The sequence below is a fragment of the Gossypium arboreum genome, chromosome 5 (genome assembly GCF_025698485.1).
Source record: "Gossypium arboreum isolate Shixiya-1 chromosome 5, ASM2569848v2, whole genome shotgun sequence".
Classification (NCBI taxonomy): domain Eukaryota; kingdom Viridiplantae; phylum Streptophyta; class Magnoliopsida; order Malvales; family Malvaceae; genus Gossypium; species Gossypium arboreum.
The window spans coordinates 76512636-76584724 of NC_069074.1; the positions used below are offsets into that span (position 1 = coordinate 76512636).

The following is a 72089-nucleotide window of genomic DNA, read 5'->3' on the forward strand; positions in this document are numbered from 1 at the left end:
TTTACCACTATCGCATATTATTTGTATGTGGACTTACTAAGCTTTAATGCTTATTCCCCTTTCTTTTCCATTCTTTGTAGTTCCGCCAAGCTAGCTTGGGGATCGGAAGCTTTCGGATTACTCGATTACACTATCAAAAGACTATTGGGTATAGTGGAATTATAATTTGAGTATGACATGTATAGGAACTTGGTCATTTTGTGATATGTGTCATGTTATTTGGCCAATTTGTGAAGGCCTGTGATGATGATGATTCTTTTGTAATAGTTATATGATATGGTTCATGTTTGGTCATTTGGGTTGTAATCTAATTACCCATGCATGCATGTGTTAGTGTCTTAATGGTAGGATATGTTATTGCTTGATGAATGTGTGGTAAAGCATGGATTAATTACTAAAGGTTAAAGGATGACCTAATGACTTAAAATGACTATGTGCATGAGTACACAATTCGACGTTACGGTAACAAGTTTAATAATGCATGAAATGGGAATGGAATGCCTCTAAATGGTGTAACAAATGAGGGTGCAATAAGATGACATTATGAAGATGCGAGAGTGCCATGGTATGCAATGTTTCAGTGTATAAATATGTCATGTTGCATGTTGTAAAGTGTGTTTGAATGTATGAGTGATTGAGGGTGACCAATGGCTTGGAAAATATCCTCCTAAAAGGTCCACACGGGTAGACACACGAGCATGTGTCTAGCAGTGTGTGGCACACGGTCAGCCCCTCGGGCGTGTTGCTCAGTCGTGTGTCCCTGCATCTAAATTTTTTATGTCAGTTTGCATGGTAGTAAAAACACGGGTAAAGACACGGCAGTGTGTCTCAACCGTATGAAAGAAACAGCCTAGAACACGGGCGTGTGCCATGGCTGTTGCCCCTAAATGAGTGATGACATCATAAACAGAATGTCCAGGTTTTTGGACACGGGCGAGGACACAGACGTGTCTAGGCCGTGTGAAGGACACGGGCACGTGCTCGGCCGTGTGAAAACCCCTGTAGGTTCGAAATGAAAAATAATTTTTAAAAATCCTATACGGGTAAAGAACACAGGCATGTCCCAAAGCATGCGGGCATGTGCATTGCCTCCACACGGGCGTGTGAGGCTCAACCCTAGAAATTTTCTTAGAATTCTCTTAAGTTCTCGGATTAGTCCCAGATTGTTTTTAATGTATGTCTTGGACCTCATAGGTCCATAATAAGGACAATATGATTTATTTTTGATTGGTTTTAATTTGGAATGAAATTTGATGACCCATGTGTTTTGAAAATACCCTGTCTATGTATGGTAATGCCTCATACCTTGTCCCGGTCTCGGGTACGAGTAAGGGGAGTTACATTTTGAGTATGGCATGTATAGGAAACTTGGTCATTTTGTGGTATGTGTCATGCTATTTGGCCAAATTGTGAAGGCCTATGATAATGATGATTCATTTTGTAATGGCCATGTGATATGGCTCATATTTGATCATTTGGGTTGTAATCTAATTACCCATGTATGCATGTGCTAGTGTCTTGAGGGTAGGATATGTTATTGCTTGGTGAATGCAGGATAATGATGTTATATGTTGTTGATCGATGAATGTATGGTAAAGTATGAATTGGGTGCTAAAGGATAAGGGATGATCTAATGGCTTAAAATGACTATAAGCATGAATGCACAATTTGAAGTCATAATAATAAGTTTAATAATGCATGAAATTGGTGTAGAATGCCTCTAAATACTGTAGCAAATGAATGTGCAATAGGATGACTATATGCAGATGTGAGAGTGCTATGGTGTGGAATATTTAAGTGCTTGAATATGTCATGTTGCATGTTATAAAGTATGTTTGAATGTATGAGTGACTTTAGGTGACTATTGGCTTGTAAAATAGCCTTTAAATGGTCCACACGGGTAGACACACAGGTGTGTGTCTAAACCGTGTCTCACACACGGTCTACCCCATAGGTGTGCTAAATGGCCGTGTGTCCCTTGCACCTAGAATTCCTGTAACAACCCTATCTCGTATCCGTTGCTGGAACAGGGTTTCGGGGCATTATTAAGATTTAGATATCATTTAACAAAAATTTCAATTAAATACTTACTGATTCAATGCATCATATAAATAAACATATTACCGTTCAATCAATAGCTTGCCATTTGTCTAAGTATCAAACAACAACATTGTTAGTATACTTGTACGTATTTCATATAATTTCAACATTGATATACCTATTTTCTCGTCATATCACACTTGAGTTTAATAATAGTCTCAATTTATATAATTTCCTTGTATCAACATATCAAAGATAATCATATATGTACATGTCACGAAACATATTATTCTCTTACCGTTTCTTCATAAGCATATATCATTCATTTTGTTATATCAATATTTCATGCACCATCATTTCTATATATCTTATGTATATTTATTTCAAGAATTGTTCATGTTAAACTTAACATAAATTAAATTCTATGTACCTATACTTATTTTATTTATCTATCTTCTTAATTATTTCATACAACTATTTTGTACATATATTTCCATATGACCAATTCTTGTAAACATTTCACACAACCATTTTGTATAACCAATTCATATAACTATTCGTCATCTGGTACATATTACCTGAATATTAGTTGTTCAACAGATGTCTTGGCATCTCTTGTGACAGCCCTAAAGTGACCCTAGTCGGAAAGCTGTTTCAGGACCGCTAAACCGAGTCACCAAATTATTTGAATATGATAATTATTGTCTAAAATATGTGAATATGAATGTGTGAAAGTTTTAAGCTTTGATTTAGTTAATTGCATGTGAATTTAGTTAATAGGACTTATGTGTGACACTTTTAAAATGTGATAGGTTAATCTATAAGGATCTATTAGTGCATGTAATCAAAGGGGTGGACATGCATGTCAATTTCCCCCATTTAATTAGTAGTGGCCGGCCATGACAAAGGGTGATGGGTAAAACATGTCATAAACATGTTGTGTTAATGGTTTATGTTAGAAATGATAAAATAATAATGGTTAGTAGGATGATGAAAAAAAAAAAAGGTTCTCATTTGTTTCTTCTTGACCGAAAAATCAAAGGAAGGGGGGGAAGAAAAGGTTGAGGAGGTTCAGCCATACTTGTATCTAGATTAAGGTATGTTTGATGATGTTCCATGAGATGCATGCATGTTTTAGTTGTTAGCTTGAGTTCTACCTAGCCCATGGTTTAAATCTTTGCTATGTGATGGAGATGATATTCGGCCATGGGTGTTGTCTTCTTGGGTGGTGTTTGATGTTGGTTATGATGCATGAAGATGAGTTAAGTTTCGGCTAAGGTGGATTTGTGTTGATGTCATTTGCATGCTAAATGTGAAGCTTTATAATGATACATGTGATGGTGGATTGATGCCTCTTGGATTTTCTTTTTAGCATTTTTTTTTGAGATAGACATTAGGTTCTTTGTTTAACCCATGACCAAAATTGAAATGGTATGGTGTCTTGATGCATTTGGCCATAGTAGGAAATATGGTTGTTGTTCATGTTATTTGCATGAGAAATGGTAGTAAGGTGAAGTGCAAATATTAGTATTTGATTACTAGTGTACATATGTGTATTAGCCGAGTTTTGAACTTGAAACAAGATGGTATGTAGTTAATACAAGTAACCATATTTGTAGGAAGTATTAAGCATATAATTGGCCTCAACATAGACATGCATATTCGACCACATGAGATAGATTGGTGTTGCATGTATTCGGTTAGGGGCAAGCATATTGATGCTTTTATCTTGACTTAGATAATCGGCTCAAGGAGAATTTGTTAAATTGCTTAGTTAATTGATATTAGGTTAATGATGTGTGTATTCGGTCATGAAGGTGCACATGAGGAAATGTTAGATTAATTGTATTAAATTGCTCAATATGATTAAAAATGCGTATGACCACTTTGTATTTGAGCTAAAGGTGGCCATATGACCTATCAACTCCTTGTCATATTCGGCCATAAGCTAGCATAATGAGACCTTAATAAGTTAAATTTGCTTGAATTAGCTCAAGAGCTTAGACGACCAAAGTTGGACAAGGAAAGGAAAAGTGATCGAATAGTCACCAAATCGTTCGACAACATCCGAGGTAAGTTTTCGAGTAATGAAACTTAGTTTACGATTTGATTAAGTCATGACGTATAGTCATGACAAAAATACTGATGATATAATGATTCTACTTGAATTATATGTTGAATTAATTAGTCTATACGTATGATGGGTAGCCGTATGTGCATAGAGATCATGTCATAAAACAAATCAAAATCGTGCTCTTTGTATGTGGCTATTGAGCGAAATTAGTAAGTGTGATAAGTGTCTTGTGTTTGAGCTTTGGTAATGAAAATGAAATATGGATGTGTCATGATTATTGATATATGTGCATGGTTATTCGAATGATATCCGGGCTAAGTCCCGAAGGCTTTTATGCTAGTGACTATATCCGGACTAAGATCCGAAGGCATTTGTGCGAGTTGTTATATCCGGGCTAAGACCCGAAGGCATTTGTGCTAGCGATTATATCCGGCTAAGTCCCAAGGCATTTATGCTAGTGACCATATCCGGGCTAAGACCCGAAGGCCTTGTGCGAGTGGTTATATCCGGCTAAATCCCGAAGATACTTGGGTTTGGGAATGAGCGATCTTGCTATAATAATTTCAATTAATACGCTCGTAAAATCCCAACGATGAGGTATGTTTCGTATGTGCATTGAGATAATTGATTCCTTCTAAATAGTATTTGCTCAATCGACTAACAAGCTTCCACCTTTTAGACAAGTTGATTCCTTACGTATGAATATAAAGGTTGGAAATGTGAAGTAGGTATGATTGTGAGAATATGTGTATATGAAATTATTCGTTTAGTCGTATGAATGCTATACTTCAGTTGTGCATGATTTCATTGCTCAGAACTTACTAAGCATTAAATGCTTTCTCCGTTCTTTGAATCTCTGTTTTATAGATTTTGGTTCGTCAGTTATCGGACTCGGGATCGTTGAAGTCGAAGTCGTCCACACTATCAAAGCCCTTTTTTTGGTACACTTTTGGTTGAACTCTGAAAATGGCATGTATAGGAGTACCCCTTTTTGTTGTTGGTCACGTACCCTTTGGTTTTGTATAAATTTGGATAGCCATGCGAAAATGGCTTATATACACTTTGAGCATAGCATTATAATCGTTTTGTATGCTGTTCATTGAGAGGTATGGAAATGTTGGTAACGATTAGCCATTGGAATGGTTAATCATGATCATTTTGGTGCTTTGTATGACAAATTCTAGTTGATTCATGGAAAACCATGAAATAGATAAAGTTTACCTTAAAAACAGATGCTGACAGCAGCAGTGGTGCGGATTTGAAAAATCACTAAAAATAGTATAAATGGAATTAAATAGTGAATAAATTATGTAATTGAACCTTGGTGAATCTACTTTCATATGAAAGAAACGAAACGATCATATAAGTTGTACTTTAAGAGATATTTAAGTTTTCGTGGAACAGGGCCAAAGTGATTTCTGGATCCCCTGATCTGACTTTGGAAATTCACTATAAATTAACCAGAGATAATTAGAGGTCATGCCATATATTTATAGGTTCCTTTTTGAGTCTAGTTTCGTTAGAAATAAACGGCATAAGTAATGAAGCCCTGTACAGGAAGATATATAAGTCGTAATGCATGAAGGTCAGAGCAGTTGAACCCTGAAATAGGAGAGACTTTAACTAATAAACTGTACTAATTAGCTCGACCAAAAATTCTAGAAAAAAAATTTTAGATGGATATATGAGTCTAGTTTCAAGTAAAATTTATGAAACTGGTTTCCGAGTTCTGGAACTCAAGATATGATTTTTAAGGTAACAGTGACGCAGTTAGCCAGCTTGTCTGGAAATTTTTAAAATGGACTGTGAAAATCAACGAAATAAGTCCGTAAATACCTCGTGTTCGACTCCGGCAACGGTCTTGGGTACGGGTTGTTACAATTTTATTGGTATTAGAGCACAGTTTAGTCGATTCTAAGACTACCGTAATACGTTTGGGTCTAGCTATACATGCCATTATGTGATTATTTGATAGTGTGGTGATTTCTGACAATTGAAAATGTGTTTATTTATAGTAATGGATCCCGATCCCAACCGAGCGGTAGCTGATGATCTTGAGAGTGTAGCGCCTGCTCCCGCACAAGGGACAGCGCCGGCGGACTCTCAACCTATTGCTAGTAATCCGAATGATGAGGCTAGACAAGCTTTTTATAGCGTGATGAATGATTGGTTCAACCAATACATTCGAACTAATACGGCTGTTCCACAACCTCCATTCCCGACTAATACCACCCCCGCACCTACAATACCTCCGGCAACTGACCAAATAAGGTCAAATAAGCCCCAGTGATGTAATCCGAAAACACGGACTCTGAATTTAAAGCTACGGACGGCGATGATGCCGAGCAAGTTGAATTTTGGTTGGACAACACTATTTGGGTACTCGATGAGCTATCTTGCACACCGATGAGTGCCTAAAGTGTACTATCTCCTTGATACGTGATTCATCTACTATTGGTGGAATACGTTGACTTCATTGTGCCCAGAGAGCAAGTAACTTGGGAGTTTTTCCAAACCGAGTTTGGAAAAAGTATATCGACCGAGATTCATGGATCAAAAGCGGAAGGAATTTCTTGAACTTAAACAAGGTTCCATGTCGATTCTGACTATAAACGAAAGTTTGTAAGGCTTAGCCGGTACGCTCGAGAATGTATCTCTTCAGGAGCCGTGATGTGTAAACGTTTCGAGGATGGGCTGAATGATGATATAAAGCTGTATGTTGGCATTTTGGAAATCCGAGAATTTGTGGTAATGGTCGAGCGAGCTTGCAAAGCCGAGGAGCTCAGTATGGAGAAAAGAAAAGCTGAGGTGGGAGCAAAGGAGTTTCGTAAGAGGTCTTGGGAAGCCCTTCCAACATCATCGAAGAAATTTAGAGATGACTTAGGCGGTCTAGAGACACTTGGGTTTTCTAGACGAGATCACGGTCGACCCCAGTGAGTGCACGAGTCACTTGATGCCAGATGTTGGAAATGATCGTCGAGACGAACGAAGTGTCGATGATTGTGGTAAATGGCATTTGGGAGTTGTAGATTCCATGACCGCTCCTGTTACAAGTGCGGATCAGGTGACCACTTTATTAAAGATTGCCCGCGATTGTCCGAACAGTAACGTAAATCGAGTGGGAAACACGGTGCTACTCTCGCTCGGGGTAGACCATCTAGGAATACGGGCAATGCTAGTGGCGGTCGAGAGGATCTAGAGATGCTACAACCAGATCTCGAGGCTCGTGCTCTGGTAGAGCTTATGCCATCACGCACGCCGCGAGGATGCTTCTTCGCTAGATGTTATTACCGGTACTTTTACTCTCTTTGATACTAATGTGATTGCTTTGATTGACCTGGTTCTACTCATTCTTATATATGTGAAACCTTAGCATCCAAGAAGACTCTCACCGTTGAGTCTCTCGAGTTTGTAATTCGGTGTCAAATCCTTTGGGTCGTTACGTGCTTGTCGACAAAGTGTGCAAGAAATGTCCCCTAGTAATCCGAGGTTTCGCTTTTCCTACGATTTGATGCTTTTACCATTTGACAAATTTGATGTTATCCTCGGTATGGATTGGTTGATCGTACATGATGCAATTGTAAATTGCAAAAGAAAACCATCGATTTAAGGTGTGTAAATAACAAGGTAATCCGAGTTGAGTCTCTCGACTTGAATAGGTTGCCAGCTGTAATATCATCGATGTTGGCTCAGAAATATGTAAGAAAGGGGTGTGAAGCATACCCTGCGTATGTACTTGAAAATAAAGAGCCAGAAAGGAAACTTGAATCATGCGGTGGTTTGTGAATACCGGATGTTTTTCCAAGAATTACTGGGTTTACCACTGTTCGGAGGTAGAGTTTGGTATCGAGCTTGTACACGGACTACACCGATTTCGATAGCTCCGTATCGTATGGCACCAACCGAGTTAAAAGAGTTGAAAGCCCAGTTACAAGAGTTGACGGATAGGGGTTTCGCTCGACCAAGTTTCTCACCTTGGGGTGCACCAGTATTGTTTGTGAAAATGAAGGACAGAACCATGAGGTTGTGCATCGACTATTGTCAACTGAATAAAGTGACAATAAAGAATAAATATCCGTTACCACATATTGATGATTTGTTTGATCAACTAAAGGGAGCCTCGGTTTTTCAAAGATAGATTTGAGATCGGGTTATTATCAATTGCGAATTCGAGATTCGGACATACCCAAAACTACTTTCAGAATGAGATACGGTCACTACGAATTCTTAGTGATGCCGTTTGGGCTCACTAATGCCCCCGCGGTATTTATGGATCTGATGAATCGAATCTTCAGACCGTATTTAGATCGGTTTGTAGTTGTGTTTATTGATGACATCTTGGTCTACTCAAGAGACGAAACCGAGCATGCTAAGCACCTGAGATTAGTGTTGCAGATTTTACGAGATAAGCAATTATATGCTAAGTTCAGTAAGTGTGAGTTCTAGTTGAGAGAGGTGAGCTTCTTGGGTCAAGTGGTATCTGCATCGGGTATTCGAGTTGATCCGAGCAAAATTTCAGCCATACTTAACTGGAAGCCTCCGAGGAATATTACTGAGGTTCGGAGCTTTTTGGGACTTGTCGGTTACTACCGACGGTTTGTAAAAGGTTTCTCGATGATAGCCACACCAATGATGAAACTACTTCAGAAAGATGTTAAGTTTGAATGGACAGAAAAGTGTCAGAAAAGTTTTGATCAACTGAAAACTTATTTGATGAAGCTCAATTCTAGTGCAGCCGAATCGTGCAAGGAGTTTGTCATTTATAGTGATGCATCCCTACTTGGGTTGGGTTGCGTATTGATGCAAGAAGGTCGAGTTGTGGCCTATGCGTCAAGACAATTAAAGCCACATGAGAGAAATTATCCGGCCCATGATCTCGAACTAGCTGCCATCGTATTCACTTTGAAAATATGGCGACATTATTTATTTGGTGAGAAGTGCCATGTATATTCGGATCACAAAAGTCTCAAATATTTGATGACTAAAAGAGACTTGAATCTGCGACAAAGGCGTTGGCTTGAGTTGTTGAAAGATTATGAGCTTGTCATTGATTATCACCCGGGAAAGGCTAATGTGGTTGCGGACGCCTTAAGCGAAAAATCATCATTTACTTCTGACGATGAATGTACACTTGTCTGTTCTACCCGACAATATGTTAGTGGCTGAATTAAAGGCCAAACCATTGTTGATTCATCAAATTCGTGAAGCTCAGAAAGTCGATGATGAATTGGTTGCAAAACGGGCTGAATGTGTTTCGAATATGGAATCAGAGTTTCAAATTGATGATGACGATTGTTTGAGGTTCAGAAGTCGTTTGTGTGTTTCAAGAAATTCAGAACTTATTTCAATGATTCTGAACGAAGCTCATTGTAGCCGAATGTCAATTCACCCGGGGAGTACGAAAATGTACAACGATCTGAGACGTCAGTTTTGGTGGCATGGTATGAAACGAGACATTTCCGATTTTGTTTCAAGTGCTTAGTATGTCGACAAGTGAAGGCGAACATCAGGTGCCTACGGGTTTACTTCAGCCGATCATGATACCTGAATGGAAATGGGATCGAGTCACGATGGATTTTGTATATGGGTTGCCAGTGTCGGCAAGTAAGAAAGATGCGATTTGGATTGTTGTTGATAGACTGACTAAGTCAGCTCACTTTATCCCCGTACGCACGGATTTTTCATTGGATAAACTAGCTGAATTGTATGTTTCTCAGATTGTGAGATTACATGGGGTACCTATTTCTATTGTGTCGGATAGAGATCCGAGATTCACCTCGCGATTTTGGAAGAAATTGCAAGAAGCTTTGGGTACCAAGTTGCATTTTAGCACCGCTTTTCATCCCCAAACCGATGGTCAATCCGAGCGGATAATTTAGATACTTGAGGATATGTTGAGATGTTGCATCCTCGAGTTTAGTGGTTTATGGGAGCGGTATTTACCTTTGATTGAATTCGCTTACAATAATAGTTTTCAATCAAGTATTAAGATGGCACCTTACGAGGCTTTGTACGGTCGTAAATGCCGTACACCATTGTTTTGGACCAAGCTCGGTGAAGGAAAAATTTTTGGAGTTGATTTGATTAAAGATGCTGAGCTAAAAGTAAAAGTAATCCGTGAAAGTCTGAAGGCAGCCACAGATCATCAAAAGTCGTATGCGGATTTGAAACGAAAGGACATTGAGTATCAGGTGGGAGATAAAGTGTTTTTTTAAAGTTTCACCTTGGAAAAAGATGCTCAGATTTGGGCGTAAGGTCAAATTGAGTTCGAGGTTCATCGGGCCATATGAAATATCCGAACGAGTCGGTCCAGTTGCGTATAGATTGATTTTACCCCCTGAACTTGAAAGGATGCACAACGTTTTTTATGTTTCGATGCTTCGACGTTATAGATCTGATCCTTCACACATAATAAGTCCCTCCGAGGTTGAAATTCAAGCCGATATGAATTATGAAGAAGAACCAATTCGTATCCTAGCTCGTGAAGTAAAAGAATTGCGAAACAAAAAGGTTCCTTTAGTAAAAGTGTTATGGCTCAAACACGAGATGGAAGAAGCTACTTGGGAACCCGAAAACTCTATGAAAGAACGATACCCAAACCTATTTACCGGTAAGATTTTCGGGGATGAAAATTTCTTAAAGTGGGGGAGAGTTGTGACAGCCCTAAAGTGACCCTAGTCGGAAAGCGGTTTCGGGACCGCTAAACCAAGTCACCAAATTATTTGAATATGATAATTATTGTCTAAAATATGTGAATATGAATGTGTGAAAGTTTTAAGCTTTGATTTAGTTAATTGCATGTGAATTTAGTTAATAGGACTTATGTGTGACACTTTTGAAATGTGATAGGTTAATCTATAAGGATCTATTAGTGCATGTAATCAAAGGGGTGGACTTGCATGTCAATTTCCCCCATTTAATTAGTAGTGGCCGGCCATGACAAAGGGTGATGGGTAAAACATGTCATAAACATGTTGTGTTAATGGTTTATGTTAAAAATGATAAAATAATAATGGTTAATAGGATGATGAAAAAAAAAAAGAAAAGAAAAGGTTCTCATTTGTTTCTTCTTGACCGAAAAATCAAAGGAAGGAGGGGAAGAAAAGGTTGAGGAGGTTCGGCCATACTTGTATCTAGATTAAGGTATGTTTGATGATGTTCCATGAGATGCTTGCATGTTTTAGTTGTTAGCTTGAGTTCTACCTAGCCCATGGTTTAAATCTTTGCTATGTGATGGAGATGATATTCGGCCATGGGTGTTGTCTTCTTGGGTGGTGTTTGATGTTGGTGATGATGCATGAAGATGAGTTAAGTTTCGGCTAAGGTGGATTTGTGTTGATGTCATTTGCATGCTAAATGTGAAGCTTTATAATGATACATGTGATGGTGGATTGATGCCTCTTGGATTTTCTTTTTAGCATTTTTTTTTTGAGATAGACATTAGGTTCTTTGTTTAACCCATGACCAAAATTGAAATGGTATGGTGTCTTGATGCATTCGGCCATAGTAGGAAATATGGTTGTTGGTCATGTTATTTGCATGAGAAATGGTAGTAAGGTGAAGTGCAAATATTAGTATTTGATTACTAGTGTACATATGTGTATTAGCCAAGTTTTGAACTTGAAACAAGATGGTATGTAGTTAATACAAGTAACCATATTTGTAGGAAGTATTAAGCATATAATTGGCCTCAACATAGACATGCATATTCGGCCACATGAGATAGATTGGTGTTGCATGTATTCGGTTAGGGGCAAGCATATTGATGCTTTTATCTTGACTTAGATAATCGGCTCAAGGAGAATTTGTTAAATTGCTTAGTTAATTGATATTAGGTTAATGATGTGTGTATTCGGTCATGAAGGTGCACATGAGGAAATGTTAGATTAATTGTATTAAATTGCTCAATGTGATTAAAATGCGTATGACCACTTTGTATTTGAGCTAAAGGTGGCCATATGACCTATCAACTCCTTGTCATATTCGCCATAAGCTAGCATAATGAGACCTTAATAAGTTAAATTTGCTTGAATTAGCTCAAGAGCTTAAAGGACCAAAGTTGGACAAGGAAAGGAAAAAGTGATCGAATAGTCAATAAATCGTTCGACAACATCCGAGGTAAGTTTTCGAGTAATGAAACTTAGTTTACGATTTGATTAAGTCATGACGTATAGTCATGACAAAAATACGGTGATATAATGATTCTACTTTAATTATATGTTGAATTAATTAGTCTATACGTATGATGGGTAGCCGTATGTGCATAGAGATCATGTCATAAAGCAAATCAAAATCGTGCTCTTTGTATGTGGCTATTGAGCCGAAATTAGTAAGTGTGATAAGTGTCTTGTGTTTGAGCTTTGGTAATGAAAATGAAATATGGATGTGTCATGATTATTCATATATGTGCATGGTTATTCGTGTAACACCCCGTACCCGAGACCGTTGCCGGAGTCGGACACGAGGGGTTCACAGACTAAATTCACTTATTTTTTTTTTTTACAGTCCATTTAAAAATTTCCAGACAAGCTGGTTACTGCATCACTGTCGGCTAAAAAATCATATCTTGAGTTTCAAAACTCGAAAACCAGTTTCATAAATTTTTCCTAAAACTAGACTCATATATCCATCTACAATTTTTTTTCTAGAATTTTTGGTCGAACCAATTAGTACATTTTATTAGTTAAAGTCTCCCCTGTTACAGGGTGCGACTACACTGACCTTCATGCAATATGACTTGGATATCTCCCTGTACAGGGCTTCAATACTGATGACGTTTGTTTCTAATGAAACTAGACTCAAAAAGGAATCTGTAAATATAAGGCATGACTTCTAATTATCTCTGGTTAATTTATAATGAATTTCCAAAGTCAGATCAGGGGATCCATAAACCGTTCTGGCCCTGTCTCACAAAAACTTTAACATCTCATAATATACTGTTCATATGAATGTTTCGTTACTTTCCTATGAAAATAGATTCATCAAGGTTCGATTAAATAATTTATTCACTATTTAATTCCATTCCTACTATTTTTAGTGATTTTTCACATCCACATCACTGCTACTGCCAGCATCTATTTTTTTAAGGTAAACTTTACCTATTTCATGATCCTCCATGGATCAACTAGAGTTTGTCATACATATACCAAAAGTGATCATGAATAACCATTCCCATGGCTAACCGTTACCAACATTTCCATACCTCTCAACGGACAACATACAAAACGATTATAATGCTATGATCAAAGTATATTTAAGCCATTTTCGCATGGCTATCCAAATTTACACAAAACCGAAGGGTTCATGACCAACAACAAAAGGGTAGTCCTATACATGCCATTTCAAAGTTCAACCAAAAGTATACCAAAAGGAGCTTTGATAGTGTGGGCGACTTCGACTTCAAAATCCCGATTCGATAGTGAAGAACCAAAATCTATAAAACAGAGAATCAAAGAAATGGAGTAAGCATTAAATGCTTAGTAAGTTTTGAGCAAAGAATTTAAGCACATCCAAGTATAGCATTCATATAACTAAACGGATAATTCCATATATACATATTCTCAAATCATTCCTACTTCACATTCCAACCCTATATTCATACATAAGGGATCATCTTAGCCAAATACCAAAGCTCATTACTCGATCGAGCGAATATTATTCAAGGAATCAACTATTCCAATGCACATACTGAAACATACCTCATTGTTGGGATTTTACAAGCGTATTAACTGAAATTTTTACAGCAAGATTGCTCATTCCCGAATCACGTACCTTTGGAATTTAACCGGATATAGCTACTCGTTCAAATGCCTTCGGGACATAGCCCGGTTATAGTAACTCGCACAAATGCCTTCGGGACTTAACCCGAATTTAGTGACTCGCACCAATGCCTTCGGGCTTAGCCCGGAATTAGTAACTCGCACAAATGCCTTCGGATCTTAGTCTGGATATAGTCACTTAGCACAAAGCCTTCGGGACTTAGACCGGACATCATTCGAATAACCAAGCACATTTATCAATAAATCATGACACATCCATATTTCATTTTCATTACCAAAGCTCAAACACAAGACACTTATCACAATTGAAATTTCGGCTCAATAGCCACATACAAAGAGCATGATTTTGATTTGCTTAAAACATGATCTAATCAAATCATAATCTAAGTTCCATTACTCGAAAACTTACCTCGGATGTGGTCGAACGATTTCGGTGGCTATTCGATAACTTTTTCCTTCCCCTTATCCAACTGTGGTCCTCTAAGCTCTTGAGCTAATTCAAACAAATTTAACTTATTAAAGTCTCATTATGCTAGTTTATGGCCGATTATGACAAGGAGTTTAATAGGTCATATGGCTACCCTTTAGCTCAAATACACAATGGTCATGCGCATTTTTAATCACATTAAGCAATTTAACACAATTCATTTGAACATCAAAAGAGAACCTCAAGGTACCTAGTCCATATATACATTAGACATTAGAGTCACATATGTACGAAATCACGAATCGAATTCAACATATTACCTAATATTCCCCTTAGCCGAATTTTCTAAGTCAAGATAAAGCCATCAATATGCTTACCTTTGGCCGAACATACACATCAACTTATGTACTCATTCATGTGGCCGAACATACATGTCTATGTTGAGGCCGATTGCAACACTTAATACTTTCTACAAGTATGGTCACTTGTATGGACTAAACACCATTTTGTTTCAAGTTCAAAACTTGGCCAATACACATATATACACTAGTAAAGCATCCTCTCCCTTTCCATCAATTCAACACATGCATTACTCATTAATATACAAAATTATATTCGGCCTTAGCACACAACTTGCTAGCCGATTCTTCTCCATCTAGCAACTAATGCACATATGTGCTCATTTGTTAGACTCTACTTCATCTAACAACAACCATATTTTCCCTTCTACTTCCTACCATGGTCGAATGCTCAAGATACCTCAAGCCTCATAACACATCCATATAGCTAACATGCTAATAGTCTCAAGGCTTCAACTAAAACTTTTGAAGCCTCTTAGTCGAATACTAACTCTCTAATAATCCCAAATCCATTCATGAGATAGTTATAATTTAGACTAATCATCCAAGGGATGTATGAACTTTCAAAGCAACATTAAACATACCTTAATCTAGTGAGCCTTCATAGCCGATTTTTCTCCAAGCTCATTCCCTTCCTTTCTTTCTTCTATTCGGCCAAAGATGTTCAAGGATGAACACACATTTTTTTCTTTGTTTTCTTTCTTCCATTCACGGCAAAGGGGGGGGGCATGGATGAGACCATTTTTTTCATCACTCCTCCTTTCATTATTTAATTACCATGCTCATTATTTTATTTTTCCTAACATACATCACTAACATAACATGTTTGTGACATGTTTCCACCATAGCATGGCCGGCCACTATGCTTTAATTTGGCTAATTTGACATGCAAGGACAAGCACTTTCCCACATATATTAATAGGCCACTTGAACACTTGCCTAGCATATTTCTAAATTGTCTCACATAAGTCCCTACTAATAAATTTCACATACACTGACCAAATTAAAGTATGGAACTATCACACAAGCATTTACGCACATCATAAACACATAATATAACCTTTAATTATTTATAAGACTCGGTTTGTGGTCCCAAACCACTTTCCGACTAAGGTCAATTTAGGGTGTCACAACTCTCCCCCACTTAAGAAATTTTCGTCCCCGAAAATCTTACCGGTAAATAGGTTTGGGTATCGCTCTTTCATAGAGTTCTCGGGTTCCCAAGTAGCTTCTTCGATCCCGTGTTTGAGCCATAACACTTTCACTAACGGAACCCTTTTGTTTCGCAACTCTTTCACTTCACGAGCTAGGATACGAATCGGTTCTTCTTCATGACTCATATCGGCTTGAATTTTGATCTCGGAGGGGTTTATTACGTGCGAAGGATCGGATCTGTAACGTCGAAGCATCGAAACATGAAAAACATTGTGGATTCTTTCGAGTTCAGGGGGTAAAAGCAACCTATATGCAACTGGGCCAACTCGTTCGGAGATCTCATACGGCCCAATGAATCTCGGACTCAATTTGCCCTTACGGCCAAATCTGAGTATCTTTTTCCAAGGCAATACCTTAAGAAACACTTTGTCTCCCACCTGATACTCAATATCTCTTCGTTTTAAATCCGCGTACGACTTCTGATGATCTGATGCTACCTTCAGACTTTCACAAATTATTTTTACTTTCTGTTCAGCATCTTTAATCAAATCCACTCCGAAAATTTTGCTTTCACCGAGCTCGGTCCAAAACAATGGCATACGGCATTTACGCCCATACAAAGCCTCGTAGGGTGCCATCTTAATACTTGATTGAAAACTATTGTTGTAAGCGAATTCAATCAAAGGTAAATACCGTTCCCATGAACCACTAAACTCGAGGATGCAACATCTCAACATATCCTCAAGTATCTGAATTATCCGCTCGGATTGACCATCGGTTTGTGGATGAAAAGCGGTGCTAAAATGCAGCTTGGTACCCAAAGCTTCTTGCAATTTCTTCCAAAATCACGAGGTGAATCTCGGATCTCTATCCGACACAATAGAAATCGGTACCCCGTGTAATCTCACAATCTGAGAAACATACAATTCAGCTAGTTTATCCAATGAAAAATCCGTGCGTACGGGGATAAAGTGAGCCGACTTAGTCAATCTATCCACAACAACCCAAATCGCATCTTTCTTACTTGCCGATACTGGCAACCCAGATACGAAATCCATCGTGACTTGATCCCATTTCCATTCAGGTATCATGATCGGCTGGAGTAAACCCGTAGGCACTTGATGTTCCGCCTTCACTCGTTGACATACTAAGCACTTCGAGACAAAATCGGAAATGTCTCGTTTCATACCATGCCACCAAAACTGACGTCTTAGGTCATGGTACATTTTCGTACTCCTCGGGTGAATTGACATTCGGCTACAATGAGCTTCGTTCAGAATCATCGAAATGAGTTCTGAATTTCTTGGAACACACAACCGATTTCTGAACCTCAAACAATCGTCATCATCAATTTGAAACTCTGATTCCACATTCGGAACACATTCAGCCCGTTTTACAACCAATTCATCATCAACTTTCTGAGCTTCACGAATTTGATGAGTCTATAATGGTTTGGCCTTTAATTCAGCCACTAACACATTGTCGGATAGAACGGACAAGTATACATTCATCGCTCGTAAAGCAAACAGTGATTTACGACTTAAGGCATCCGCAACCACATTAGCCTTTCCCGGGTGATAGTCAATGACAAGCTCATAATCTTTTAACAACTCGAGCCAACGTCTTTGTCGCAGATTCAAGTCTCTTTGAGTCATCAAATATTTGAGACTTTTGTGATCCGAATATACATGGCACTTCTCCCCAAATAAGTAGTGTCGCCATATTTTCAAAGCGAATCGATGGCGGCTAGTTCGAGATCATGGGTCGGATAATTTTTCTCATGTGGCTTCGATTGTCTCGACGCATAGGCCAAAACTCGACCTTCTTGCATCAATACGCAACCCAACCCAAGTAGGGAGGCATCACTATAAATGACAAACTCTTTGCACGATTCGGTTTGCACTAGAATCGAGCTTCATCAAATAAGTTTTCGTTGATCAAAACTTTTCGACATTTTTTCGTCCATTCGAACTTAACATCTTTTTGAAGTGGCTTCGTCATGGGTGTGGCTATCATCGAGAAACCTTTTACAAACCGTCGGTAGTAACCCGCAAGTCCCAAAAAGCTCCGAACCTCAGTAATATCTCTCGGAGGCTTCCAGTTAAGTATGGCCGAAACCTTGTTCGGGTCAACTCGAATACTAGATGCGGATACCACATGGCCCAAGAAGCTAACCTCTCTTAACCAGAACTCATACTTACTGAATTAGCATATAACTGCTTATCCCGTAAAATTTGCAACACTAAATCCCAGGTGTTCAGCATGATCGGTTTCATTTCTCGAATAGACCAAAATATCATCGATAAACACAACTACAAACCGATCCAAATACGGTTTAAAGATCCGATTCATCAAATCCATAAATACCGCAGGGGCATTAGAGAGCCCAAACGGCATCACTAAGAATTCGTAGTGACCGTATCTCGTTCTAAAAGCAGTTTTGGGTATATCCGAATCTCGAATTCGCAACTAGTAATAACCCGATCTCAAATCTATCTTTGAAAACACTGAGGCTCCCTTTAGTTGATCAAACAAATCATCAATACGCTGAAGCGGATATTTATTCTTTATTGTCACTTTATTCACCGACGATAGTCGATGCACAACCTCATGGTTCCGTCCTTCTTTTTCACAAACAATACTGGTGCACCCCAAGGTGAGAAACTTGGTCGAGCGAAACCTCTATCTGTCAATTCTTGCAACTGAGCTTTCAACTCTTTTAATTCAGTTGGTGCCATACGATACGGAGCTATCGAAATCGGCGTAGTCCCAGGCACAAGCTCAATACCAAACTCTACCTCCCGAACAGGTGGTAAACCCGGTAATTCTTCAGGAAAAACATCCGGGTATTCACAAACCACCGGCACAGATTCGGGTTTCTTTTCTAACTCTTTGTCATCAAGTACATACGCAAGGTATGCTTTGCACCCTTTCTTACATATTTCGAGCCAACATTGATGATATTACAATTTGGCGGCCCTTTAAGTCCGTAGACTCAACTCGGATTATCTCATTATTTATGCACCTCAAATCAATAATCTTGCTTTTGCAATTCACAACCGCATCATGCACATCAACCAATCTAAACCGAGGATAACATCAAATTCATCAAACGGAAAAAGCATCAAGTCCGCGGGAAAACAGGAACCTCGAATTACTAGGGACATTTCTTACACACTTTGTCGACAAGCACGTAACGACCCAAGGGATTTGACACCGAATTACAAACTCGAGAGACTCAATAGGTAAAGTCTTCTTTGGATGCTAAGGTTTCACATATATAAGAATGGGTAGAACCGGGGTCAATCAAAGCAATCACATTAGTATCAAAGAGAGTAAAAGTACTGGTAATAACATCCGGCGAGGAAGCATCCTCGCGTCTTGTGAATAGCATAAGCACTAGCAGAGCACAAGCCTCGATCTGGTCGCAACATCTCTAGATCCTCTCGACCACCACTAGCCTTGCCGTATTTCTAGATGGTCTACCCGAGCGGTGGTAGCACCGGGTTTCCCACTCGATTTGCATTCTGCTCGAGACAACCTCGGGCAATCTTTGATAAAGTGGTCGGTGACCAAGACTTGTAACAGAGCGGTCATGGAATCTACTGACTCCCGAGTGCCATTTATCGCAATACCGACACTCCGTTCGTCTCGACGATCATTTCCAACACCGGCGATCAAGTGACTCATGCGCTCACAGGGGGTCGATCACGGTCTCATCTAGAATAACCCAATGTGTCTCTAGATCGGCCCAAATCATCTCTAAATTTCTTCGATGACTGTTGAAAGGGCCTCCCCGAAGACCTCTTACTGAAACTCCTTTGCTCCCATATCGCCTTTTCTTTTCTCCATCTTGAGCTCCTCGGCTTTGCAAGCTCACTCGACAAGTACCACAAATTCTCGGATTTCAATATGCCAACATACGACTTTATATCATCATTCAATCCATCCTCGAACGTTTACACATTACGGCTTCGAGGAAATGCATTCTCGTCGCACCACTAAGCCTTACAAATTTTCGTTCATAGTCGGTGAACCGACATGGAACCTTGTTTAAGTTCAAGAAATTCCTTCCGTTTTGATCCATAAATCTCGACCGATATACTTTTTCCAAACTCGGTTTGGAAAAACTCCCAAGTTACTTGCTCTCTAGGCACAATGAAGTCAACGTATTCCACCAATAGTAGGCGTAATCACGTAGCAAGGAGATGGTACACTTCGGTACTCATCGGGTGTGCAAGATAGCTCATCGAGTGCCGGATAGTGTTGTCCAACCAAAATTCAACTTGCTCGGCATCATCGCTGTCCGTAGCTTTAAATTCAATAGCCCGTGTTTTGATTACATCAACTGGGGCTTATTTGATCTTATTTGGTCGATTCTGGGAGGTATTGTAGGTCTTGGGTGGTATTTGTCGGAATGGAGGTTGTGGAACAACAGTATTAGTTCGAATGTATTGGTTGAACCAATCATTCATCACGCTATAGAAAGCTTGTCTAGCTTCATCGTTCGGATTACTAGCATTAGGTTGAGAGTTCGCCGGCACTGTCCCTTATGCGGGAGCAGGCGCTACACTCTCAAGATCATCAGCTACCGCTCGGTCGGGATCGGGATCCATTACTATAATAAACACATTTCAATTGTCAGAAATCACCACACTATCAAATAATCACATAATGGCATGTATAGCTAGACCCAAACGTATTACGGTAGTCCTAGAATCGACTAAACTGTAACTCTGATACCAATAAAATTGTAACACCCCATACCCGAGACCGTTGCCGGAGTCGGACACGAGGGGTTCACAGACTAAATTCACTTATTTTTTTTTTACAGTCCATTTAAAAATTTCCAGACAAGCTGGTTATTGCATCACTGTCGCCTTAAAAATCATATCTTGAGTTTCAAAACTCGAAAACCAGTTTCGTAAATTTTTCCTGAAACTAGACTCATATATCCATCTAAAATTTTTTTCTAGAATTTTTGGTCGAGCCAATTAGTACAGTTTATTAGTTAAAGTCTCCCCTGTTACAGGGTGCGACTACACTGACCTTCATGCAATACGACTTGGATATCTCCCTGTACAGGGCTTCAATACTGATGCTGTTTGTTTCTAATGAAAATAGACTCAAAAAGGAATCTATAAATATAAGGCATGACTTCTAATTATCTCTGGTTAATTTATAATGAATTTCCAAAGTCAGATCGGGGATCCGAAACCGTTCTGCCCTGTCTCACTAAAACTTTAACATCTCATAATATACTGTTCATATGAACGTTTCGTTACTTTCCTATGAAAATAGATTCATCAAGGTTTGATTACATAATTTATTAACTATTTAATTCCATTCCTACTATTTTTAGTGATTTTTCACATCCACATCACTGCTACTGCCAGCATCTATTTTTTTAAGGTAAACTTTACCTATTTCATGATCCTCCATGGATCAACTAGAGTTTGTCATACATATACCAAAAGTGATCATGAATAACCATTCCCATGGCTAACCGTTACCAACATTTCCATACCTCTCAACGGACAACATACAAAACGATTATAATGCTATGATCAAAGTATATTTAAGCCATTTTCGCATGACTATCCAAATTTACACAAAACCGAAGGGTTCATGACCAACAACAAAAGGGTAGTCCTATACATGCCATTTCAAAGTTCAACCAAAAGTATACCAAAAGGAGCTTTGATAGTGTGGGCGACTTCGACTTCAAAATCCGAGTCCGATAGTGAAGAACCAAAATCTATAAAACAGAGAATCAAAGAAACGGAGTAAGCATTAAATGCTTAGTAAGTTTTGAGCAAAGAATTTAAGCACATCTAAAGTATAGCATTCATATAACTAAACGGATAATTCCATATATACATATTCTCAAATCATTCCTACTTCACATTCCAACCCCTATATTCATACATAAGGGATCATCTCAGCCAAATACCGGAAGCTCATTAATTGACTGAGCGAATATTATTCGAAGGGAATCAACTATTCCAATGCACATACGAAACATACCTCATTGTTGGGATTTTACAAGCGTATTAACTGAAATTTTTACAGCAAGATTGCTCATTCCCGAATCACGTACCTTCGGAATTTAACCGGATATAGCTACTCGTTCAAATGCCTTCGGGACATAGCCCGGCTATAGTAAGTCGCACAAATGCCTTCGGGACTTAACCCGGATTTAGTGACTCGCACCAATGCCTTCGGGCTTAGCCCGGAATTAGTAACTCGCACAAATGCCTTCGGATCTTAGTCCGGATATAGTCACTTAGCACAAAGCCTTCGGGACTTAGACCGGACATCATTCGAATAACCATGTAACACCCCTTACCCGTTACCGTCGCCGGAACAGGATACAAGGTATTACCAGAACATAACACATACCATTAAACATAACCGAAATATAAATATGTCATCCAATTTGATAGTGCATCGTATAATATATGTCTTGAACAATATTAGCCAACTTTAATGGCTTGTACAAATTAGCTGGTCGAGTACTGTAACTAATATTTTAAACCTAGACAAATATGACACGTAACAAAATAATTAAGCCTACTATACATGCCACAATTCAAAACGTTTAGTTCAAATACCCTAAAGTATGATAGTGCGGGTAGATCTTCACGATCCTTAACTCCCGAGCAAGCGAAGAACACTATAAGACAAAAGAGAGAAACAAAGTAAGCTTATAGCTTAGTAAGTAAGTATGTAAATACTAATTAAAAAAATCTAACATGTTTACACAACAATTCAAGTATATCTACTTTAACTTCACTATTCATTCCACTTTGTTTAAGCTGTCTCTGCTGCGTCATATTCACTAAATAAATCATAACTCGAGTTACAAAACTTGAAATTCAAATCTGTAAAATTTCCCTGAATCTAGACTCATAAAGCTTTTTGCTAATTTTTTTCTATAATTTTTGATTCAGCCGATTAGTACAGTTTATTAGTTAAAGTTTCCCCTGTTACACAGCTCAACAGATCTGACCTCTGTTCACTACAAATTGAATTTCTCTCAGTACACAATTCAAACAACCCTGAAGTCTGTTTCATTTAAAACTAGTCTCAATAAGGAATTTAGACATGTAAACTATATTTCTTAATTTGCTTTGTACAATTTTTAATGATTTTTCAAAGTTGGAACAGGGGATCACGTATTCATCCTGAGCAAGTCACATACAATTGTAAATATCTCAAAATATAGAATTCCTTTGCTTGCTCTGTTTCTTTTATATGAAAGTAGACTCATTAAGCTTTAATTTTACATCTCATTCAACCTCTAATTATATTCCTCCTATTTTTGGTGATTTTTCAAAATCACGTCACTGATACCATTTAAAACAGTTTTAATGCTAGTTTCACTCTTTCACACATTCTTTATGCTAACCTCATTTTATCTTATATATGTATATACCACAAATCATTTTCACCACATTTCATTCACCATAAGTGTAGGTCCAAACCACAATATCACCACAAAACCATCCCGTTGAACAATTCGGATCAATCCTCGATATTTAATGGTTTCACTGCACACACCCCACCATCATACTTCGTTTAGTTCGGCTCTCTTGTACACATGGTGAACACTTAGTACCACTCATGCGACCTAACCGATTTGTCTCGTAGCTCTCTTGTCTACATGGTGTCCTTCACTTGGAATCACGCATGCGACCTAGCTACATTTATCTTTCACGTAGCTCTCTTGTCTACATGGGATACATCTCGTATCACACATGTGACCTAGCTACTCTGAGGTGTCTCGTAGCTTTCTTGTACACATGATGTGCACTCAAGCATCATACATGTGACCTAGCTACGCTCCTCTATTCCATTCGATCTCTCCAATGTTCAACCGGATCTCTCTCTATATTTATTTCCATTCTTCCAATAGTCGATTTATATTTTAACATCAGCTAGTATATTTATATAATAGGCTGAAATATAAGAATGTACATGAAATTATTGTAATATTTACATACAAACTTACCTTGGTGCAAAATGTGGAAATTTTGCAATTTAGTCCAAAACTTTTTCCTTCCCAGCTTCGAGATCAATTCCGCGTCTTTCTTGATCTATAATAACACATTTAGCTCATTTAATACTCATACTATTTATTTCAATCCAAAAATCACATCATGGAAAAATTACATTTTGCCCCTAACTTTTCAAAATTACAATTTTGCCCCTAGGCTCGGAATTTAATTTCAGCCCTTATTCTTATATTTTATGATATGCTGAACATTTTCTCTTCTACAACAACATCAAATTCTCACTCTATCATATAGTTATGAACAATAGGTATTTTTACCGATTATGCTGCTTTTACTCGTTTTCACTTAAAACCGAGTAGCACAAGTTATTTAACATAATTTAAAACCTCATATTCTATCATAAAACATCAAAATACACAAATTTCACCTATGGGTATTTTTCCAAATGTGAACCCTAGGTTAAATTATTACTAGCATAAGCTTAATCGAGCTTAAGGATTCCAAAAACGTAAAGAACATTAAAAGCGGGCTTGGAATCACTTACTATGGAGCTTGAAAATTGAAGAAACCCTAGCTATGGAGAGAGGGAGAATTCGGCAGCAACTAAGGAGGATGATGATCAATTTTGTGTTATTTTTCCCATTTTATTTCATTTAATATCCAAATGACCAAAATGCCCTCCTTACTAAACTTTCAAAATTCCTTCCATGTCCTAATTTTGTCCATGAACTTAAAATTGGTCAAATTGCTATTTAAGACCTCCTAATTAATATTCCAAAACAATTTCATACTAAAAACTTCTGGGATGCAAATTTTGCAACTTATTCGATTTAATCCCTACTTTCAATTTAAGCACTTTAGGCATAGAATTTCATCACGAAATTTTCACACAATCATGCAATCATATCATAAACCCCAAAATAATTATAAAATAATTATTTCTATCTCGAATTTGTGGTCACGAAACCACTATTCCGATTAGGCCCTAATTCGGGTTGTCACAATTCTCCCCCCCTTTTGAGATTTTCGTCCCCGAAAATCTTACCGGTAAAGAGGTTTGGGTCTTTGTTTCCTCATAGCTTCCTCGGGTTCCCACGTAGCCTCTTCTATCCCATGTCTGTGCCACAATACTTTCACTAAAGCTATACTTTTATTTCTTAACTGTTTAACCTCTCGAGCCAAAATCTTTATTGGTTTCTCCTCATAGGTCATATCCGATCGAATCTCAATTTCGTTGGGAAATCACATGTGAAGGATCGAACGATAACGTCGCAACATTGATACATGAAACACGTTATGAATTCTTTCTAACTCTGCCGGTAAGGCCAACCGATATGCCATTGGTCCAATTCTCTCGGAATCTCGTGCGGCCCAATAAAACGCGGACTCAACTTGCCTTTTCGACTAAATCTCGAATCTTTTCCATGGTGACACCTTCAAGAACACTTTATCACCCACGAAATTCAATCTCTTTTCTTTTTAAATCAGCATATGACTTTTGTCGATCTGAAGCGACTTTCAAGCAATCCCGAATTACTTTTATTTTCTCTTGGTTTCTTTAACTAGATCAACTCCATGAATCTGCTTCTCACTAAGCTCGGTCCAATATAAAGGAGTTCGACACTTACGACCATACAAGGCTTCAGACGGTGCCATTTGTATACTTGATTGATAAGCTGTTATTGTAGGCAAACTCAATCAAAGATAGATATTTCTCCCAACTACCTCCAAATTCTAAAACACAAGATCTAAGCATATCTTGAGTACGGATTACTCTTTCCGTTTGACCATCTGTTTGTGGATGAAATGCGGTACTAAAGTTCAATTTTGTACCCAAAGCTTCTTGTAACTTTTTCCAAAATCTCGAGGTAAATCTTGGATCTCTATCGATATTATAGACATAGGTACTCGTGCAACTTCACAATTTCAGCAATATATAATTCGCTAATTTATCAAGTGAGTAATCAGTGCGTCTTGGTATAAAGTGGGCTGACTTTGTTAATCTATCAACCACTACCCAAACAAAGATCCTTCTTTTTAGGAGTTAAAGGCAAACCGGTTACAAAATCCATGGTAATCTTGTCCCATTTCCACTCGGCACCATTACCGTTGAAGTAATCCTGAAGGCACTTGATGTTCATCTTTTACTTGTTGATGATCAAACACTTGGTTACAAATTCGAAATGTCCTTTTCATACCGCCACCAATACACTTCTTTAAATCATTATACATTTTTGTGCTACCAGGATGAACGATAAACAGACCATTGTGCGCCTCATGTAATATTTTCGAATCAATTTATCGTTTTCAAGCACACATATCCTGTCTCGAAACATCAAATACCATCCGGTCCAACTCGAAAATCGAGTCGTAACTCGATTCGCATTGAGTTCTCTTGATCCGCAACTCACTATCATTCTTTTGAGCATCACAAATCAATCGGAGAAATAACGGTTTAGCTCTCATTTCGCTAAGATTGACCCATCATCGACAATGCTAACCCCGTGTTCATGGCTCTCAAAGTAAAAAGAAATTTTACGCTCAAGGCGTCAAGAACTACATTTGCTTTTCCGGATGATAATCAATCACTAAATCATAATCCTTTAATAATTCAAGCCATCTTATTGTCATGATTCAGATCCTTTTGATTCATCAAGTACTTCAAACTTTTGTGATCGGTAAAATTCGCATTTTCACCGTACAAATAATGTCGCCAAATCTTCAAGGCAAAAACAACAATGCCGGTTCCCAAATCATGTGTAGGATAGTTCTTCTCATGCGGTTTTAAGCATCACGAAGTATAAGCTACCACTTTACCCTCTTGCATCAACACACATCCAAGGCACATCAATGATGCATCACTATAAATTACGAACTCTTTTCCGACTCAAATGTACTAAAATTGGTGCTTCATCAATCGTGCTTTCAATTTTTCAAAACTTTGTTGACATTTATCAGTCCATTCAAACTTAACATTCTTTTGCAACAACTTAGTCATAGGAGAGCCAATCATCGAAAATCCTTCAACAAAACGTCTATAATACCCGGCTAAGCCTAAAAAGCTTCTAACCTCGGATACATTCTTGGCGGTTTCCAATCAACGATCGCAGAAATCTTGCTTGGATCCACCGAATACCATCACCGAGACTATATGCCCCAAAATCCGACTTCACGGCGAACTCACTTTTACTAAACTTGGCAAGCAGTTTCTTTTCTCTCAAGATCTGCGATATAGTTCTCAAGTGTTCGGCATGTTCGGACTCATCTCGAGAATAAATTAAAATGTCATCTATAAACACTACTACAAACTTATCCAAATATGGTCGAATATCCGATTCATTAAGTCCATAAATATAGTGGAGCATTTGTTAAGCGAAAGGCATCACAAGAAACTCATAATGTCCATACCTTGTCCTAAAGGCGGTTTTCGCACATCCGACTCCTTAACTCTCAATTGGTAGTAACCGGACCTCAAATCAATCTTTGAAAACACTGTGGCCCCTTTAACCGATCGAATAAATCATCAATCCTCGAACGGGTACTTGTTCTTTATAGTCACCTTATTAAGTCGACGGTAATCAATGCAAAGTCTCATTGAACCATCCTTCTTCTTCTGAATAATACAGAGCACCCTAGGAGAGAAACTCGGTCTCACAAATCCCTTGTCATTAACTCCTGGCCCGAGCCTTCAATTCTTTTAATTTAGTCGAGCCATTCTATATGGAGCAATCGAGATCGGTGCGATGCAAGCAACAAATCAATGGCAAAATCTATCTCTCGTTCGGAGGCAACCTGGGCAATTCCTCGGAAATACATCCGAAACTCACAGACTATCGATGCGATTCAAATTTCAGTTGAGGCAACTCAATATTCATTACATAAGCTTTATAAGCTTCACACCCTTTTCTCATGTATTTACGTGCGGACATGTGCGAAATCACCATAGGCAATTTATTTGATTCATCTGTTTCAACCCACGAATTTCTCCATTTTCACATTTCAACTCTAGTGTCTTTTGTTTACAATCTACCTTAGCATCATACAATGTTAACCAGTCCATTCCCAAGATAACGTCAAACTCACCAAATGGTAACAAGATCAAGTTGGCGGAAAAGCAGTGACCTTGAATCATTAATGGGCAATTCTTGCAAACCTTGTCAACTAGCACATATTGGCCTAAGGGTTCGACACTTTAATCGTAAACTCAAGAATTCAACAGCAACTTTTTATTGGATACTAAATTCATGCAAATATAGGAATGAGTGGACCCGGATCAATCAATGCAATAACAATAGTATCATAGAGAAAATGTACCAATAATAACATCGGAGATAATGCATCTTCTAGCACGTATAGCATAAGCTCTAGCAGTGCTCTAGCTTCGATCTTGCCGTTAAATCTTTCATCACAGTTTACTACTAGTCCCACCTCCAGATTTCTCGGTGGTCTACCTCTACTAGCGGTGGTATTCATCTAGCACTCAAATCTTTCTTCTTTAACTTTCTCCGGACAATCTCTAATAAAATGCTCATGAGAACACTTTGAAACAAGCTCGCTTCGGTCCCCAACACTCACCATAATGTTGCTCGCCACATTGTTGACACTCGGGCTTTCTAGGTCGCACATTACCCACACTTGCCACCAAGTAGCTTGAGCTTTAGACCCCGAATATGCTCTACCACGATCTCTGTGTGAATCCCCAATTGAAACTGTCATTCGAGGGTTTGTCTCTTTGGACCTCTTAGGTTGAGATTGAAATGGCTTGCTTATCTGTCTTTTTCTGACGTCTCGGGCCTCAATAGCAGCTTTTCTTCTTTCTTTGTTCAATTCTTTGGCTTTAAGAGCTCGATCAACCAATACTACAAATTCTTTCAACTCCAAAATTCCTACAAGCATTTTAATGTCCTCATTCAGTCCATCTTCAAATCTTCTACACATAATGGCCTCGGTAGACACACATTCCTGAGCATATTTGCTGAGTCTTACAAATTCGCGTTCATACTCTGCTACAGACATTTTCCCCTGCTTCAATTCAAGGAACTCCTTCCGTTTTTGATCAATAAATCGCTGACTTATGTATTTCTTTCTAAATTCTTCCTGGAAGAAATCCCAAGTAACTTTTTCTTTTGGCACCACTGCAACCAAAGTCTTCCACCGTGGTAAGTCAATCTCTCAAAAGTGATCTGACACACTTTAAGCATTCCTCGGTGTACATGAGAGCTCATCAAATACACGGGTAGAATTTTCAAGCCGAATTCCGCTTTCTCGGGATCATCATCGACCTTTGCTCTAAACTCTTGACCCCTTGTTTTGAATCTTGTCAACCGGAGGCTTGTTCATTCTTACCAAATCTATACCTTGAGCAGCTCTGAGAATCGTCGAGGTATAGGAGGGGTGGAGGAGGTTGAGCATTTGGATTTGCTCGAATAAATTCATATACTAATTGTTCATCATTTGGAGAAAGGCATCCGAGCCTCATCTCCTTGTCTCAATGTCTCAGTCTACTTTCCACAAAGCGCGGTCCCTTGTGCGGGGCCGCGCATTACTAAGCGACATCATCACCGCAGCCCTTGGGATCCATTACTATATTAAAACAAAACACGCTTTAGAATAATCAGAGTCACCACACTATCACAATATTTTTATGGCATGTATAGCTAGACCTTTACACACACTTTATTAGTCCGAGAACCGACTAAACCATAGCTCGATACCACTAAATGTAACACCCTTACCCGTTACTGTCGCGGGAGCAGATACAAGGTATTACGAACATAACACATACCATTAAACATAACAAAATATAAATATGTCATCCAATTTGATAGTGCATCGTATAATATATGTCTTGAACAATATTAGCCAACTTTAATGGCTTGTACAAATTAGCTGGTCGAATCTCAGTAACTAATATTTTAAACCTAGACAAATATGACACGTAACAAAATAATTAAGCCTACTATACATGCCATAATTCAAAACGTTTAGTTCAAATACCCTAAAGTATGATAGTGCGGGTAGATCTTCACGATCCTTAACTCTGAGCAAGCGAAGAACACTATAAGACAAAAGAGAGAAACAAAGTAAGCTTATAGCTTAGTAAGTAAGTATGTAAATACTAATTAAAAAAATCTAACATGTTTACACAACAATTCAAGTATATCTACTTTAACTTCACTATTCATTCCACTTTGTTTAAGCTTGTCTCTGCTGCGTCATATTCACTAAATAAATCATAACTCGAGTTACAAAACTCGAAATTCAAATTCGTAAAATTTCCCTGAATCTAGACTCATAAAGCTTTTTGCTAATTTTTTCTATAATTTTGGTTCAGCCGATTAGTACAGTTTATTAGTTAAAGTTTCCCCTGTTACACAGCTCGACTGATCTGACCTCTGTTCACTACAAATTGAATTTCTCTCAGTACACAATTCAAACAACCCTGAAGTCTGTTTCATTTAAAACTAGTCTCAATAAGGAATTTATGCATGTAAACTATATTTCTTAATTTGCTTTGTACAATTTTTAATGATTTTTCAAATTTGGAACAGGGGATCACGTATTCATCCTGAGCAAGTCACATACAATTGTAAATATCTCAAAATATAGAATTCCTTTACTTGCTCTGTTTCTTTTATATGAAAGTAGACTCATTAAGCTTTAATTTTACATCTCATTAAACCTCTAATTATATTCCTCCTATTTTTGGTGATTTTTCAAAATCACGTCACTGATACCATTTAAAACAGTTTTAATGCTAGTTTCACTCTTTCACACATTCTTTATGCTAACCTCATTTTATCTTATATATGTATATACCACAAATCATTTTCACCACATTTCATTCACCATAAGTGTAGGTCCAAACCACAATATCACCACAAAACCATCCCGTTGAACAATTCGGATCAATCCTCGATATTTAATGGTTTCAAACACACCCCACCATCATACTTCGTTTAGTTCGGCTCTCTTGTACACATGGTGAACACTTAGTACCACTCATGCGACCTAACCGATTTGTCTCGTAGCTCTCTTGTCTACATGGTGTCCTTCACTTGGAATCACGCATGCGACCTAGCTACATTTATCTTTCACGTAGCTCTCTTGTCTACATGGTGTCCTTCACTTGGAATCACGCATGCGACCTAGCTACATTTATCTTTCACGTAGCTCTCTTGTCTACATGGGATACATCTCGTATCACACATGTGACCTAGCTACTACAGGGTGTCTCGTAGCTTTCTTGTACACATGATGTGCACTCAGCATCATACATGTGACCTAGCTACGCTCCTCTATTCCATTCGATCTCTCAATGTTCAACCGGATCTCTCTCTCTATATTTATTTCCATTCTTCCAATAGTCGATTTATATTTTAACATCAGCTAGTATATTTATATAATAGGCTGAAATATAAGAATGTACATGAAATTATTGTAATATTTACATACAAACTTACCTTGGTGCAAAATGTGGAAATTTTGCAATTTAGTCCAAAACTTTTTCCTTCCCCTGCTTCGAGATCAATTCGCGTCTTTCTTGATCTATAATAACACATTTAGCTCATTTAATACTCATACTATTTATTTCAATCCAAAATCACATCATGGAAAAATTACATTTTGCCCCTAACTTTTCAAAATTACAATTTTGCCCCTAGGCTCGGAATTTAATTTCAGCCCTTATTCTTATATTTTATGATATGCTGAACATTTTCTCTTCTACAACAACATCAAATTCTCACTCTATCATATAGTTATGAACAATAGGTATTTTTACCGATTATCTTGCTTTTACTCGTTTTCACTTAAAACCGAGTAGCACAAGTTATTTAACATAATTTAAAACCTCATATTCTATCATAAAACATCAAAATACACAAATTTCACCTATGGGTATTTTTCCAAATGTGAACCCTAGGTTAAATTATTACTAGCATAAGCTTAATCGAGCTTCCGGATTCCAAAACGTAAAGAACATTAAAAGCGGGCTTGGAATCACTTACTATGGAGCTTGAAAATTGAAGAAACCCTAGCTATGGAGAGAGGAGAATTGGCAGCAACTAAGGAGGATGATGATCAATTTTGTGTTATTTTTCCCATTTTATTTCATTTAATATCCAAATGACCAAAATGCCCTCCTTACTAAACTTTCAAAAATTCCTTCCATGTCCTAATTTTGTCCATGAACTTAAAATTGGTCAAATTGCTATTTAAGACCTCCTAATTAATATTCCAAAACAATTTCATACTAAAAACTTCTGGGATGCAAATTTTGCAACTTATTCGATTTAATCCCTACTTTCAATTTAAGCACTTTAGGCATAGAATTTCATCACGAAATTTTCACACAATCATGCAATCATATCATAAACCCCAAAATAATTATAAAACAATTATTTCTATCTCGGATTTGTGGTCACGAAACCACTATTCCGATTAGGCCCTAATTCGGGTTGTCACAAACCATGCACATTTATCAATAAATCATGACACATCCGTATTTCATTTTCATTACCAAAGCTCAAACACAAGACACTTATCACACTTGAAATTTCGGCTCAATAGCCACATACAAAGAGCATAATTTTGATTTCCTTAAAACATGATCTAATCAAATCATAATCTAAGTTCCATTACTCGAAAACTTACCTCGGATGTGGTCGAACGATTTCGGTGGCTATTCGATAACTTTTTCCTTCCCCTTATCCAACTGTGGTCCTCTAAGCTCTTGAGCTAATTCAAACAAATTTAACTTATTAAAGTCTCATTATGCTAGTTTATGGCCGATTATGACAAGGAGTTTAATAGGTCATATGGCTACCCTTTAGCTCAAATACACAATGGTCATGCATTTTTAATCACATTAAGCAATTTAACACAATTCATTTGAACATCAAAAGAGAACCTCAAGGTACCTAGTCCATATATACATTAGACATTAGAGTCACATATGTACGAAATCACGAATCGAATTCAACATATTACCTAATATTCCCCTTAGCCGAATTTTCTAAGTCAAGATAAAGCCATCAATATGCTTACCTTTGGCCGAACATACACATCAACTTATGTACTCATTCATGTGGCCGAACATACATGTCTATGTTGAGGCCGATTGCAACACTTAATACTTTCTACAAGTATGGTCACTTGTATGGACTAAACACCATTTTGTTTCAAGTTCAAAACTTGGCCAATACACATATATACACTAGTAAAGCATCCTCTCCCTTTCCATCAATTCAACACATGCATTACTCATTAATATACAAAATTATATTCGGCCTTAGCACACAACTTGCTAGCCGATTCTTCTCCATCTAGCAACTAATGCACATATGTGCTCATTTGTTAGACTCTACTTCATCTAACAACAACCATATTTTCCTTCTACTTCCTACCATGGTCGAATGCTCAAGATACCTCAAGCCTCATAACACATCCATATAGCTAACATGCTAATAGTCTCAAGGCTTCAACTAAAACTTTTGAAGCCTCTTAGTCGAATACTAACTCTCTAATAATCCCAAATCCATTCATGAGATAGTTATAATTTAGACTAATCATCCAAGGGATGTATGAACTTTCAAAGCAACATTAAACATACCTTAATCTAGTGAGCCTTCATAGCCGATTTTTCTCCAAGCTCATTCCCTTCCTTTCTTTCTTCTATTCGGCCAAAGATGTTCAAGGATGAACACACATTTTTTTTCTTTGTTTTCTTTCTTCCATTCACGGCAAAGGGGGGCATGGATGAGACCATTTTTTTCATCACTCCTCCCTTTCATTATTTAATTACCATGCTCATTATTTTATTTTTCCTAACATACATCACTAACATAACATGTTTGTGACATGTTTCCACCCATAGCATGGCCGGCCACTATGCTTTAATTTGGCTAATTTGACATGCAAGGACAAGCACTTTCCCACATATATTAATAGGCCACTTGAACACTTGCCTAGCATATTTCTAAATTGTCTCACATAAGTCCCTACTAATAAATTTCACATACACTGACCAAATTAAAGTATGGAACTATCACACAAGCATTTACGCACATCATAAACACAGAATATGACCTTTAATTATTTATAAGACTCGGTTTCGTGGTCTCGAAACCACTTTCCGACTAGGGTCAATTTAAGGCTATCACAATTCGAATGATATCCGGGCTAAGTCCCGAAGGCTTTTATGCTATTGACTATATCCGGACTAAGATCCGAAGGCATTTGTGCGAGTTGCTATATCCGGCTAAGACCAAGGTATTTGTGCTAGCGATTATATCCGGGCTAAGTCCCAAGGCATTTATGCTAGTGACCATATCCGGCTAAGACCAAGGCCTTGTGCGAGTGGTTATATCCGCTAAATCCGAAGATACTTGGGTTTGGGAATGAGCGATCTTGCTGTAATAATTTCAATTAATACGCTCGTAAAATCCCAACGATGAGGTATGTTTCGTATGTGCATTGAGATAATTGATTCCTTCTAAATAGTATTTGCTCAATCGACTAACAAGCTTCCAGCTTTTAGACAAGTTGATTCCTTACGTATGAATATAAAGGTTTGAAATGTGAAGTAGGTATGATTGTGAGAATATGTGTATATGAAATTATTCGTTTAGTCGTATGAATGCTATACTTCAGTTGTGCATGATTTCATTGCTCAGAACTTACTAAGCATTAAATGCTTACTCCGTTCTTTGAATCTCTGTTTTATAGATTTTGGTTCGTCAGTTATCGGACTCGGGATCGTCGAAGTCGAAGTCGTCCACACTATCAAAGCCCTTTTTTTGGTACACTTTTGGTTGAACTCTGAAAATGGCATGTATAGGAGTATCCCTTTTTGTTGTTGGTCACGTACCCTTTGGTTTTGTATAAATTTGGATAGCCATGCGAAAATGGCTTATATACACTTTGAGCATAGCATTATAATCGTTTTGTATGTTGTTCATTGAGAGGTATGGAAATGTTGGTAACGATTAGCCATTGGAATGGTTAATCATGATCATTTTGGTGCTTTGTATGACAAATTCTAGTTGATTCATGGAAAACCATGAAATAGATAAAGTTTACCTTAAAAACAGATGTTGACAGCAGCAGTGGTGCGGATTTGAAAAATCACTAAAAATAGTAGGAATGGAATTAAATAGTGATTAAATTATTTAATTGAACCTTGATGAATCTACTTTCATATGGAAGAAACGAAACGATCATATGAGTTGTACTTTAAGAGATATTTAAGTTTTCGTGGAACAGGGCCAGAGCGATTTCTGGATCCCCTGATCTGACTTTGGAAATTCACTATAAATTAACCAGAGATAATTAGAGGTCATGCCATATATGTATAGGTTCCTTTTTCAGTCTAGTTTCGTTAGAAACAAACAGCATAAGTAATGAAGCCCTGTACAGGAAGATATATAAGTCGTAATGCATGAAGGTCAGAGCAGTTGAACCCTGAAACAGGGGAGACTTTAACTAATAAACTGTACTAATTGGCTCGACCAAAAATTCTAGAAAAAAAATTTGTAGATGTATATATGAGTGTAGTTTCAGATAAAATTTATGAAACTGGTTTCCGAGTTCTGGAACTCAAGATATGATTTTTAAGGTAACAGTGACGCAGTTAGCCAGATTGTCTGGAAATTTTTAAAATGAACTATGAAAATCAACGAAATAAGTCCGTAAATACCTCGTGTTCGACTCCGGCAACAGTCTCGGGTACGGGGTGTTACATCTCTTATCCACGATCTTATTTATCTTCAACATGATGCCATAATGTCTTTCAACTATGGTCTTACTCATTTTCTGTCATGTTGCCATGGTATCTTTCAACCATGGTCTTATTCATTTCATGTCACGTTGTCATGGTATCTTTCAACCATGGTCTTACACATTTCATATCATGTTGCCATGGTACCTTTCAACCATGGTCTTACACATTTCATATCATGTTGCCATGGTATCTTTCAACTATGGTCTTACACATTTCATTTCAGAAAGCACACTCTTATGAACCTTATCCTTACAAAGGGATTACCAGTCCAGGCTAAATCCGCTATAATATAAACTCATAGAGTATTGTCGGGATTACCAGTCCAGGCCAAATCCCATGCAACGACAATTACTCTAATGAGCTTGGATCTGAATTACCAGTCCAGGCTAAATTCAGACCCTAATTCGGATTACTCGAACGGACTACATCCATTTTACACATATTCTTCGGGAGGGCTATATCAGGATAGGATCACCCGTCCGGGCTATATCCTTTTTACCGTCAATTCTTGTTTTAGAGATCCATCGAAATTTCGCTTCATTCAACCGGGACTTCTTCCCCCTTTTATCAAATATATCAATGTTTCATCAATTTTCATACCCGGAATATTTAAATCATATTCACATCAATAACATACATTTCAAGCATTTAAGAATATAATTCAAGTTACACGAACTTATCTGGCTAAATTGCAGAGATACCAAGATTCAGGGGCATTTTGGTAAATTTTTTATTTTCCCCGATTTTCACCCAATCTTGATCCAAATTAATAATTTCATTCAATTTATTAATTTAATCAATAAAACATTGCCTTCAATTTGGTCATTTTTGACATTTTTAAAGTTTTATGCCAAATTATATACAGGTCGCTTGTTACAAAAAAAACGTACTTCATTCGGACAACTTACAGTACATTTGTAGCTGCTATATTTCATCCGGGTAACATACAATAGCTTGACATTTTATAAAATTGCCCTACAGTTTTTCTTTTATTCAATTTAGTCCCTGAGTCTAAAACATGCAAATTAACCATACTAGCTGAATATTCATATATATTTTTCCTTCTCCTCCTCTCCATTCCACATCCTTAATGTATATAACATGCTTATAAGTAACATTATCTATAATTTCACTGTTTACTTATATGTATATTCAAAGCTGTCCATTCGTGTCATAGTTACTAAATTATTTTTATCTTAAGATAAAGAACTCAAAATTAAGATCTGTTAATTTTTCATGAAACTAGACTCACATATATTCTTACCATAAAATTTTCAGGAAATTTTGTTTACCCAATAAGTACAGTTTATTCTTTAAAGTTACATTGTTCTGCTGTTTGACAGTTCTGACCCTTCTTCGCTAGGAATTAATTATCTCCTCGTACGAGATTCGAATGATGTTACCACTTATTTCTATTGAAAATAGACTCATTAAAAATTTTAAACATATAAATTTAAGCACTTAATTATTTTTCTCCAATTGTTTATGATTTTCCATAGTCAAAATAGGGGAACTCGAAATCATTCTAACCTTATTTCAAAAAATTTATTATATCTCATAATTCAAAATTCCATTTCTTACACCGTTTCTTCTATAAGAAACTTGACTCAATAAGACTTAATTACATATTTTTTTCATCCTCTAATTCGATTTTCACAATTTATGGTGATTTTTCAAAGTTAGCTTGCTGCTACTGTCCAAAACTGTTTTAGTGCAAGATATTTATTTACCATGTTTATAACACCCTTATTTTCTTTCTCTACACTATTTCTCATCACTTTCTCTTATTTTCTCTTCACTAACATGTCAAGAATATAGGTCCATATATAAGAAAACTCTATATTAACATCAATTCCATGCTTTTTAATAATATCAAACTTAAAAATATATTGAAATCTTGATGTTCTTAACTTTTCTTATTGATTTCAACATTTAACTTGATTTTTCTCTCTCCTCCAGCTTCTATTTCTTGAATTCAACTTGATATTCTAACTTCCCATAGTCTTCTTGTTATCTCTCTTTTGATGGCTATGGAAATTCTTTTGATTTCTAGGTGAAAATAGTGAATTTTTGGTGGAAGGACCAAATTGTAAGGAAAGAAAAACTTCTTCTTTTCTTCTTTTTCTTCTTTTTCTTCTTGTTCTTCTCACGTTAGTTGCATGAGAAAGATGATCATCTTCCTCTTTCTTTCCTTACATATATATATATTAAATAAAATAATAATAAAATAATAAAATATAATTTAAAAATCAATTTAAAGTATTAATAAACTAATATTTATTTATTTAATTTATCTAAAATATCTCCAACATCATCATTGTCTCTAAATTTCTCTCTACTTCTAATTGACTATATTTCCCTTGATTATCTTTAAAATTCCATCCTTGAGTCATCATTTAATTTGGTAAAATTTGCAATTTAGTCCCTCATAACTCTTCACCTATTCAATTTGGTCCTAATTCATCCATTTTCCTTGGTTTCTAGATCATTCCACCCTTAAAATATTTTCACTATTGGTTATTAAACTTTTTTATATTTACACTTTAACCCCTCAAGTTTTTAATATTTACTATTGTACAACAAAATTTTTCACACTTTTACAATTTAGTCCTTTCCTGAATCAAGATATCATAATTTACTTCCCAATGTTGTCATAACTCAAAAGTTCCCTTTTTATCACTTATTTCCTTATTTTTCTATATCAAGGATAATATCTTACTATAGAAATTTTTGGGGAATTACATTTCTCTCCCCCTTTAAGAATTTTTGTCCTCGAAAATCTTACCAGTAAAAAAAAATTAAGATATTACTTTCTCGTAGCTTCTTTTGTATCGTGTCATTATCAGAAAATTTTTTACTAAAGCTACCTTTATTCTTCAGTATACAGGTTTTGTCTTAGAATAATAGACAATCATCAGATCGAATCTGAAATCCTAAATTAGAAGTTGACCCACTTTGTACTCATTTAACTTGCAACTCATTATTACATCTCTGAGTTTCACTGATCTGTTGTATAAACATTCGTTTAGCTTTAAGTTCTACTAAGATTGTACTATTATTAGACAATTGTAATCAGGTATCCTTTACTTATAAGACAAACAGAAATCTTATACTCAGAGTATCAGCAATTACATTTGTTTTTCCCAAATAATGATCAATTACCACATCATATTCTTTCAGCAGCTCACAATCCACACTGTCTCAACCTCAAATCTTTCTATAACATCAGATACTTTAAACTTTTCTAATCAATACTTATATAGCATATTTCACTAAACAGATAATGTTGCCAAATTCCTGATGCAACTACAATAATTGCCAATTCAAAATCATATATCGAGAAATTCTTTTCATGTGATTTATCTATCTGGAAGTATAAGCTATTAGTTTGCTTTTCTTCATCAAAATACAATGTAATCCATTCGATGATGTATCACCAGTAAATTACAATTTCCTTACCGATTCGAATCAATCGAATTGATGCTTCAGTCAACAAGACTTTAAACTGATCAAAACTTTGCTATCATTTATCAATCCATTCAAATCTTATATATTTCTGTAATAATCGTATCATTGATGTAACTATTTCAATAATTAATATCGAACCTTTAAACTATTCTAAAACCATAATCATCCAATAAATTAAAAACCATGGTGCTATAATAAATCTGAAGTTTCAACAGTATAGATGGAATAATACCTCAACTTCAATAATATTTCCCAAATAGGAAAGGAAAAACCGAGAGTATTCCCAATAACCAGTGTCGTGATACAGTTTCTATAATTTCTAATCCATATGACCAAATTCTCATATTCAAGTTAGGATTTACAATAGTAGTAAGTATAATTACCATTAATCAATGAATGTCTTTTTCATTCAAACCATAAAATGAAAAGAAAACCGAGATAACAAAATCCAAGTTGCGAAACTATACCAAATTTTCGAGATAATCCATATTGAATAATATAAAGATTGATAACATCTCAGAGAAAGTCCAAAAGAATAACATTGCACATTCGTCATTCAGAGTTTCCACTAACAGAAATAGAAGATAATATCATCTGAATCTTAGTATAAAGTGTTCTATCACATATATTGACTTGGATAACCAAAGAAAGGTAGAGTAATACCACTTGTGAATCAATCAGACTTGCGACAATTTTTGTCTGTTAGCATATTTATCTAACCTTTTCATATAATGATTATAGAATCCAAACATGAACAGTTGCATATACTTCTGAAAATATCAGTACATATAAGACACCCATATAAAATCCCAAAAATTTACTGCAATATACCCAATTATAACAACTATATTCAAATATTTTTGGAATTTATTCACCAATCCATTGACTAGTATAGTCATCAATAATTTTCATATCATTTAGCTCACTCAAGAAACTAATTTAGAAGAAATTTTCAGTTAACCATTCTGTAAGTACTATATCTGAATAAATCAATTTTCCTATAAATAACTTCTTTCTTTAGCAATGGCACTGTATATCCCAAGTAGTTTTTAGAAAAATCTAATATCTCTATTCAGAACCCATTTTTACTTATTAACTCATTCTCAGTTCTGACTGCATTATCAATTGCTCAATCATTAAACTTCTTCACTTTCACATTTCTAAACTTAATCAATATAAATCTCATGAATTTCATTTCATATAACTGTACTGGTAAGGGGGTAGAGATCATAAAGTCTCATAATTTAATTTTTCATGTATTTACTCATATAACATAGCATTTATCATTCTCAAATACTAATAAACATTTATTCATATCTTTACTAGTTCTGTTTCATCGTAATCAACATTTTTACTCAAAGATAATCCTTTATCTTGTAACGAAAATTGTTTACATTTTATTTAGCAGAGGCCCAGTAGACTAGATAGAACACTTAGGATATACAAGACTGATACAAAGGTGCATTATTATGTATTATTAAACAGAGAGCACAAATGTGCTAAATGGAGAGCACTAATATGCTAATAATCAGAGAGCATTGACGTACAAAGGTCCCGTAATAGCATGCCATTAATATCCTAGTAGTTCTAATCTCGTCTACTTGGGCAAATTATTTCATGCACACATATCACTTTTACACTTTTTGCATAATGCTTTTACATGCTTTACAATTTAATCCTTGTACCAATAATCCATACATTTTTATCTTTTGTATCTTTAATACATAATATATTTCAAAATTCGCTATTCATCCATAATTGCCTAATAATCCTTATCATGTACTTCATATATTACTTTTATATATTTTGTGATTTAGTCATCAGCACAATATTTCGTTTAGCAGTATAATTTACTTTTAGTAATATCATCGACATGTATTATAAAACATTTATTCATACCTTTATGAATCCCGATTTATCATAATCAATTTTTTACTCATATACTTAAGTATTATCAAAATTATCTCGATTGGAAAGCATGCCATTTTATCAATAAAACAAATCCCATCAGAGTTGGGAGATATCATACTATCACAAGTTATATAATGACATATATTTCTAGACTTCATATATACTACGTTCGGTCTGAGAACCGACTAAACCTTAGCTCTGATACCACTAAATGTAATACCCCTATCTCGTATCTATTGTCAGAATAGGGTTTCGGGGCATTATTAGGATTTACATATCATTTAACAAAAATTTCAATTAAATACTTACTGATTCAATGCATCATATAAATTAACATATTACCGTTCAATCAATTGCTTGACACTTGTCTAACTATCAAACAACATATAATTTCAACATTGATATACCTATTTTCTTAATATATCACACTTGGGTTTAATAATAGTCTTAATTTACATAATTTTCTTGTATCAACATATCAAATATAATCATATATGTACATGTCACGAAACATATTATTCTCTTATCGTTTCTTCATAAGCATATATCATTCATTTTGTTATATCAATATTTCATGCACCATCATTTCCATATATCTTATGTATATTTATTTCGGTAATTGTTCATGTTAAACTTAAAATAAATTAAATTCCATGTACCTATACTTATTTCATTTGTCTATCTTCTTAATTATTTCATACAACTATTTTGTACATATATTTCCATATGACCAATTCTTGTAAACATTTCACACAATCATTTTGTATAACCAATTCATATAACCATTCATCATCTGGTACATATTACCTGAATATTAGTTGTTCAACAGATGTCTTCGCATCTCTCATCCACGATCTTATTTATCTTCAACATGATGCCATAGTGTCTTTCAACTATGGTCTTACTTATTTTCTGTCATGTTGCCATGGTATCTTTCAACCATGGTCTTATTCATTTCATGTCATGTTGCCATGGTATCTTTCAACCATGGTCTTACACATTTCATGTCATGTTGCCATGGTATCTTTCAACCATGGTCTTACACATTTCATGTCATGTTGCCATGGTATCTTTCAACTATGGTCTTACACATTTCATTTCAGAAAGCACACTCCCGCGAGCCTCATCCTTACAGCAGGATTACTAGTCCAGGCTAAATCCCTTGTAATATAAACTCATAGAGTAGTGTCGAGATTACCAGTCCAGGCTAAATCCCTTGCAACGACAATTACTCTAATGAGCTTGGATTTGAATTACCAGTCTAGGCTAAATTCAATCCCTAATTCGAATTACCCGTCCGAACTAAATCCATTTTACACATATTCTTCGGGAGGGCTATATCAGGATAGGATCACCCATCCGGGCTAGATCCTTTTTACTGTCAATTTTTTTGTTTGATCGTAAGTCCATAATAAGGATAAAATGATCTTGTTTGATCTGTTTTAATTTGGAACAAAATTTTATGACCCGTATTTTTCGTAAATGCCCTGTTTATGTACGGTAATACCTCGTACCTTGTCCCGATCTCGAGTACAGGTAAGGGGTGTTACATTACCTGCTAACATATGAACATCTCAATCTGTATATCCCTTACTGTACATTGTTAAAGTTTCATCAATGGAACATTACGCAATCAAGACTACGCCATCAAGATTTGACGTATGTGTTTTGCACTAGCAAAGTCTTGTGGCTTCTGAATGTCCAAATTTCAGTTCAATAGTGTTATGTTGATGCCAGGTATGGACCACTCATTAGGTCCAATTGAACTTACCAGAGTGTTCGTTATGAATTGCAAGTTTGGTGTTTGATTCAAGGAAACAATGAGAGACTAGGCCAGAATTCACCAAGCTCAGGCAGCTTAGTTTGTGGTCGTAGTGATGCGCTTACAGTGGGGCAACCCAAAGGTGGAGTCTCAGGGTCCGAGTCGAGTTGTAAATAAAATTTAATGTAGAATTTTAAATTTCAAGTCAAGTAATTAATTCATTGTTGTGGAATGGCTGTTGAAAGTGTTTTTCTATAGGTCTTAACTTGTATTAAATTCCTTAAGTTTAACAACTAATTCATGTATGTTATAAAAGTCCATTAGATTGTTTTTATTTGGCACGCGAAATATTCTTAGTTAAATTTATATTTTAAGAGTTAATATTATATGATTTCTATGATTTCCAACTGGCGACATATTTCGATAAGGTACGGGTTAATTAGTTAGTTATTGAAATGTAGCACCTTATAGTCTGGATCTAGCGATTGGGTCGGGTATGGGGTGTTTCAATTATCACCTAAAATACCCTATTGGACTCACCTAGGCATACGGATACCCTCTTGGTTTCACCGCTTGGTAAAAGTTCTACTCAACATGATACCTTTTCGGTGTCACCTATCTAGATCTTCTACTAGGGGCATCATTTCCTAGTATATTAAGTACTATCGAATAAATACTTAATTTTAGGTTATTATTTACTTAATCAATGAACTAACGAAACAATCAAATTATGCAAAATATGCATAAAGCACAAATTATTCTAATATTTACATAAATATTCAATCAACAAAGTTAAAGAAAGAAATATAAGTAAAAAAATAAAATAAGAGATAGAGAATGCTCATAGATTAATCAATGCAAAAAGGACGACTCCAGAACAATCTCCGCTCGCGATCATCTAATTTCGGAATAGGATTTCCCGATTAAGCGAACATAAAAAATAAAACTAAAGAAAAAAATTGAAAACTAAATCTAAAATATGAAAAACTACTCTCTAAACAACCTCATTGGCTCAATCTAAAAGATTAGCTAGCTTAATTAGGTCAACTACAAGCCTTAAAACTGATAAAATTTCATTCTGCGAATGGAAACACCCTTAGCCCTAAATTGCACTCTATTGCACCAGTATTGCGAAACTGAACTTCACAGGACATATTTAGCTTTGAAATGAGGTGTTGCGATACTGCATATTGATGTTGTCTTTGGTGTTCCTTAGCCTAAAAATGGTTTCTTGCACACTAAAGTGACTCATCAGTCCTTTCCTAGGCCCGTATTGGCTTGACAGCTCATTTACATTACCAAAATATGCGTAAAAACACTTATTTTACTAAAATTAAATTTAAGCTATTAAAAATAGAAAATGTAACGAAAAGACATGAAATGGCTTGAAAACAAACTTATTAGGTGTTGAAAAGACTCTAGTTTGCCACAACGAATTGTGGCAAATCACAATCCTCTTTCCATTTTATTTTACTTAGTTTCTTCTTTGTATTTGGATTTCATGATTTATCTTTTTTTTTTCCTATTATAGAAGTTCACCCAATATTAACTATTTTATTTAAAGTACATAAAAAAGAATGAAAAATGTTATTTTTAAGAAAAATAATGCATAGATTTTGAATTGGGGGTGAGGAAGGAATTGGAATCGAGATTTAAAAAGGAAATGAAGCTCATTAGAATCTGGATTTTGTTACCAAAAACTGGGTTTGGATGAGATTTTCGACGAATTCTTGAATTTTTTGTCATCAGAATTATTGAGTGAAGAATAAAATAGATGAATATGTTTGTAAGGTTATACTTAAGGAAATAATATTTAACATTTTTTGGAGTTTTTATTTAAAAATTACCACATGTAACAAAATGGTTGGCTTAGAGATTTTTTACGAGCATAGTTCAGGTACCATTTTGGATAACTGAGTATAGTTTAGGTATCACTTGTGACATAAAAATGTTTAAGTATTAGTTTGAAAAAATAAGTATAATTTAAGTATAATTTTATTGTGTAAGCCTTATGTTTTTTACTTTTATTTTTGAGTTTTCATTTTAAGAAAAAAACTTAATTGAATAGAATACCCTTAAAGTATTGATTTTGTTTGAGTTAGGTACCTAAATTATTTTTTTGTTAATTTGGGTACCTAAATTTTGATTTTGTTATTGAAGTTGATCCCTGTTGCTTTAAAAAAAAGTTCCAACCAATGGGATTACGCCATATCACCACTCTATTAAACTATAATTTAAAATTTTTTATATTAAATAAAAATAATTATATTAATATTAAAAATAAAAAATACCCCTCCCTCACTTGTCCCTTTCCCCCACCGTTTTTCCTCTTCTCCCCCTTTTCATTACTATATATACTTTGCAGGTTGGTAACTGGAATGGATAAATGCTATGATGGTTGATAAATTTTATGACTAATCAAATTAGTGCATCATTCTTGAGATAAACAATTGCATTACGTTATCGTCACATTGGAATTAACATCAAAGAAAATTAATTAGTGCTTTTCATTAGCGGCTGCTGCTCGCCCTTCATGATTAAGAAAATGCTGACAAAGAATTCTTCACCCTCTCTCAAACAATGGGACGGGGATGTTGGGGGGGTAATATTTTTTAGTTTTTTTTTTAATATTAATATAAAATTACTTTTTAATTATATTTTAATGGATGAAGAGGTGATGCAATCCCATTGGTTGATTTTTTTTTAACGACTACCAACTCTAGTGAAAAAAAAAAAATTCGAATTAACCAAAAAACAAAAAAAGTAATTTTGGAAAGTATACGTGGCGAGATTAAAAAGATGACGCGTCAATCCTTCATAGATTCTCTCTTCAAACTCTTCAGAGCTCCTCCTTATCACATTTCTTCATTTTTAATATGTATTATTGTTTTTAAGATTTTATTAAGATTCTTCCTAAAAGTCCAAGGTATGCCGAAATCTTTTCTGTTTCTGTTTCTTTTAATTTAATTTTAATCTAATCTAATTTGATTTAATCATTCGCTTTAGTCCCTCCCCTAATAGTAGAAGATTTTATCATATTTTCAAACGTTCTAATTAATTTAGGGGTCTTGTACTCTCAGTTTGTTGTTATTTTAGGGTTTTTAGAAATTACGGATTGTTCAATATATATTTACAAGTGCATATAGAAATGTATACTGGAATATTTGAGACAATCTATTTCGATAACGAAAGAGATACGTAATTGCAAATTTTAAGTTTTTAAAATCTAATTGTTTCATAACAGATGGAAAGGTCCGAATCTTTCTCATCTCTTACATTCAAAGGTTCAATTCCTGAAGCAATTCTTGAAGCTAAAATCCAGAAGAAGCTTTTCGTGGTCTACATTTCAGGTAGCCTCTTCTTCTTTATTTGATCCGTTTTTACAATTTTTTTTAAAAATTTAGTATTTTGATCGAAAAAGACTGTTCTTTTTTGTTTTATTGTGATACTGATTACTAATTTTTTATGCTTATTGGGATTTAAGGTGAAGATTCTGAGTCGAAAAACATGGAGGATTCTACCTGGACTGACTTAAAAGTATTATTTTTTTTCTTAATTGTTGATTTTAAGTTTTTTCGTCTTAAATTAACCTTTTTTCTTATATTTGTGCTCTATATCTTATCATGGTGGATTCAGGTAAAAGAGTCACTGTCAAAGTATTGCGTTCTATTGCATATCTGTGGTGGAAGGACCGATGCTGCAAATTTTTCTGCCATATGTATCCTAATCCTCGATTGTTAACTATATCTTTTGCTTATAGTTACTCTAAGGGCATTCTTGGTAGGATGGAAAAGTGTAAGGATGGATAGAAGAGGGTGGAAAAATGGAAAGAATATGAACTTTTGGCATGTCTTCCTCAGAAATAGGAGTGTGAGGAAAAAATAAGGCAGAATATTATTTTCCACATCTATTAACAAACACAAATCACTTCAAATTGGACCTAAAAGATGAAAGAAAATGAGAGTGGTATGAGTTAATATGTGTATTTACTAAATCTTTAATTTTTTTATTTTATTTTTTCTATCTTTAACTTGCAACGAGTATAATTATAAACCAATGTACTTTTCATTTTTTTTTCCTCTCATTTTTTAATCTGCCAAGCAATGGGTGGATTAAATCAGCCATGTCTACCATTTCAATGGCCACTTATAATGTGCAGCTGATTCAGACATGTTTCAGCTGATATTTCTTGACTCCTATTGTACGTATCTGTTACCAGTTTTAATGGGAGAAAAAAATCCTTGCATCAACATTATACAGACCCGCAGAAATCTGTCCCATGTATAACTGCAATTGGATATAACGGTGTACAAGTTTGGCAAAGTGGTATGAAATTTTCTTATGTAAATCCTTTTTTTCCTCTAATTTTGTGGAACCATGTAATATGTATGGAAAGGTGTTCTAAATAATCAATTATTTTCTTTTGTGGAACTCTTCCAGAAGGGAGTATTAGTGCTGAAGTTTTGGCATCCAGTTTAGAGAAGGCATGGTTGAGTCTTCATATCCAGGTTTGCTGGTGATGATTGAGTTTAGGACTATTCCCCAGTTAGTGATAAAATCCTAAAAAACATTTACCACATTCAGGTTTTCATTTTGGATTTCTTAGCATTCTTAGTTTCTTATCAAAACTGCAGGAAACAACGGCAGCTGTCCTTAGTGCTGCACTTGCTTCAAAGAAATATGAATCATCTAGTTCTGGGGCATCTGCTGTTAGCCAGTCTGAACAAGGAAGTTCTTCAAGTGCTTCTATTCCATCAACCACATTGGCCAATGTTGTCCAGACCTTGGAGTCTAACCTATCTGTTATGTCTGTGGTGATGGAGGAAAACAGAGATTGTGAGCAAACAGTTAAGGTAATTTTGAATGCTGGCTGTTTTTTGTAAGTGCTTTCTAATTTTTGTCTTATAATTGGGAGTTTCGGTGAAGGAGGACACTTAGACTTCAATACAGGGTGTTGTGCAAAATTAAGAGGCATGTGCTGTCATCACCAGGTAGAAGGGGAAGTCCTTTGGAAGTTTAAAAACTTTGCTTTATATAAGATTGTTTTTCTATGCTGATGTTACAGGAGAAAAATCCTGAATTGGTTGAAAATGGTAGTTCAGAATCATTTAGCACTGACAACTTAGCTAAACAATGTGATATTACCAATGAAGAAATGAGGACAGTTGTTAGTTCTGTTACTTCAAATCCAGCGGTTCATGCATCCTCTCATCCTGAAGATGATTGTCTCATCCCAGTAAAGCGCACTGATCATCAGCCAAGTTGTCCTGCTGGAAGTATGCCAGTGAGTGCTGCAGAAGCAGAGAAAGACATGCAACATGTGAAGGATAAAGTAGATGGTGCATTAGAAAATACTACAACGGCACACATACCAACTGATGTTCATTTAAATATCCGATTACCTGACAGTAGTAGCCTACAGGAGAAGTTTCCTGTGACATACACACTGAGTATGATTAAAGACTATGTGGATAGAAACCAATCAAATGGCATGGGCTCCTATGATCTTGCCATTCCTTATCCTCGCAAGTTATTTGGTGATCAAGGTATGACTCTGCATTTTACATCTTTAAAATCAATGTGGCTTATTTAGTTTTTTCTCAGTTCAGATATTGCATTACTTTAGCTGAACTTTGCCCATCCCAAGCTGGTATCTAGAAGCATGTTGCAAATTAGTAATGTTGAATATCTGGCCAGATTACCGGATGTTGGATGCTCTGTAGCTCTGTTCAGGTGCTTTATTACAGATTGAATGTAATTCTTTTTGGTATTTGAAGGTCATTCTTTTAATACTACAAGGGATGATCCCTTTTTTCTTTATGTGAACACTATTCTGTGATGATATCGTTTTGGTGTTTACTTGTAGATAATATACGTTCTAATTTCTTTGCATTGAAGATGTGTTGGAACTTGGCCAAGATGTTCTTAAAGTTGTAACATTGCATTGCCTTCACATATGAGGATTGTTCCATGTCTTTAAAATATACTTATGTGAGGGAACATACTTTTGAAATGTCTGCCATTCACCACTGTTGCTCTCTTCTTGCCTGCAGATCTGATTAAATCTTTATTGGACTTGGGTCTGCTTAACAGACAAGCATTGATAGTAGTTCCACGTCGGAGAACCGCTGGTTTCCAAGGGCAAAGACCATCTGATGACAATAGAAATTTGACACCTATAGAAGATTCTGCAGGAAGCAGTGGGGGATATTTTTCATACATCAAAAGCTTTTTGTCTTATGTAAATCCTTTTGCTTATCTCAGTGGTGGTGCCAGCTCTTCAACTACTGGACAGGAATCTCAAAGTGGCATCTCAGAATACAGTGAGTCAATCTGCTGTTGATGTTAATTTCTTTGTTCTGCTAGGCTGAAGGCCATGAGTTGAAATGTTTATTCCATGGCCTATTTAATCTTCTAAACTAATGTAGGCTAAGTATACATGTCTGTTCCGTTATACATGGTTGCATAAATATACTGCATGTGGTGTACATGAAGAGAGCAAGCCTGTATAGAATGCCACGTATAATTGAAGGTGATATAATTGAAAATTATTCGATTTTCCTTATTTTAAGTCTATTCGTATATAAATGTCTAAACTGGGATTTTGAGAATCCTAGTCTGAAAAAGGTAGTTGCCTTCTTATCTAACAAGAATGCAATTCCTAGATGTTCAATTTTCACATCTTTAGTAATTGCATCTCCGTCGTATTTGGTTGCATATGGATATGTGTTGGACATGGGTAACATTTTCATGTATGTGGAGGATCCTTAGAGGGTCATATCTTCGTACCCATATTTGAATATGCACCAAAACAGGTACTCAAGAAAAAAAAAAAAAAAAGATTCAAAACAACTGTATGTCCCGGTCATTGATGGCCCAAAATTTGGATCTTCTTGGTGAATTCTAAGAGAGATGTTGAAGGGGGTTAGCCTGCATTTTTGTAACGATCTTATTTGTTTAGTTTTTCATGTATGCGGGCATTTTGTCTTGGGGAAGAGGTGGGGTATCATAGTCTGTTAATCGTTAGGGCCATACTCGGAAATTAGTCATTTCTCATTCATCTGGCTTGGTTGCAATTATAGGTCCAAATCCTACAGTGCAGAATAACTTGGGTGGAAGAAATAGAAGCACTTCAATGGCCAGTGACGGTGGCAGGAGCAGACGAGCTGTGACCACTCAACATGGCAGCAATATTCACACTCTAAAACGTCATGAAGACGATGACAGTTTCTCTGATAGAAATCCGTTCTGGAATGGAAATTCTACACAGTATGGTGGTAGTAGCGACAGCAAATAATTAGGGTCAGGTAGGTCTTGCTTCTTCTTATCACACGTTATCTTTGATGTTTAAAGTCAATACCCTTTTAAACGTAATTGGCCGTATGTGAATAACTTAAAATATGTTATTTGTCTATATCCTAGTTTTCTAGTAGGTTAGTGAGTGCAGATACATTCAGGTATGTATGACACTGATATATCCACTTTTTTTCTTTTTCTTTTTCTTTTTTGCATATGTTTGGAGTATATGTAATGTTGGGATACGGATAAAAAAAGGTTATATCGAACAAGAATGTGGCACTTTCTTTTTGAACAGTATTCCTGTACATTATGCCATGTCGAGCTGCTACTTGATTACATAGGCATGCTCAAATTTTGACGTTTGGCTTAGGATAATAGAAATTACAAATTCGAAATTAAATCGACATTAAAATTGATAAAATTATATAACAGAAATTTTGAATACTTTGTCTTTTAATATTGCTAGCAGTGTGTTTCGACTTATATCAGCCAGTGGTTGTATATTAATAATTTGGGTATAGTCACTCGTGTATTTGTTTTGATCACTGAAGTTTAAATTTTTTATTGTCATTAATAGTATCAGAATTTAATATTTTGGTATCTCATCCCTTGAATCCTTTAAATCATTAATGAAGTGCTGACATGATCATTTTATTGTTATAATAATAAATTTAGTCTTTTAATATTTACAGTTTCTATTAATTTGGTTTTAATTTTTAAAAATTCGATAAATTTAACTCTCAACTTTACATATTATGATAACTTAGTTTTGATTCTTAAAATTCAAAATTTAAATTTTAAAATTAAAGAACTTTAAAAAATAAAAAATAAAATTTAAAAATATCTATTTCCTCATTTTTAACGAGATATTATTTATTAAAATGACATTTTTATAAATAAAACAATTTAAGGAAAAAATATTGAAGCATTCAACTATTTTCTTTTTTCAACATTGACGATCACCAGGTTTAGATTGAATCGACGTATTTAGGTTATTGAAAGTAAAGAGTTTGTTATATTTAAGGTTGTGTTTTAGGACAAGCATGAGTTGGGTAAATACAAGCTCTTCTTAGAGACTTTGTTGAAGGTTATGTGGGTTGCTTCATTGTTGATTTTTAATTTCATGGTATGATAATATGGAAATTGAGGAGTTTAGAATAAGAGTTATTGGTGTTGGTAGTTCTAGCGACGGTAGTGCCCAACGCTCTATAAATTTGGTAAAAACTATGAAACGAGGCTAGACATATAATAAATAAATTATTATTTATAAAATAAAAATAAAAATTAAATTTTGGTTAAAGTTTTGTTTGTGGGTGTTTTAAAAAATTATTTTATTTATAAATCATCATTTTAATAAATAAATTTCATGTTAAAAAGAGAAAATGTTGGTATTTATTTATTTATAATTTTGAAAGCATTTTTATATAATCTTATGTACTTTTATCGAATTTTTTGAAGTTTTTACTTTTGAATTTTTAAAATCAATGGTAAATTGACATAACATGTAAAGATGAGGGTTAAATTTGTTAAATTTTCTATAAAAATTTATGACCAAATTGATAGAAATTATAAAATTTAGAAGGTTAAATTTGTTATTATGCCATTGAAAAATGACCACCTTAGCATCTCATTAAAAATTTAATGGATGTGTAAAAAAAAATTCAATAATATTAGTGACTCAAATAGAAAATTTTAAATCTCAGCAAATAAACAAAAACACTAATAGTTTGTTGAATATTTATATAATCTACCCTAGTAATTTCTAAAAGTTAGATCATTTGTTGGCCTAGGTTTAGGACTATAGATACTTGATTTTGGTTGCCAACTATTCTATATTAGCAGTCTCAAAGAAATATAATTTCTTGTATGAGCACTTTTGCGAATAACTTCGTTGAGAATAACTTCAATTGTGAACAGTTATCTTTGGGAACAACTTTGGAAGGTTGGTAGGATTAGTGAGTTGTTTCACTTTAGTGTGTCCTAAAGAGCATGATTTGGAGGGTTAGATAAAGATACTTTTAAGAACTTAACTTTTTTACCTTTTTTTTTTTTAGAATACAAGTGCTTTATTCTTTTTTTTTATTGAACGAATAATGCAATTTCACTTAAGACTCTCCTTGTTAAAATGTCTTTAAGTATAATTATGATGCAACTACGATTGTACCTATTATCCATATAATTTACTTTTCATTTTCTCTTATTGTTGAAGAAACCCTTTTCAATTTCACTACTCTTCATTTTAGCATGTTCATGCCCACTTTCTTTTCATAACCGTTTCCTTTTTTACTTTCTTTTTAAATGCCTATAAATAGAGATTTGAAGATATCATTTTAGGCCTTTTGATCTTTTGGCAAACTTAGCACACTAAAATTCTCTTTGAAACTTTCTTTCTACAATTGCAACAACTATTTTAACTCTTATCATTCTCAGTCTTTTATTGCGTTGATTACCACCACCTGTTATCGCACTTGTTTTTCAAAGTATGTTTCAATATATCTCTTTATCATCTCTTCACGACTTCTTATTTTTTTTAGATTGTAACATCTCCTTAACTCACAAAAGAACCCTCTATATTTTGATGACTTTATTTGGGATGAGGAAATACTTTTAGTGAAAAATAGTCATGTTTTTCCTTTAATTTTCACTTGAAATGGTGAAGTCAAACAAAGAAAAGATACAAATGTTAGAGGAAAATAACAAAAAAAAAAATGAAAACTATCAATCAACTCACACCTTCTTCCCAGCTCAACACCATAAACACCAACACATACCTACCACCACACATTGATTGTTTTCATGGGGAACCATGCCACTACAAACTCTCATGCTCGAGTTTTTTCCTTGGTGACATAACCCATTGAAATTTACAATTTTGTCGTAAAAAATAACTTGTATTAGTAGATATGTTCTTAATTTAATCGAAAATGAGTAAACCAATTGAAATATTAATATGTCATGTATCAAATTCAATCGGGGTGATGTTTTTTCATGAGTATCAGAATGGATGACTCCCAAAAGATAGACATAGATGTGTTGGGTATACGACTACTATAGTATTTAGCATAATTTACAATAGTGAAATTCATAACTTAACTAAAGGGTAAATGATATCCTCTTATTGACATTACATGATAGATGAAAAGTAAACGTGGTCACAAGTCATTTATCTTTGTGATAAATGACTTGATTACTATTCGATAATAATTGATTTTTTATGAAAGAAGATGTAATGATTACCATGAGATAAAATAAGATCATTTTGGGAGAATGAATTTATCTCTTTAAGTATATTTAGGAGGGCTACATACTAATGACAAGATTATTGGACAAACACTTATTAAATAGCTTTTGTAGTGATATGTAATTAGGTAAAATTTAGTCACAATACTATAGTAGAATGACTTCGTGACTAAATAAGTTTATAGTTAATAAGCGAAAAGTTGGAACCTAATTATAAATTATTTGAACCTAATTATATATGTACAATAGGTCTTTCATTAGCTTGTTGAAATCATAAATGAATTGCATGTAGAATAAAATGAGTAAAAATAAATGAGAATGATAAAGTTAGAAAAGTGGGTTGCTTTCACATATGAATCTTTTTCTCACTAAGTATAAAAAGACTTAAGAATTAATTTAAGATTTTTGAATTATTATTTAATTAATTATAGTTAAATAATTAATGTTAAAAATAAAATAAAATTAATTAGTAATCATGAATCCATTAAATAAGAAAATTAAATATATTTTAATAGATTATTTTATGGTAAATTTGTCATGTATTTAGCGAAATTAGAATTGAGTTGAGAAATTTATTTAATTGAAAAATTAATTCAATTAGCTTAAATAAATAAGTTTATTTTGAGAAATAAAAAATAAATATTAAGTTGATTAAATTAGAAAGTATTGGTTCAAAAGTTCAGAATGTACATGTAATTGGACTCAACGCATGAGAAAGACCCAATCTACCTCACATAACATATGAGAGGTGATAACCCAAAAGGAATAGGGTATGCCACCCTCTCGTAGTTAGATTAGGAGAGTAATTTTTTATTAGAATAACATTATTTATTTAAGTTTTATTTAATCAAGATTCTTTTATTTAATCAAGATTCTTCTCTTCCTATAAAGAGAGAACATCGATTCACCTAAAACCATAAGTTTTGATACATCGTTATTCTGTCATAAAGTAGTGAGAATTTATCAATTAAGAATAAATTCTATTTTTGTCACACCCCACAGTAGAGGGTATTTTAAGAATTTTGTCCTATATGAGCTCGGAATTTCGTAAGGTTGGTACTTGATAATGTTTTCGACAATGGCTTTCATAAGGTTAAGTCAATTTTTGGAAATGAGTATTGAATGTCTTTAGTTTTAGAAAACGGACTGATTTGTAAATGGGTCAAAATAGTGAGCATTTATTTATAAATTTAACACGTCACATAGATTATGATATTTCAATCAGGCAATCAGATAGATTAACATTATCACTAATAATTTCTAAATCAAACAAAAAATAATATATGGTTACAAAAACCTTTTCTCACAAGATTATATTTTAAGTTATCATGACCTTGTCACAAATCGAAGGAATTTTTCACTTCAATTTTTCCTAATAATCCAACTAAAACCAAATAGATTTAGACATTAAGAATATGAAGTACCCCACTTAAGCTGAAGTCTTTCTAGACGTAGAACCTTGCATTTTCCAAAAACATGTGTAGTTTCAAGAGTTTCTAAGATAGTCAATATTTTCTCCTTCTTCCAATTGTGAATAGGACAAAAAGTATTTTAATTACCACTAATGTGCTGAGTGACACCACTTTTTATCAGCTACTATTTCACATTAGCCAAAATATTGACTTGAGAATGGACCACACAATTATATCATCTACTTCGAGCAAATTGACATTTGACTTAATAGGATTTTCATTTCTCCATTATTGATTTCTGCACTGAGTTATATAGTGGCCTAATTTGTCATCACAATTAGATACTCAAATATTGAGCATAGTTGATATAGTTGATGAATAAAGTGCCAAGTAGATTTCTACAAAAGAGGGGTGGTGTATATGACACTCTCAAGTACCAAGGTTTTCCTAGCCATAACTATTCTTAGACATGCACTTTCACACTTTCACATTTATTTCCAGCAACCAACTATGAATTCACCACACAAAATAGTTTTCCTCTTATTTATTATTTTCTTAAAAAAATTTATTTTGAGTTTGTAACCATATATCATACATCACGTTTAAACATAAATTCAACTCACATGGAAAAGTAAATAAATTGAACTTGCATTTTCAATCAAATATGATAGCATGGTAAATGAGAAGTTCTTATCATGGTTACGAATTAATATATTATTCTTAAAACTGTAGTTTATATATATATAACTCAATATTTGATCTAACTCATATTAAAGGGAAAATTAATATGAATAAGTAGATTCATATTATTACTAAATTGATAATTTCATTTTTTTAATTTTCAATTTAAAACCCACTAATCTTTTTAATAATAATAAACAAGTTTTTCAATATAAAATTATTGATTCATGATTCATTTGGACAATTAATCATAGAAATAGCACACTTTATATGTGATCAAAATTTTATTTTTCAAAACTATATATTTCAGAAATATTTAGATCTTTACCCTTTTAATACTAGTTAACAATCACGATATGTATTGCAAGACAACAATAAAAGTAGACACATGATACCTTCATAGAATTATGACACAAGTAACATCATGACAATAACGACAATAACGAATATGAGTATCAAAAAAGTGAACAATATCCAAATATCCTTAGGATTGTTAGAAACTAAATATATAGAATATTAGAGTTGCTTCTTAAGGTGTGAATATCACTAACCTTAAAGATATTTTTGGGATTTGAGTATCCCTCAGGATGCAATAAGCACTTATATTAACCAATAGGAGAATAGGGAGCAAGGAAGAACAAAGCAATTAAATACTCAACCAAGATCATAGTAGAGAGTTTTTTTTTTTTTTGAAAGAGAATAGAGGAAGATTTTAATAGAAGTAAATTGATAGATTCACTCAGAAGGCTATCATGCATTGCATTTATAGGTACCATGCATGTTAAAAGTAAAAACATATCTGCTGAAAATTATTAAGAAAATTTGGTTTGTTTCTAATGTTAAGAAAATCAAGTAACCTAGTTTGACAAAAATAGTAAAATAAATAAAAAAAAAAAACGTTGAAAGCAAATTGAATCAGGCCTAGTATCATGTGCAAGTGAGAGAATTAACCCATTTAAACTAGATTGAGCTTTTGGGCTCAAGCCTCATGAGCACGTACACCTTTTATTTTTTCTCTTATAAGCCTAAAATAAACATAATTTTGCTAGGTCATGTGCAAAAACCTGGGCATTCTGTTTTGAAATTTTAAAGTGTAGGGGACACATGGCCAGGCCACACGCCCATGTGTTAGGCCATGTATCACACATGGCTGAGACGCACGCCCGTTCTCTGCCCGTGTGGATGAAAATAGGTCATTTTATGGCCTCTTTTCTCACCCATTTTTTACTTCAACCTACACACACCAATTTCATACATATAGGCCATAATAAGATCTCCAAAACAACCAATTCCTAACTTTAATATGATTATATTTTCACATATATTTCAACAATCTAAACTAGAACATAAATTAATTCACATATGCAACCACCTATATTAACATGCTTTACCCATTTCATTCAATACCCATACCAACATTTATACCAAACATGACAAACCATACGTATATAAGTTAACTTGAAACATAACCAAAATGTAATTTTAACATTTACATAACCATTTCAATCCCTAAACATGCCATATAAAACATAGTATATTTAGCAAAATCTACTGAGAAGTTGGATAGTGTGACTCGATGTGTTGATCTGACCTCTCGACTTCTCGTAAATCTACAAAAAACATTAAATAATACAAGTTAGCTTAATGAAGCTTAGTAAGTTCGTTGGCTTTAAACATAAATCTTACCAAACATACTATAACAATTCATTTAAATAAATCATTCATTACACATTTCCCGTCAACCACAACTTTAATTAATGAATTCACTTGTTTCATCTCAAATTCAATAAAACCATTAAGTCTACGAACAATAATTCCATATGTCACTTACTAAATTACCAACCTTTGTCAAATCGGTGAACTTCTTACGGATATGAGTATATCGTATACGAAAGCCCAAAGGCTGCAAAAAACCACATAAGTGCTAAATGGAAACCTGTAAGGGTTAAAGGGAAGCTCATAAGAGCTGAACAGAAACCCATAAGGGTTAAACTGAAGCTCAAAATAGCTGAACTGAAACCCAGAAGGGTTAAACTAAAACTCATATGAGTTGACTGAAGCTCATGAGAGCTAAACATAAACTAAACACAAGAGTTCACAACAAATACTGAACCTCAGTTTACTTGGGTAATTTACTGTCAATACCTCTTTTGCACTGAACGACTGTACTCAATCCTGTGTTTCATTCACTTCGAATATTTCATTCAATTTCATAATTTTTACAATAATTTTATTTTCAGCAAATAATATGAATAAATACATATTATCATTCATCAATTTAACAAATAACATTAAAAATTTAACCATACGAACTTACCTGAGCTAAATTGTAAGTTTGTAGTAGTTATGCACTATTCCACTAATTTCCCTTTTTCACATTTGTCAATGAGCTCTTGATTTGTAGCAAAATATGAAAAACCAGCTTCTTAAGGGTTCTTCAATGGTGTTTTTGGCTGAGTATCATGAAGAAATATCTAGATATTCAATTAAATCCTAATTTTAACTATTAAATTTTATATCATTTCTAATTTTACCCCTTGTTCACACTAATTTCATGATTTTTCTACACTCATGCCGTCCATCCTCTTATTTTAGGCTTATTTACCCTTCAAGTCCTTCCTCATTTAACATTTAAGCTTTTTTATCACTTTAGCAAGTTTTACACCTTTTTCAATTTAGTCCTTGTTGATTAATTAACTATCAAAACGTTAAAATTTTCTAACGAAATTTTAATACTAACTTCATGACACTCCGTAAATATTTATGCTCGATTTATGAAATTGAGGTCTCGATACCACGTTTTTGGAACCACTTAACCTAATAAATTCTTTTAAAACACAAATCACTAATTCAAAAATCTTTCTAAAATCACACTTAACTTGTAAATAATAAATAAAAAATTTTCGAACTCACTCATTGAATTTAGTGGTCTCGAACCACTATTTTTGACACCACTAAAAATCGGGCTATTAATTATGTCTATGTTCTTTTCTTGTTGCTTTAGATTTCATATTATGTTTTAATTTTTTTTATACATGTATAACCATATGTTTATATCATGCTGAGAATAACTTATTAGAGGTCACAAGTGATATAGCCAATTTAGGGTGTAACAGTAGAGTATTTTTCATTTTTAAAGAGGAAATTTACATTCGAGTCTTGAAGATGATATTGTTGAGAGAGATATGTTGAAAAAATCTAATTTTAAAAAATAATTTACGATTATAGTGGAAGCATTAAATTTTCAAAACTAAGCTAGTTTGTAATATTTATAATTATTTTTTTACCAAAAAATACACGTGCTTTGTGCGAAACAAATTAGAATCGATCTTGACTTTTAGTCGGATAACCTTATCTGCTATTTTTGTATCACGAATTACATCGAATGTGAGATCGATTAACACAAACCCAAAAGAATAGAAACTAATAAATATCGTAATTTCCAAAAAAATTGTAACACCTTATACTCGGCCTTGTCGCCAAGCCCAAATACAGGATGCCACACCACCGTCTCATCTTGTGTACATCAATGTAACACCCCAAACCCAGCCTGGACGTTATGGCCAAATCTGGCGATGTCACATTGAAATGTTTTTCATCAAACAAGTTGTTACTAAAGAAAAACCCTCTTTCCTATTAGTCCTCTTTTTATTACATTTCATTAATTCTAAGATGTGTCGTTCATTTTCAAAACATGAATCATCATTAAAAAGTTATTTACTTTCAGAATGTTATTACTTTTCAAAACGTCACTTATTGCGAAAGCTTTAAAAATAGTTTGCGTATTCGTGTGTAATTTGTTAAAAAGGTCTAATTTTTGAAAACTCGATTGTCCCTACAACTAACAGTTGTAAATCAAAATAATAAAAATCCCAAATAATCCATGAAAATCCAAAGAGACCATTATTACAACAAATACCCCCAAATTAAAATCAAAATTATAATTAATTACTAATATAGAATGAAATGAGTCGTGTGGCCACCATTGAGTCCTCCGCCGCACCGATCCACCTATATCTAGGGATTACCTGTACAGTTAAAACAAAAGGGTGAGTTTACGAAAACTCAGTATGTAATCCCATATAGAAAAAACAGAAGGCAAACACAGTCTGGGCCTAAGCCCTTTTCAGAATTAGTGACAGTATCAACTTGGGCTTTAACCCATCTCAGTACAAAGACAGTCATGCATTTGGGCCTTGACCCATTATAGTATTAGTAATCAGTATAGTATTCAATTATGCAGTATCTAAGTCTTACCCAACCAGCCTCTATACTCCATCTTCATCCAACCCTACACTCTATGTGGGGATATAATCAACTCACCCATCTCTACACTCCAAAAAGTACCGAATGTAGCAATAAACAATAGTTTACAGCTGAGCTGCCAGTAAGTTAGGCTCGAAGCCTTTTACTACACTTCATCTGATCCATATAAACCCATCTCCAAGCAATGCATCATACAATCATGTCATGTCAAATCATGGTATCATATACGTTTCAATATAGTTTTAACAGCATGCTTAAAATACAGTCGTACATGTATATACATAAAGTAAATGGATATAACAGTCATTTAGTCAATTAAGGATCTAAGTAATCTTATCGACCCTATAGTAGGTCCACAGTCGACTCGGACGACCCGTGCAACCTTAGCAGTTAAACAGTGAAAATGGGCCCATAAGCCCAAATAATTTGCCTATGTGGGCCCACACGCCCATGTGGGCCCACACGACCCAAAATGTCCTTAGCCGTGTGGATCACACGACCTGACCCAATAATCTCACACGGTCGTGTGGTTCATCCGTGTGGGGCCCACACGTCCGTGAGGCGTGTGACAACCCTAAATTGACCCTAGTCGGAAAGTGGTTTCGGGACCACAAGACCGAGTCATAAAAATAATTAACCATTATATTTGATGCTTATTATATGTATATAGGCATGTGTGAAAATTTCATGTTTGAATTTTGTTAATTGTAAGTGAATTTTGCTAAATAGGACTTGTGTGAGAAAATTTAGAAATGTGCTAGGCAAATGTTAAAGTGGCCTATTGATGCATGCTAGAAAATGTTGTCCTTGCATGTCAAAATACCCAAAACTTGGGATGGTGGCCGGCCATGCTATGGGTAAAAAGGTATTATAAACATGTTATGTTAGTGTTTCATGGGAGGAATGATAAAATAAGGAGCATGGTAATAAAATAATGAAAAGGAAAATGATGAAGAAAAAAAAAAGAAAAAGTTCTCATGTTGTTCAACTTGGCCGAATAGAAGAAAGAAAAAGAAGGGAAAGAGCTTGGAGAAAATCGGCTATGGTGGTTCACTAGACTAAGGTATGTTGATGTTGTTCCATGAGATTCATGCATGTTTTTAGTTGTTAGCTTGAGTTCTACCTAGCCCATGGTTTAAATCTTTGCTATGAGATGGAGATGATATTCGGCCATGGGTGTTGTCTTCTTGGTTGGTGTTTCATGTTGTGGTGATGAGGCATGAAGATGAGTTAAGTTTCGGCTAAGGTGGACTTGTGTTGATGTCATTTGCATGCTAAGTGTGAAGCTTTGTAATGATACATGTGATGGTGATTGATGACTCTTGGCTTTTCTTTTTAGCATTTTTGAGTTAGACATTAAGTTCTTTGTTTAACCCATGACCAAAATTGAAATGGTATGGTGTCTTGATGCATTCGCCATGGTAGGAAGTAGATGAGAATTGGTAGTAAGGTGAAGTGAAAATGTTAGTACTTGATTACTAGTGTATATATGTGTATTAGCGAGTTTTGAACTTGAAACAAAATGGTATGTAGTCAATACAAGTAACCATATTTGTAGGAAGTATTAAGCATATAATCGGCCTCAACATAGACATGCATATTCGGCCACATGAGGTAGATTGGTGTTGCATGTATTCGGTTAGAGGCAAGCATATTGATGCTTTTATCTTGGCTTAGATAATCGGCTAAAAGAGAGTGTGGGCTAATATGTTGAGTTGATTCATGATTTCATATATATGTGACTCTAATGTCTAATGTATATATGGGTTAAGTACCTTGAGTTTCTCTTTTTGATGTTCAAGTGATTAAATCAATTTATTTGTTAAATTAAGCTCAAGAGCAAAGGGGAACTAAATCCGATAAAGGGAAGGAAAAAGTGATCGAATAGCCGTCGAAATCGTTCGACAACATACGAGGTAAGTTTTCGAGTAATGAAACTTAGTTTACGATTTGATTAAGTCATGACGTATAATCATAACAAATATACGGTGATATAATGATTCTACTTGAATTATATGTTGAGTTAATTAGTCTATACGTATGATGGGTAGCCGTATGTGCATAGAGATCATGTCATAAAGCAAACCAAATCATGCTGTTTGTATGTGGCTATTGAGCCGAAAATGGGAATGCTTAATAATTGACTTGTGTTTGAATTCTAGTTATGAAAATGAAATAAAGATGTGTCATGATTTACTGATATGTGCATGAATATTCGAATGATAACGGGGCTAAGTCCCGAAGGCATTTGTGCTAGTGACTAATTTCGGGCTAAGTCCCGAAGGCATTTGTGCGAGTTACTAATTCCGGGCTAAGTCCCGAAGGCATTTGTGCGAGTTATTATATCCGGGCTAAGTCCCGAAGGCATTTGTGCGAACTACTATATCTGGGCTAAGTCCCGAAGGCATTTGAGCGAGTAGCTATATCCGGTTAAATCCAGAAGGTACTTGGTTTGGGAATGAGCGATCTTGCTGTAATATTTTCAATTAATATGCTCGTAAAATCCCAACGATGAGGTATGTTTCGTATATGCATTGGATTAGTTGATTCCTTTTAAATAGTATTCGCTCAGTCGATTAATGAGCTTCCGGCTTTTGGTTAAGTTGATCTCTTATGTATGAGTATAAGGGTTGGTAATGTGAAGTAGGTATGATTTCGAGAATGTGTGTATATGAAATTATCCGTTTAGTCATATGAATGCTATACTTCAATTGTGCCTAATTTCATTGCTCAAAACTTACTAAGCATTAAATGCTTATTCCGTTTCTTTGATTCTCTGTTTTATAGATTTTGGTTCGTCACCATCGGACTCGGGATTGTCAAAGTCAAGTCGTCCACACTATCAAAGCCCTTTTGGTACTCTTTTAGTTGAACTCTGCTAATGGCATGTATAGGACTGCCCTTGTGTTATTAGTCAAGTACTTTGGTGTTGTATATATTTGGATAGCCATGCGAAAAATGGCTTATATATTTTGAGCATAGTGTTATAATCATTTTGTATGTATATGGTTATTGAGAGGTGTGGATATGCTTGGAAATGATTGGCCATTGGAATGGTTAATCATGATCATATTTTGTGCTATATATGCTAAAGGGCTAGTTGAATCATGGAAACTATGAAATAGGTAAAGTCTACCTTAAAGGCAGATGCTGACAGCAGCAGTGATGTAAATTTGAAAAATCACTAAAAATAGTAGGAATGGAATTAAATAGTGAATAAATTATGTAATCTAACCTTGATGAATCTACTTTCATATGGAATAAACGAAATGATCATATGAGTCGTATTTTAAGAGATATTTAAGTTTTCGTGGAACAGGGCCAGAGCAATTTCTGGATCCCCTGATCTGACTTTGGAAATTCACTATAAATTAACCAGAGATAATTAGAGGTCATTCCATATATGTATAGATTCCTTTTTGAGTCTAGTTTCGTTAGAAACAAACGTAATAAGTATTGAATCCCTGTACAGGGAGATATATAAGTCGTAATGCATGAAGGTCAGAGCAGTCGAACCCTGAAACAGGGGAGACTTTAACTAATAAACTGTACTAATTGGCCCGATTAAAAATTCTAGAAAAAAATTTGTAGATGGATATATGAGTCTAGTTTCAGGAAAAATTTACGGAATCAGTTTTCGAGCTTTGGAACTCGAGATATGATTTTTTAAGTTGATAGTGATGCAGTTAGCCAGCTTGTCTAGAAATTTTAAAATGGACTGTGCAAATAAATGAATTAAGTCTGTTAGCACCTCGTGTTAGACTCCGGCAACGGTCTCGGGTACGGGGTGTTACAAGGCCCACGCTGCCCAATTCGTCCTAGCTCATGAATTGCACATGGCCTGCCTCGTTGATCACCAGCCCTGTCCGATTGCACGGCCTACCACACGGGCGGCTGCACGCCTGTGTAGCGTTCACTTTCACGTTTTTTAGCTTTTTGCCAATCTCTATTCCCAGAGTCGTGTTTACACACCTGGTATTGGTTTGAAGGTAGTGCAACCACGAGTACTCTAGCACCTATTATTGATCATTAACACATCAATTAAGTTATTTGCCGATAACTCCAATGAAGTCGCACACGATGACTAAATGCCAAACTTACAGATACATTACCTTGAATGAACAATGGTGATTCCTCACTTCTTCAGCACCGAACGAACCTCCACAATCAATTATTGGTTACCTAAACACAATTTAAGCCTCCATTAGAAAAAGATTCATCAATCTAAAATAGTGTCCACTCTTACCAACCTTACCTAAAACGCACAAAAGCACCGATATAACAAGTCACGGCGATTGAAAATTTGATGACGAGCCCAATACCAAATTGGGCAGCAAGTAAAAGAAAAAGAACAACAAAGAGGGAAAAAATCAACAGAAATTCGACCAAGGGGAACAGAGAAGAAACCAACAATGATTTCCCCTTTTTAGAGAGAAACTGAAAATTTGGAGTGGGGAAGAACAAGAATTCAGCAACAATCATAAAAATGGAAACCAAAAATAATGAGGAAGATTCGGCAGAGGTTTAAAGGGAGAAGAAAAAAAAGCAATTGCGGTGAATAAAATAACAAAAAGAAAAAGATGAATAGGTAGTGATAGAAAGTAGAAAATCGGCAACGAAGGGAGAAGTTTAGGGTAGCAAACAAATTCGGCAATCAAAGTATAGGTAGAGAAGGAAAAACCATCAGGAAAGAAAACTTGGAAGAATGAGGAAGGGTGGTCGAATTGCCACTACCAATTTCGGTTCTATCGCAACTCTTCCTTCCACATTTTTCTCCCCATATCACTCCAACACAATCGCCTCAACCATCAAATTCAAATCTCACCCAAACTCTGTAGAATTTTGGTCAAACACAACTCTTCCATGACCAAGCAGTAAAAATAAATCCCCTTTGAACGCACAAAGATTCGAACCTCAGACCTCCAGCCACTTAACACTCTACTTACACTAGACCAACAGACCTATTCTGACATATTTTACCAGCATTTATTTATAAGCCTACTGATTGGAGATAGGGGTTTATTCAATTGAAAACAAAAATTTTTCCCAAGCGAAGGCTTGAACTTAAGGCCTCTCAGACACTTCCCAGGACACTTAACCACTGAAGCAGACATGTATTTGTGTCACAAACATACGAAAACAAATTATAAAAGAATTTTGGGGCTTTAGAATCAAATAGGAACTTGATCCAAGCAAACTGATCTTATTTTGTGAAACCATATAAGTTTTAAGTGATCCAATTAGTTAATTAACATTATTACATTCAAATCATTCATTAATCAATCTTACATACTATCATAATCATGCATAAGGGCTATTTAACAAAATTTCAAAAAACTGCTCATAGGTTTCGATACTGGCATTAAGGTATTTGATATTTTCCTTGAGTGCTATCAATACTACTTGGAAAACCGATACCAAAGTAGCTTACAATTTTTCAGCCAAAAATCTCAATTATCAAAAATTATTAGTACTTGCTATAAATTATTGATACTTTTGTCCCGAGTATCGATACGTGAGATAAGGTATTGATACCAAATCCATATTCTATTTTCCTGTACATTTTAATTCACAAAGGTATCGATTTTCAAAGCCAACTATCGATACCTTTGCTACTGAAGCTAAAAATACAGCATAGAAGACCAAAATATTCATTCAAAATAGTTCCTAAGCAAAATGCATCAAGTACTTTGTTTATTTGATCATGCTATGGCTAAGGCTATCAGTACAAAGTGTCCAATCATCTAAGCAAGAATAGTTATGCCAACATCAATGTTTAAAAATTCTAACATAAAAATAACATGAAATTCTTATAAGCTAAATCAAATTGTTTAAAAATCAATAACCCAAAATAGTTCTACCGTATTGCCTATTTCCCTAAAACAAATATATATAATAGAGCACCTACGATAAATAACCAGTCTTCCTTAAATCACTCCCTCGTTAACCACACCGTCCACACCGTGACATCACTAATCTGCATATGTTGAAATGAATGGGTGAGCTTCAACAAGCTCAGTGAATGCAGAGAATTTCCACAACGTAAACATAACATCATGCAACACAACCAATCATTTACCCACAAGTACCTTATTCTTAAGTCTAACATCATGTAGTATTAAATCATGCATCATCTAATAGTTCATTCTCATAATGCATACATACTCATTCAAGTATAGAACATATTCCACACAATTACATAAAATATGAAAAGATGACACTTGGATTATTAAACATATAGTGAGCTCTATCATCACACATCGGATACACAGATCTCCACTACACCACACAGACTCATAGAGTCAAACATGTCCCAAAAGTGAAGCATATAGTTAACACACTTCTTATTTCCCCTTACATGTCTCATTGAATATAGCTTAGCTCTCATTCCTTTATCCCCCAAACATGTCCCAAGGCCTTAACGCCCAAAACCATTATACATATAAGTGAATACTCACAATCCTATAGCATACCAACTATATCTAATTATTCCAATATCAAAAGGCCAAAATATTTGAAAAAACACATATTATTTACCGATTATCCATGCACTATTGTTGCATATTAGCATCTTTTGCAAAACACTAGCATAGTCATATAACATATATATTACACATTTATTTCATGTATATAATTACACTTTACACAACAATCACCACACTCGCTTATCACATTTCATGCACAATACATAACCAATAGATAATTATATATTTAAGTTCGAAATTTAGAGTAGGGGTTTAGACTACATCTAAATTCCCAAATAACACAACTCGTGTTTACGAGTAGCAATTCCATACACTCACAACATTATGCTTTTGTCGAAAAGCCAAAAGCTCAATTAACTCTTCCCTAGCTCGTAGCAAGCTCTAAGGAATTCGAGGCTTTACACACAAAAATCACATAATAACCACAGCCAAATAACAACAAAAAATTCATTCAAATCAACTAAAACACAAGCTTAAGCTAAGTTCCCATGTACTTAAACTATTATCATAGCAAACTTTAAATTCTAACATCCCGGTCTATACTCAATCTTTTTGCTTAAAATCAATTCTATTCATCTAATTAATCCTCTACACCTAATTTGCAACCTTCAAACTACACAAATCTATTCAATTCATGGTTTCGACATTTTTCGACATTTTTTAAGCAATTTTCACAAAATTTATTAAAACATGAGAAATCATTAACAAAACTTCAAACTAAGTTTAAAAACCTTCTAATCTTGTTGAAACAAGTTGAACAACACTTTGAAACCACGTTTTTATGCAAAATCCTAAAATTTGCCATTGATGGTTCGATTTTTGGCTTTTATTTAAAACATGCGACTTGAGGGCTAATAATTCAGTTTTAAGGACTAGAAATCATGAGAAACTCATAGGAATTCAAAACGTTACCTTTGATAGAAGATTAGACGAGCTTTGACGCAATTTCAAAAAACCCATGTTAGGAGAAGACGATAAAATTTATGAAATTTTGGGTGTTTTTCTTGAATATTTATGATGGTAAATGACTTAGGAATGATAGGAAATCAAGGTATTATGGTTGGGGAATCAAAAATCAGTTTAAAACACAAGGGGAATGGCAAGGGCGGCACAAGCTTGAAAGGAGATCGAATAATCATGAAAACTATAGGTGGGGTGACTTTTAAGTTCAATTTTGAAATAACGAGATTTGTGAATATATGTCATCGTGTAACTAAAACTAAATTAGGGCATTAAATATAATACCTTGAACCTGATCCGTTATGTCGGATAGGATCTTGGGTATTACCAAACAAATACATACAAAAATTTAATCTACTTAAACAAGTTACAATTAATTACACCATATTAGTTATAGATTTCAAATTAAATTACCTAAGTATATACAACAATAAAATACAAATACTATACATGGTAATTAAATTATAACGATATCTAAATTGAAATCCTAATCTATTTCAGATACCTCAAAGTATGGATGTGACAGCCCTAAATTGACCCTAGTCGGGAAGTGGTTTCGGGGCCACAAAACCGAGTCATAAAAATAATTAACCTTCATATTTGATGCTTATTATATGTATATATGCATGTGTGAAAATTTCATATTTGAATTTTGTTAATTGTAAGTGAATTTTATTAAATAGGACTTATGTGAGAAAATTTAGAAATGTGCTAGGCAAATGTAAAGTGGCCTATTAATGCATGTTATAAAAATGATGGGTTTGCATGTCAAATTACCCACAATTTTAGCTAGTGGCCAGCCATGATGGGGTATATACATAAAATATGTATTAATTATTAGTTAGTAGTTTTATATTTTATAACATAAATAAAATAAAAATAATAATAAAGTGATGAAAATAAGGAAAGGAAGGGTGATGAAAAAAAAAGTTGTATTCTTTGGTTCTTCTTGGCCGAAATGAAAAGAGGAAGAAGGGAGGAAAGCATTCGGTCATCTTAGGTTGATAGTAAGGTAAGGTGTTTATATTAGTTCTTGAAATTTTAGTTGATCTTGAGTGAGATATCAAGTTATTTTTGTAACCCATGTTGAAATTTTGATTTTGGAATGAGTAAGGTTTTCGACTATGGTAGTTAATAATGGTGAGTTTTGTTGTTTCATGTTAAAGTTAGGTGAATGATGATAGATGAGTGTTTGAACTATAAAAAGAATCATAGGTGAGCATTAGATACTAAGGGAAAAGAATCGGCTACCTTGTTATGAACTAGGGCCGAATGTGAGTTTGGTTGTGTTTGAATATTTCATGCTTGGTAGAATGGTGGATGAAAGTGCCGAATGTGGTCTTTGGTTTGGGCATAAGGAATAATAGTATGCATAGGTTTCGGCTTTGGTAGTACCTATGTAATTATAATTAGTTCATTTTGATGGTTTGGCATGGGGTGATAAGTAAAAGTTTGAAGGTAGCTTAAGTTAATTGATAGTCACTAATGATTTCGAATTGAAGCTTTGTTAAGTTGTGAAGTGAGTGGCCGAGAGAGCTATAGACTATTGCCGGATGTATGTTGGGTTAATAGAGTCTCCAAATTGATTATATGTGTGTATGCTATTAGAAATTCAAGGAATTCTCGGCAAAAATATGGTTAGGGGTTAAGTCATGGGAACTTGGGGGTATTCATATGTGGACCTTAAGATTTTGTACACTATGACTATGTGAGTTAGGTGTTAAATAACTTAATCATGTGTATGCATGACCTAGTATAATCGGCCACATGAGTAAAGAAATGGGTTAATTGATATGTGGTAAATGTTAAGTGTTAAACGAAATGGAAATGATATCATATTGGAATATGTATACTCGACCACATGAATGCATACATAGATTGGTGTTGCATGTATTCAGCTATAGGTAAGCATATTGATGATTCTATCTTGACTTAGATAATTGGCTAAAGGAGAATATTAGCTAATATGTTGAATTTGATTCATGATTTCATGCATATGACTCTAATGTCTAATATATATATGGACTAAGTACCTTGAATTTCTCTCGATGTTCAAGATGATTAAATCAATTTATTTGTTAAATTAAGCTCAAGAGCAAAGGGGAACTAAATCCGATAAAGGGAAGGAAAAAGTAATTGAATAGCTGTTGAAGTCGTTTGACAGCATCCGAGGTAAGTTTTTGAGTAATGGAACTTAGATTATGATTCGATTAGATCATGTTATATAGCGAATCAAAACCATGCTCTTTGTATGTGGCTATTGAGCCGAAAATGGTAATGGTAGATAGGTGCCTTGTGTCTGAGTTCTAGCAACAAAAACGAAATAAAAATGTGTTATGATTCGTGGACATGTGTGCATGATTATTCGAATGATAACCGGACTAAGATTCGAAGGCATTCGTGCGAGTTGCTATATCCGGGCTATGTCCCGAAGGCATTTGTGCGAGTTGCTATATCCGGGCTAAGACCCGAAGGCATTTGTGCGAGTTGTTATATCCGGCTAAATCCCGAAGATGCTTGGGTTTGGTAGTGAGGGATTTTTCTGTAATAATTTCAATTAATACGCTTATAAATCCAAACGATAAGGTATGTCTTGTATATGCGTCGGAAAATTCGATTCATTTTAAATAGTATTCGTTCAATTGATTAACGAACTTTCAGCCTTTAGTTAGGTTTGATACCTTGTGTATGAATATATTGATTGAAGCGTGAAGTAAGTATGATTATGCGAATGTGCATATATGAAGTTATTCATTTAGCCATATGAATGTTATACCTTAGCCGAACTAATTTCATTATTCAAAACTTACTAAGCATTAAATGCTTATTCCGTTTCTTTGATTCTCTGTTTTATAGATTTTGGTTCGTCAGCTATCGGACTTGGGATTGTCGAAGTCGAAGTCGTCCACACTATCAAAGCCCTTTTGGTACTCTTTTAGTTGAACTCTGAAAATGACATGTATAGGACCGCTCTTTTGTTGTTGGTCATGTACCTTTTGGTATTGTATAAATTTGGATAGCCATACAAAAATGGCTAATATATCTTGAGCATAGCATTATAATCATTTTGTATATTGTTCTGTGACAGCCCTAATGTGACCCTAGTCGGGAAGTGGTTTCAGGGCCACAAAACTGAGTCACCAAATTATTTAAATATGATATTTATTGTCTAAAATATGTGAATATGAATGTGTGAAAGTTTTAAGCTTCAATTTTGTTAATTGCATGTGAATTTAGTTAATAGGACTTATGCGTGATACTTTTGAATTGTGATAGGGTAATCTATAAAGAGCTATTAGTGCATGTAATCAAAAGGGGGGGACTTGCATGTCAAATTTCCCCCCTAATTAGTAGTGGCCGGCCATGAGCATGGGTGGACAAAATGTTATGGCTAAAAACATGTCATAAACATGTTGGGTTAATACATTATGTAAGGAATAATAAAATAAAGAGCATGGGCAATAAAATATTAGTGTTAGTAGGATGAGAAACAAAAAAAAAGAAGAAAGAATGTGTGTGATTGTTCCCCCCCATTGCCGTGAATTGAAGAAAGAAAACAAAAAAAAAAGTGTTCATTCTTGAACATCTTTGGCCGAATAGAGGAAAGGAAGGAAGGGGAAGAGCTTGAGAAAATCGACTATGGTGGTTTGCTAGACTAAGGTATGTTTGATGTTGTCCTTGAGATTCATGCATGTTTTTAGTTGTTAGTTTGAGTTCTACCTAGCCCATGGTTTAAATCTTTGCTATAAGATGGAGATGATATTCGGCCATGGGTGTTGTCTTCTTGGTTGATGTTTGATGTTGTGGTGATAAGGGATGAAGATGAGTTAAGTTTCGGCTAAGGTGGATTTGTGTTGATGTCATTTGCATGCTAAGTGTGAAGCTTTGTAATGATACATGTGATGGTGATTGATGACTCTTGGATTTTCTTTTTGGCATTTTTGAGTTAGACATTTAGTTCTTTGTGTAACCCATGACCAAAATTGAATGGTATGGTGTCTTGATGCATTCGGCCATGGTAGAAAATAGATGTGAAATGGTAGTAAGGTGAAGTGCAAAATGTTAGTATTTGATTACTAGTGTATATATGCGTATTAGCTGAGTTTCGAACTTGAAACAAGATGATATATAATCAATACAAGTAACCATACTTGTAGGAAGTATTAAGCATATAATCGGCCTTAACGTGGACATGCATATTCGGCCATAGGAAGAAGATTGGTGGTGCATGTATTCGGTTAGAGGCAAGCATATTGATGCTTTTATCTTGGCTTAGACAATCGGCTAAAAGAGAGTGTGGGCCAATATGTTGAGTTGATTCATGATTTCATATGTATATGACTTTAATGTCTAATGTATATATATATATATGGGCTAAGTACCTTGAGTTCCTCTTTTGATGCTCAAATGATTAAATCAATTTATTTGTTAAATTAAGCTCAAGAGCAAAGGGGAACTAAATCCGATAAAGGGAAGGAAAAAGTGGTCGAATAGCCATCGAAATCGTTTGACAACATCCGAGGTAAGTTTTCGGGCAATGAGACTTAGTTTATGATTTGATTAAGTCATGATGTTTGGGCATAACAAATATACGGTGATATGATGATTCTACTTGAATTATATGATGAGTAAATTAGTCTATACGCATCACGGGTAGCCGTATGTGCATAGAGATCGTGTCATAAAGCAAACTAAACCATGCTGTTTGTATGTGGCTAGTGAGCCGAAAATGGGAGTGCTTAATATGTGACTTGTGTTTGAACTCTAATTATGAAAATGAGATATAAATGTGTCACGATTTATTGATATGTGCATTATTATTTGGAAGATAACCGGGCTAAGTCCCGAAGGCATTTGTGCGAGTTATTACATTCGGGCTAAGTCCCGAAGGCATTTGTGCGAGTTATTATATCCGGGCTAAGTCCCGAAGGCATTTGTGCGAGCTACTATATCCGGGCTAAGTCCCGAAGG

General features: G+C 34.9%; 1 protein-coding gene across 2 annotated transcripts; it reads left to right on the plus strand.

The window, feature by feature from the left end:
- Positions 1 to 45185: 45185 nt before the first annotated feature.
- LOC108474081 (plant UBX domain-containing protein 11-like) lies at positions 45186 to 50366 on the plus strand. Of its 2 annotated transcripts, none has more exons than XM_053029031.1 (10): positions 45186 to 45377; positions 46020 to 46125; positions 46260 to 46312; positions 46412 to 46493; positions 47036 to 47101; positions 47216 to 47283; positions 47410 to 47628; positions 47841 to 48321; positions 48829 to 49098; positions 49858 to 50366. In XM_053029031.1, exons 1-10 carry the CDS (start codon positions 45309 to 45311, stop codon positions 50070 to 50072), a joined length of 1629 nt encoding a protein of 542 aa, XP_052884991.1. In that variant the 5' UTR covers positions 45186 to 45308; the 3' UTR covers positions 50073 to 50366. The 2 variants fall into 2 exon arrangements, with proteins under 2 accessions (XP_052884991.1, XP_017631470.1); XM_017775981.2 differs by lacking the exon at positions 45186 to 45377 and adding an exon at positions 45480 to 45701.
- The last annotated feature ends 21723 nt before the right edge of the window (positions 50367 to 72089 follow it).

Excerpts from the sequence above, each read along its gene's own strand:
- LOC108474081 (XM_053029031.1), top strand. The coding sequence starts at position 45,309 with ATGATTAAGAAAATGCTGACAAAGAATTCTTCACCCTCTCTCAAACAA. Across the intron at positions 47,629-47,840 it reads ATTGTGAGCAAACAGTTAAG|GAGAAAAATCCTGAATTGGT; the intron begins GTAATTTTGAAT and ends CTGATGTTACAG. Across the intron at positions 48,322-48,828 it reads CAAGTTATTTGGTGATCAAG|ATCTGATTAAATCTTTATTG; the intron begins GTATGACTCTGC and ends TCTTGCCTGCAG.